Consider the following 72,089-nt stretch of genomic DNA (forward strand, 5'->3'; position numbering starts at 1 on the left):
CCCCCCGGGCAGACCCTTCTCTTTTGTTCTCCGCCCGGGGCAGCACAGTGCCCCCGCTGCCTCATCTACATGCCGGGCAGGTCTGCGCTTAATATTCATGAGAGGCCCCGCCCACTTAATTTATTATTCATTACCGTTTTTTCATTGGGCACCGCGCTGGGGGCGTGGCTTTGGGCGTGGCTTCGGAGCTCGCTCTCTTGTTGGAAGGGGAATGAGAAAAATCACATTACATTTCGGACTGTACCACTGCGCGGGGAGATCCCGGGAGCGCAGAGCGGCGCGGGAGCCTCGTTGTTCCAGTGGTTTCCCTCGGACCCCGCTGCGGGCGGAGTGGTAGCTGCCGCGGGGAGGCGGGCCCGGCTCGGGCGCTCAGTCTGCGTCGGGTCGCGGTTCGTGTCGGATGTGAGGAGGCCGTGAGCCGCGGCGGTGAGGCCCAGGAAAGTCCGAGGCCTGCGAGCATGGAGGGGGCCGCGGCCTCCACTCAGGCGGTGCCTCCGCCGCCCCCGGAGAACGAAGCGGAGAGCCGGCCGGGACCGGAGGAGCGGAGCGGGGAGAGGGCGGCCCTCAGCCTGCTGGAGACGTGCAGCGTGTGCCGGGCCAACATCCAGAGCCGGAGCCCGCGCCTGCTGCCCTGCCTGCACTCCGTGTGCCTGCGCTGCCTGCCGGGCCCCAGCCGCTACATCAGCCTGCCGGCCTCCACGGGGCCCGGCGCGGCCCAACCGGGGGCCCCGAGCTCCGCCACCGTGCAGGGTGAGTGCGGGGAGGAGGAGGAGGACGGGAGAGCGGCCCGACCGGAATATAGAGAGCCCCCCCCCGACCGGAATATAGAGAGCCCCCCCCCGACCGGAATATAGAGAGCGGCCCGACCGGAATATAGAGATCGGCCCGACCGGAATATAGAGATCGGCCCGACCGGAATATAGAGATCCCCCCCCCCCGACCGGAATATAGAGAGCCCCCCCCCGACCGGAATATAGAGATCCCCCCCCCCCGACCGGAATATAGAGAGCCCCCCCCCGACCGGAATATAGAGAGCGGCCCGACCGGAATATAGAGATCCCCCCCGACCGGAATATAGAGATCCCCCCCGACCGGAATATAGAGATCCCCCCCGACCGGAATATAGAGAGCCCCCCCCCGACCGGAATATAGAGAGCCCCCCCCCGACCGGAATATAGAGAGCCCCCCCCCCGACCGGAATATAGAGGTCCCCCCCCCCCCGACCGGAATATAGAGGTCCCCCCCCCCCCGACCGGAATATAGAGGTCCCCCCCCCCCCGACCGGAATATAGAGATCCCCCCCCCCCCGACCGGAATATAGAGATCCCCCCCCCCCCGACCGGAATATAGAGATCCCCCCCCCCCGACCGGAATATAGAGATCCCCCCCCCCCCGACCGGAATATAGAGAGCCCCCCCCTCAGTGTATACGGCCCCGTGTGTGGCGGCCCCCTCAGTGTATACGGCCCCGTGTGTGGCGGCCCCCTCAGTGTATACGGCCCCGTGTGTGGCGGCCCCCTCAGTGTATACGGCCCCGTGTCTGGAGCCCCCCCCCAAGTTCTTGGAAGAAGGCGAGGGGGGGGGGGAAAGAGATTTCTGGTCCTTATAGCTGTATTCTCTGCGGTAGATCGGACCCCGAAATGTCCCGGATACCTGAAGACGCCAATCCCCAAATTCTGCCCCCCGCGCCTGATTGATGTGAACTCTTCCCCTCTCCACCTACTCGGGCGTCCATAGTCTGAAGTGACCTCATACTGGTGCCCCAAAACTCCACCAGCCCCATTTCATGCCCCAAAATACTATGAACCTATAAGTCCCAGCTGCCCCATAATCAGTGACCCCCGGTGTCAGTGACATCACAGTGTAATAATGTTTTGTGGAAGGAAAGGATTTTATAACATTTCTGTAGTTGTTTGATACTTTGTTTCAGTTCTTCTCATGTCTCTTGCTGTCCATGAGGGTAACCTTGTTTTCACCTGGGGGGTGTTACAATGTATCGGTGCAGGCAGTCCTGGGCTCCAGGCTGATGACTCTCAGCTGCACTGATACATAGTCAGGAGCTCCCAGCTGTGCGAGGTCTTGGTCTGTTGTAGTGCTTGGATTAATGACACCCGTCTGAATTTGTGAAGTTTGATGAGAATTTTTTTTTTTTTTTAATCCTCCATCCATTTCAGAGACGTGTCTTTTTAATTAGCGCCATGTACTAAGGGGGTGTCTCACGGGGGTTTTTTAGGGGCGTGTCTACCCTGAGAGCCACACCCGCTTGTACAGACCATAAACATGGTGCTAAGCAAAGAGGCCCATCTCTATTTAATTGAATGGAGGATTTAGAAAAAAACCCCAAAAACTTTATCCCTGATCTTCCCCTAAGAGCCCTTGTTCCTGTGTGACCCCCTGTGAGGACTTGAGGGGCCCTTGCTCCTGTGTGACCCCCTGTGAGGACTTGAGGGGCCCTTGCTCCTGTGTGACCCCCTGTGAGGACTTGAGGGGCCCTTGACTCCTGTGTGTCCCCCTGTGAGGACTTGAGGGGCCCTTGACTCCTGTGTGACCCCCTGGGGGGACTTGAGGGGCCCTTGACTCCTGTGTGACCCCCTGGGGGGACTTGAGGGGCCCTTGCTCCTGTGTGACCCCCTGCTGGGACATGAGGGGCCCTTGACTCCTGTGTGACCCCCTGGGGGGACTTGAAGGGCCCTTGAGTCCTGTGTGACCCCCTGGGGGGACTAGAGGGGCCCTTGCTCCTGTGTGACCCCCTGCTGGGACTTGAGGGGCCCTTGACTCCTGTGTGACCCCCCTGGGGGGACTTGAGGGGCCCTTGACTCCTGTGTGACCCCCTGGGGGGACTTGAGGGGCCCTTGACTCCTGTGTGACCCCCCCCGGGGGGGACTTGAGGGGCCCTTGACTCCTGTGTGACCCCCCCGGGGGGAACTTGAGGGGCCCTTGCTCGTGTGACCCCCTGTGAGGACTTGAGGGGCCCTTGACTCCTGTGTGACCCCCTGGGGGGACTAGAGGGGCCCTTGACTCCTGTGTGACCCCCTGGGGGGACTAGAGGGGCCCTTGCTCCTGTGTGACCCCCTGGGGGGACTTGAGGGGCCCTTGCTCATGTGTGACCCCCTGGGGGGACTTGAGGGGCCCTTGACTCATGTGTGACCCCCTGGGGGGACTTGAGGGGCCCTTGACTCATGTGTGACCCCCTGGGGGGACTTGAGGGGCCCTTGACTCCTGTGTGACCCCCCCGGGGGGGACTTGAGGGGCCCTTGACTCCTGTGTGACCCCCCCGGGGGGGACTTGAGGGGCCCTTGCTCCTGTGTGACCCCCTGCTGGGACTTGAGGAGCCCTTGACTCCTGTGTGACCCCCCCCCCGGGGGGGACTTGAGGGGCCCTTGCTCCTGTGTGACCCCCTGGGGGGACTTGAGGAGCCCTTGACTCCTGTGTGACCCCCCCCCCCTGGGGGGACTTGAGGGGCCCTTGCTCCTGTGTGACCCCCTGGGGGGACTTGAGGGGCCCTTGACTCCTGTGTGACCCCCTGGGGGGACTTGAGGGGCCCTTGACTCCTGTGTGACCCCCTGGGGGGACTTGAGGGGCCCTTGACTCCTGTGTGACCCCTTGGGGGGACTTGAGGGGCCCTTGACTTCTGTGTGACCCCTTGGGGGGACTTGAGGGGCCCTTGACTCCTGTGTGACCCCTTGGGGGGGACTTGGGGCCTTCCTGTTATCTCTGCTTCTCCTCTTCGGCATTGTGTATCTCATGCTGGGCAGCAAATGTCCAGTGAGCAGCAGAGCTGGAAGAAGCTGTACAAGACTATTACCCCCAAGGCCGTGTCGGGATCCCTCAGATTACTCTTTCATCTGAAGGACCGATGTTCTTGGGTGTGAAGCACCATATGTCTCTAATCAATTGCTCCGTCGAGAAGGATAACACAGACACCAGCTGTATAATACCACTCGGGATGCCTGCCAAGACGCCTCTGGCTTATCAGTTAGGCTTCCGTCTTTTATAGTAAAGAATTTAAACATTTTACAGACATGCGCAGTACAAATGATTTTACAACTTGTTTTAGACAAAGAAAGTCATTTAGGCGAAAAAGCAGAGGTATTTGACCTTGGTTCACAAGGGAGATGTCTGAGACATCTCCTCGAAGAACAGATAAGGTTTTAAACAAGAGAATGCAACATAGACAGAACTCAATTTAACTCCTTCAGTTCCTATCATTCCCCCCTTTGACATCTTCATTTTCCACAATCTGGAACACTGGATCCTGCAACAACAGCGGATAGTGGCTCGTTCACCAGGTACTATCCCAGGCCGACGGGTTGCCCAAGGGAGACAGGTCTTCTACCTTCTCCATCCCCCAGATACTGAAGCCACGTCCATCATTGCAAGAGTACGCTCCTTCATGCCAGAAATGAGATGTCAATCTAGGACTCAAAGGAATAATAGTTAAATTCTTGTTGTTTACAGTCAAACTTCCTTATCTATTTCTACATCTTTTCTTGCATACAGAGATACACCAAAAAACAAGTTTCAATAGCACATATATTACGAAGATACAAACAACAATGATTTTGGACAGCAACGGTGGTGTTCAATATATCCAATATATCCCATATTTGGTCATCTAAGTAATCTGTAGCCCTGACTAATTTATCCCACATTTGAGTAATCATAGGATAAATAAAAATAGAGCTGACAATTTTATTAGCCACACTCATCTGCACTATATGTGGTCTCCCAGAGAGGCGAGGTGTATTGTCAGCAGCTCTTTTGTACAACGTGTGTTTAGGTATGCTCTGAGTACTCAACTGGTCATTCGGAATAACAAAGGTAGCTGGAGTCAAACGACCCAGAGTACAAGCACCTTTTACCCCTACTGGCAACCATTTATATGCATTGTAAAGGGCTACAATACCCTACATCGGGATTTCCACAGGTGGGAGTTCCTTTCTCATATCCAGATGACTCGTTGCAAGGTATATTACCTGAAATATTAATACAAGTTTCATTATTGCCCTGGGGAAATAAATTGGAATACTCCCAGGACGTGTTATGCAACCTTCTTTCTAGCAGTATTGGTTTGAAGGCATCAGTAGAGTGGGAAGTTACATTAAAACTAACTTGTAGGCCATACATTGGAATTTGCCCCAGGTAGGTTAATCGAGTTCTATTCCTGGGTACCCAAGCCCCCCCTTTATATGCCAGATATTGAAGGTATGTATTACTTCCTGAAAGATTACCCTGCCACCAAGGGTATCCTACCCATCCCACAATAGGTATTCCAACAGTTGTGTTCCATAACTTCACATTATTTGTGGCATTATTAGCGAGTGTATCAGAACAACTGGTCCAGGCAAATAATTCCTCGGGTGGCACAGGAATAACAAGGAACGGAATACTAGTGGCTGATACTGGTGAATGTGTGCAGATCCAGCAATCTGCTGGAGACTGAGTGTCTTTTGACCAATCATTTAGTATTTTTTCCTGATGTTGTATAAACTTATTATTCAAGGACATTGGAGAATTTAGATTGTCCCACGCAGCTACCATTATTACAGATAATGCAACAAAACCAAACCAAAACATTATGCACTCTTATGCTTTGTTAATTCCTGTGGCTAGTTTGCAATGTGATGCGTGGATCCAGGTTGGTCGTCCTTCCAACTTAACAGAAGTAGGCGTTGTCAGGAGTACTTGGTAAGGTCCTTGATATTGGGGTTCAAGGGTCTTTCTGGAGTGTTTCTTGACATATACGTAATCACCAGGTTGTAGACAGTGAGTTCCTTCCACACTATCTGGATCTCTGTCTGATTCAATTGTTTCAGGGACACCGAATCGTGGTACTAGTTCCATCACCAGTTTCTTTGCAGTGGCTCGAGCTGTAGCCGTTTTCACCGGGTAGGCCTCTGGCCATCCAGAGAAGAGATCTACACATACTAGGATATTTGCATACACTCCTACCTTGGTAGCTGTATGTCGTCAATCTGCCGTCTCTGAAACGGGTAGAGAGGCCTAGGTGTCGCTTTCTTAGGGACTTTTACTGTTTTACCTGGGTTGTGCTGTGCACAGATGAGGCATGATTGTACAAGTTTCGCGGCTGCGCAACTGAAGCCAGGAGCGATCCAGAAGGCATCTACCATGGCACACATGTGACTTTTTGAGGTGTGATTGGGGCCATGTGCTGCTTGCGCCATGATTGGGAACAGGGACTTTGGTGGGCACATTTTATCCTTATTCTCCCATACTCCATTTGAGTTCAGCTCAGCTCCCAGTCTCCCTCGGTGTACCTTCTCTGTTTGGGCAGCCTTTTGCTGGAGGGATTTCAGGACATCTAGACCCAATGTGGCTGGAATACGCTGACTCCCCGCCACCGTCCACTGCTCTCTCTAGGCCGCCTTGTGCTATTTTAGCAGCCTCGTTCGCCCTTCTATTGCCCTCTACCTCCACGGAGTCACCTTTGTGTGTGCTTTTACCTTGACAATGCCAACCTGGACTGGTAACATCAATGCCTCCATCAATTGTTTCACCAGCTCTGCATTTTTAATGGGCTTCGAATCTGTGAAAATATTAGCGACTTTACCTGCAGCGGCTCTACACGCCTCAGTGAGTGCCTTCAACTCTGCCTCCTGCGCCGACATGTGAGGAGAGAGTGGTTCCGCTCGGATTACCTCATGTGAGGATACTACTGCATACCCAGTGTAGAATCGTCCATCCTGGTGGTATCTGGGGCCATCTACAAAAAAGAAACTCAAAGTCTGCATTAGGAACAGGTTTTTCATGAATGTGTGCAAACCCAACTGTCTCCTGACTCATCAGTTCTATGCAGACATGTTCATGCGTCATGTCAAAGTATCCTTCCTCACTTGCCAATACGGTCACCAATTCCCCCTTTTCTGAATCCACAGGCAGGAGGGTGGCTGGATTCAGAACGTTACATCTTTTGAGGAGTGACATACTCAGGAATTAGTAGAGCACACTCAAGTCGGAGCTGTCTGGCCATAGACAGATGTTTTGGTTGAACTTGTAGGAGTATGGCATGGATGTCATGTGGGGAATAGATTGTCATAAGAAACGTCAGTGTCATCTCACATGCCTTTCCTATTACTTCTCCACTTTTTTCCTTGTGCTCCAGCATACATGACAGGTCGTTTTATTGTCCTTGTTTGCTCAATTTCTTTAGCTACCTTAAGGAGGTCTTTCGGATCTACATGTCTCCATTCAGGTCTGGCTGTCTGTACTGCGTCTCGTAAGTCTTTGTTCATACCGTCAATGAATGCATTCACCAGTATTCTAACATCAAGTGGGTTTATGCAAATGTACCCCATGTCTGCCCATTTCAGCTGTAACCGTCCAAGGTATATCTCTACTCTCTCTCCTCTTTGCTGTGTCACATTAGTCAGGAGTACAGACTGCTCTGATTGTTCCACTGCAGCCCATTGTCTTAGTGACTCACAGTACGTCTCCCCAGATCGTGCAGATTTATCATCCATGCCCCAAGCCTGATTCTTTGTCACATCTGTGTGTCTGTAAAACGGGAATGGTTGGTCCTCAGGGGCAGGCAGCTGCTTCAGCAAAGCTAGCTGGTCAGAGGGGCTCCAGGGATAATACACCTGCATCTTTCTTATTCTAGTCACACTTCTAGGTCCTGCTGGGGTTGGCCGTCTGATGTCTACTGTCAGCTTACTCCTCAAGGGCCAATGTCCCTACTATCCACTATCCACACTATTATGTCAGCTTCTTATGATCTTGTCTGGATAGGATTTAGTGCAATTCTCTTAGGTCAGTAGCACAGGTCACACAAGTAGCTATTCAGTCTGGGTTTGTCTGAGTCTGACCACAGTGTTTACAAGTCCATCTATTTTGTCTGGGTCTCTGGTTACACTTTGTCAATCAAACATTCATAATACACCTTTCATACTGCTGCACATTCTCAAGCATCATTTATTCACTTGCTATTTTCTTCCCTTGTCTGTGCCTTTTTGTACATCCAAACATTCACACTCTGGTATTTTTGCCTTTTTCAATATTTGTCCCACTTGTTTTACTGCTTCCTTCCTTCTCTGTCTCTTGTAATTTGACACAATTTGCTATACAAATCAATCACACAACTAGAAGCAGGTTCAAACACATTAATGACCAAGCAATCACTTACAATTCCCTTCTAAATTAGGCACCAAATCTTACTTTTAACTTCCAATCTTCAATTAAGTACTGTTGCTTTAAAATGCACAAATCTTTCAGCTTGTACCTTACGGATAGAATTACAGAGAATTTTGAGCACAGCTCACACTCAGCAGAGATAAGAGCGAAGGGAGAAGAAAAACTACGCAGCGGTATCATTCCCCCCTCCCATCAGAATGCAGCGTCGTCCTTCACAGAATTCTGTAGTTCTTTAGACTTATCAAAATCAATTTCTACAAAGAAACTCAAAATCACGGGATTTCACTGTAAGGGCAGATAACTGTATAATGAGATTAACCATGCCTTGCCCTTTTTCTGGCCAAATGCATTCAGGAAACTTTACAATGTAATGCCACATATAACACGAACTATATCATTACTCAATTCATTCAGTCTCAGATGTAGATTTGAAATATCTATAACGCATCTGTCCGGGATTCCACCACAACTAGAAAGGTCACAAATCTCTTGACACAAAAATGATGTGTGATGATTCATTCATACGTGCTCATTCACTGATTTTTTTTTTTTTTTTTTACTCAATTACACATCTCTCATCTTATTCAGAGGTTCTCATAGACATATATACAAGGATTCACACAGCCTGCCTATCTTGCACTTTGGATTTGATTAATACTTTTTCCAGGTTCTTTGCTGCACTACTTCCATATCTATCCTCAATTATATCACATAACCGATTTCCTTCTTCAGGTATCTTTCCCTGACTGTTCCCCATCTTATCTTTTATTCTTATCCTGTCTCTCTTGTTGTCTTCCTGTTAGTCCCCTGCCTTAGGTGGTGTATTGGGTAAGCTCAAGACTAGGCTCTACTATACCTCGTTACCTTCTTCCTAAGGTGCTAACAGGCTAAATGGAGTGTCTGTTCCTCGGTGTACTACGTGTTTCGTGTACTTATATGCTATGTAGCATCCGAACAGAAATACTCCCACAACACACAGGATTGTAAATAAAGTGTCCATCTACTGGGGTTCTTCAGTCATATCCTGTCACAGGCTCATTTCACGGTCCTGTGCTCATTCGGTCACACTCTTATCTGTCACAAGGTTTATTCGTAAAGGGTGTTGATTTAAGCTTAGGCGGTGACCTCCCCGAAAGGACGCTGTCACATGACCCAGTTAGGCAATATCACCACTCTTTGAACGAATACCTACTGTGCAGCTTATTTTTCTACTTTCCACAACCTTTCAAATCAAAGTAGCCATTCAACAACCTCCTCTATTCCTAGTGCGGAACCGTCTATTGTGAAAAACTTGTCCGTCCGGGTTGCGCAGTATGAACTGTTCACCCAGCCTTATATTCCGTAATGTCAGACCTCTCCCATTTTGATTTGCATCAGCTCTTTTTCTAAAAATAGCTGTGCACACACAGAACCTACAGTAACCTCTCATTCGAGCAGAAATTACATATGCGTGTCACACCCGATTTCCTCAGAGTTCTTATATGGACCTGATTTTACGGCCCCCTCCTCTACTAGATTCCCCTTTATACGGACCTTAGTTATAATGATAGATTATGAAGAGCAGAGAAGAGAAAAATTGATCTCTTACCTGGCCAGGTGTTTAGGTCTGCTGTTCACAATTTCATCAGTAACTGGAGTGGTCTGTAGATCGGGTAGTCTTGGAGAGGTGCCTATATCAGGTCCCTGTTTCGGGCGCCAGGAAACTGTCGGGATCCCTCAGATTACTCTTTCATCTGAAGGACCGATGTTCTTGGGTGTGAAGCACCATATGTCTCTAATCAATTGCTCCGTCGAGAAGGATAACACAGACACCAGCTGTATAATACCACTCGGGATGCCTGCCAAGACGCCTCTGGCTTATCAGTTAGGCTTCCGTCTTTTATAGTAAAGAATTTAAACATTTTACAGACATGCGCAGTACAAATGATTTTACAACTTGTTTTAGACAAAGAAAGTCATTTAGGCGAAAAAGCAGAGGTATTTGACCTTGGTTCACAAGGGAGATGTCTGAGACATCTCCTCGAAGAACAGATAAGGTTTTAAACAAGAGAATGCAACATAGACAGAACTCAATTTAACTCCTTCAGTTCCTATCAGCCGACTTAAAAAAAGTGTCAAACTTTTTACATCCCAAAGCGCAAACAAAGCCGAACTTAGTTTTTGGTGTCTTTTTTTTCCTAAGTGGATTAATAGACGTGTCAGTCGTATTTGCAAATCAGCCTTGAAAAGTGTCTGCTTCATTGTTTCAGTAGAATTTGCCTGTACAATGTACTTGTGTTTTGTGTGCAGTCCAGCAATTGTTTTCCCTAAATATTCTCTTCGAACTTAGGGTCCCGTTACACGTAGCGACGCACCAACGATCCCGACAACGGTGCGATCTGGCTAAGATCGTTGGTGCGTCGCTAGTAAGCAGTCCGATACAGGCCGATGTTACTACCGACCCCGGCGATCGCTGGGACCTTGTCACACACTGTCTATTGTAACGATTCCGACTTTGAATAGGCGTCCTTCAGCGCTACCTTTTCCACACCCTCCGCACCGATTGGTGGCCACAGCTGCGCTCTCATTATCTTATTGGGCGATGTATTTTACAACGCCCCTCTGCTCCGATTGGTGGCCACTACTGCGACCACTTCATGAAAAATCGCAGCAGGTATACCAGCTCTCCACAGCGCTCAGGAACAGTGGAATGGGAGCGATGCTACGGCGTCTTTTATGACGAAGTCGCTGTTGCGGCCACCAATCGGAGCAGAGGGGGCGTTGCAAAGAAAAAGTTTTATCACGCCTACGTTGCAGAGTTCGGAGTCGCCAACAAGGTCGCTCGACGCTGATAAGGGGCGTCAACCACAGCGATGCACGCCGGCCAGCGGGACGCCAGCGATCAAACAATGATCCTGAACGTTCGAGCACGATCAGCGACATCGCAGCAGGGAGCCGGTCGTTGCCGCGTGTCACACTAGGCGAGATCGCTGCTGCTGTTGCGTCACAAAATCGTTGTCGCTTTAGCGATATCGCTAGCGATCCCGCTGTGTGTGATGAGGGCTTTAGGGTGATTGCACACAGTGCGGATTCAGCTGCGGATTTTTCCGCGCGGATTTGCAGGTAAACTCGCAGGTAAAATGACCTGCAGATTTGCCTGCGGTTTGCCCCTGCATTTTGACACCTGTACAATGGAGCAGGTGTCAAACCTCAGCAGAATCCGCAAAAAATTGACATGCTGCGGATTTAAAACCACACCATGTGCACTGCGGTTTTTAAAATCCATTGGTTAACATTGTACTGTACCTTGGTTGCGGATCCGCAGCAAAATCCGCACCATGTGCACACACCCTTACCTAGTACTCTAATAGCGGACGGACAGCTGTAAATTGAGTCAGTGTTGACCAATCTTGAGTTACCTCCTGTATTATACCCCAGAGCTGCACTCACTATTCTGCTGGTGCAGTCACTGTGTACATACATTACTGATCCTGAGTTATATCCTATGTTATACCCCAGAGCTGCACTCACTATTCTGCTGGTGCAGTCACTGTGTACATACATTACTGATCCTGAGTTACATCCTGTATTATACCCCAGAGCTGCACTCACTATTCTGCTGGTGCAGTCACTGTGTACATACATTACATTACTGATCCTGAGTTACATCCTGTATTATACTCCAGAGCTGCACTCACTATTCTGCTGGTGCAGTCACTGTGTACATACATTACATTACTAATCCTGAGTTACCTCCTGTATTATACCCCAGAGCTGCACTCACTATTCTGCTGGTGCAGTCACTGTGTACATACATTACTGATCCTGAGTTATATCCTATGTTATACCCCAGAGCTGCACTCACTATTCTGCTGGTGCAGTCACTGTGTACATACATTACTGATCCTGAGTTACATCCTGTATTATACCTCAGAGCTGCACTCACTATTCTGCTGGTGCAGTCACTGTGTACATACATTACATTACTGATCCTGAGTTACATCCTGTATTATACTCCAGAGCTGCACTCACTATTCTGCTGGTGCAGTCACTGTGTACATACATTACTTATCCTGAGTTACATCCTGTATTATACCCCAGAGCTGCACTCACTATTCTGCTGGTGCAGTCACTGTGCACATACATTACTGATCCTGAGTTACATCCTGTATTATACTCCAGAGCTGCGCTCACTATTCTGCTGGTGCGGTCACTGTGTACATACATTACATTACTGATCCTGAGTTACATCCTGTATTATACTCCAGAGCTGCACTCACTATTCTGTTGGTGCAGTCACTGTGTACATACATTACATTACTGATCCTGAGTTACATCCTGTATTATACCTCAGGGCTGCACTCACTATTCTGCTGGTGCAGTCACTGTGTACATACATTACATTACTGATCCTGAGTTACATCCTGTATTATACTCCAGAGCTGCACTCACTATTCTGCTGGTGCAGTCACTGTGTACATACATTACTTATCCTGAGTTACATCCTGTATTATACCCCAGAGCTGCACTCACTATTCTGCTGGTGCAGTCACTGTGCACATACATTACTGATCCTGAGTTACATCCTGTATTATACTCCAGAGCTGCGCTCACTATTCTGCTGGTGCGGTCACTGTGTACATACATTACATTACTGATCCTGAGTTACATCCTGTATTATACTCCAGAGCTGCACTCACTATTCTGTTGGTGCAGTCACTGTGTACATACATTACATTACTGATCCTGAGTTACATCCTGTATTATACTCCAGAGCTGCACTCACTATTCTGCTGGTGCAGTCACTGTGTACATACATTACTGATCCTGAGTTACATCCTGTATTATACTCCAGAGCTGCACTCACTATTCTGCTGGTGCAGTCACTGTGTACATACATTACAATTACTAATCCTGAGTTACATCCTGTATTATACCCCAGAGCTGCACTCACTATTCTGCTGGTGCAGTCACTGTGTACATACATTACTGATCCTGAGTTACATCCTGTGTTATACTCCAGAGCTGCACTCACTATTCTGCTGGTGCAGTCACTTTGTACATACATTACATTACTGATCCTGAGTTATATCCTATGTTATACCCCAGAGCTGCACTCACTATTCTGCTGGTGCAGTCACTGTGTATATACATTACATTACTGATCCTGAGTTACCGTATATCCTGTATTATACTCCAGAGCTGCACTCACTATTCTGCTGGTGCAGTCACTGTGTACATACATTACATTACTGATCCTGAGTTATATCCTATGTTATACCCCAGAGCTGCACTCACTATTCTGCTGGTGCAGTCACTGTGTATATACATTACATTACTGATCCTGAGTTATATCCTGTATTATACTCCAGAGCTGCACTCACTATTCTGCTGGTGCAGTCACTGTGTACATACATTACATTACTGATCCTGAGTTATATCCTATGTTATACCCCATAGCTGCACTCACTATTCTGCTGGTGCAGTCACTGTGTACATTACATTACTGATCCTGAGTTATATCCTATGTTATACCCCAGAGCTGCACTCACTATTCTGCTGGTGCAGTCACTGTGTATATACATTACATTACTGATCCTGAGTTATATCCTGTATTATACTCCAGAGCTGCACTCACTATTCTGCTGGTGCAGTCACTGTGTATATACATTACATTACTGATCCTGAGTTATATCCTGTATTATACTCCAGAGCTGCACTCACTATTCTGCTGGTGCAGTCACTGTATATACATTACTGATCCTGAGTTACATCCTGTATTATACTCCAGAGCTGCACTCACTATTCTGCTGGTGCAGTCACTGTGTACATACATTACATTACTGATCCCGAGTTACCTCCTGTATTATACCCCAGAGCTGCACTCACTATTCTGCTGGTGCAGTCACTGTGTATATACATTACATTACTGATCCTGAGTTATATCCTGTGTTATACTCTAGAGTTGCCCCCCCCCCCTCCAGAGAAAGGGCATATCTAATAATTCTGCTGATTTGCCTGGCTCTTACCACTTACCCCGTGGTGGTGTTCATATTTGTGAGGCGGATGTCACCTTTGTTTTGTCTGGTGACATCAAGCCCACAGCTTAGTAATGTTGAGGCCTCTATTAGACACCTATCCATTACTAATCGTATAGTTACATTGTAAATAAAATAAAGTTCTTTGATTGACATAGTGACACTCCTTTAATGAATCTAAATTAAATTAAGCCATACTCATGTCATCGCCCATTCCTGTGATGCCAATGTCTCCTTAAAAAGAATTAAAATAATGAACAGCAGTATTCCTCACCTGTTTGTTGACAATATAATCATTTGTCCCATGATGGGTCTAGCTCTGCTGCATCTAGATGCCAGGCTGCATTGTCGCAAGATGCAACTATATGGCCAGCCATCCAGCAGAGACACTGAGCAGCGTGTACTACCGCTGCTCACTGTCTTGCCATGAACTCCTATAACCTGACTGACGTGAGAAAGTTCTCATGCTCGCGTTGCCGTCAGAAAGGTCCTGGGAGTTCACAGCTAATGATCTCTGTTCAACTCACTGACGTCAGCGCGAGCGTCGTTAAAACTTTTCCAACTGCGCTTGCGTTGAAATCTGTCAGGTCATAGGAGTACACCACGAGACACTGAGCACTTGTAGAACATGCTGCTCAGTGTCTCTGCTGGTTGGCAGGCCGTATAGTCGCATCATGCAATCATACAGCCTGCCATCTAGATGTAGCAGAGGTAGGTCCATCGTGGCACAAAAGGATTATTATATTCTCTCTCGACAGGTGAGGAATATTGTTTATTTTATTCTGTTACAGGAGACTGGCTTCAGTGGACTGGGCGATGATGTGAGCATGGGTTAATTTAGGTTCATTAAGGGAGTCTGTCATTATTTTAATTAGGATTTTTTTCTGGGTGTGTGTTTATTTACAATATAACTATAGGATTAATAATGGATAGGTGTCTTATAGTCGTGGGCTTGATGTCACCGGACAATACAAAGGTGACAGCCGCCTCACAAATATGAACCCCTCTTGCCACCACCACATGCTAAGTGGTAAGGGCCAGGCAAAGCTGCAGAATTATTAGATGCGCCTTTTCTCTGGGGGGGGGGGGGGGGGGGGGATTCTATATCCATGGCCTTTTACCAGCCTGAGAATACCAGCCACAGCTATCTGCTTTAGCAAGACTGGTTGTCAAAAATAATTATTTAAATAACTGGATAAGCAGCGTAGGGTCCCTGCTATTCTTGTTATCCAGCCAACATAAAGCTGATAGCTGCGGGGGTTGCAGCCTGCAGCTGTCAGTTTTGCCTGACCGTTGCTTCCCAGGTGCCGGTACGTGTCACACGTTGCTTCCCAGGTGCCGGTACGTGTCACACGGATCGTTTTGCGACTCGTGCTGCTACTGTAAACACTGATGTCTGAAAGAGCCCTTAACCCCTTCATGACGCAGCCTATTTTGACCTTAATGACCCGGCCATTTTTGGCAATTCTGACCAGTGTCCCTTTATGAGGTAATAACTCAGGAACGCTTCAACGCATCCTAGCGATTCTGAGATTGTTTTTTTCGTGACATATTGGGCTTCATGTTAGTGGTAAATTTAGGTCGATTAATTTTTGCGTTTATTTGTGAAAAAAATCAGAAATTTGGCGAAAATTTAGAAAATGTCACAATTCTCAAATTTTGAATTTTTATTCTGTTAAACTAGAGAGTTATGTGACACAAAGTGGTTACTGAATAACATTTCCCACATGTTTACTTTACATCAGCACAATTTTGGAAACAAAATATTTTTTTGTTAGGGAGTTATAAGGGTTAAAAGTTGACCAGCGATTTCTCATTTTTACAGCAAAATTTACAAAACCATTTTTTTTAGGGACCACCTCACATTTAAAGCCACTTTGAGGGGTCTAGATGGCAGAAAATACCCAAAAGTGACACCATTTTAAAAACTGCACCCCTCAAGCTACTCAAAACTACATTCAAGAAGATTATTAACCCTTCAGGTTCTTCACAGGAACTAAAGCAACGTGGAAGGAAAAAATGGACATTTTAATTTTTCCAACAAAAATTTTCTTTTAGCATCAATTTTTTTCATTTTTCCTATGGACAACAGGATAAAGTGGATCCTAAAATTTGTTGGGCAATTTCTCATGAGTACACCGATGCCTCATATGTGGTCATAAACCACTGTTTGGGCGCACGGCAGGGCTCAGAAGGGAAGGAGCGCCATTTGACTTTTTTGAATGGAAAATATGCTGGAATATTTAGCGGTTGCCATGTTGTGTTTGCAGAGCCCCTGATGTGCCTAAACATTGGAGCTCCCCCACAAATGACACCATTTTGGAAACTAGACCCCCTAAGGAGCTTATCTAGATGTGTGGTGAGCACTTTGAACCCCCAAGTGCTTCACAGAAGTTTATAACGCAGAGCCGTGAAAATAAAAAAAATTTTTTTTTCCTCAAATTATTTTTTAGTGCGCAATTTTTTATTTTCACAAGGGTACCAGGAGAAATTGGACCCAAAAAGTTGTTGTCCAGTTTGTCATGAGTACGCTGGTACCCCATATGTGGGGGGGAACCACTGTGTGAGCACACATCAGGGCTCGGAAGGGAAGTAGTGACGTTCTGAAATGCAGACTTTGGAATGTTCTGCGGTCGTCGTTACATTTCCAGAGCCCCTGATGTGCCTAAATAGTAGAAACCCCCCACAAGTGACCCCATTTTTTTAAACTAGACCCCCCACGGAACTTATCTAGATGTCTGGTGAGCACTTTGAACCCCCAAGTGCTTCACAGAAGTTTATAACGCAGAGACGTGAAAATAAAAAAAAAATTTTTTCCACAAAAATAATTTTTTAGCCCCAATTTTTTATTTTCCCAAGGGTAACAGGAGAAATTAGACCCCCAAAGTTGTCGTGCAATTTTTCCTGAGTACGCTGATACCCCATATGTTGGGGTAAACCACTGTTTGGGCACACGTCGGGGCTTGGAAGGGAGGGAGCACCGTTTGACTTTTTGAACGCAAAATTGGCTGGAATCAATGGTTGCACCATGTCGCGTTTGGAGACCCCCTGATGTGCCTAAATAGTGGAAACCCCTCAATTCTATCTCCAACCCTAAATCCAACCCTAACCATAACCCTAACCCCAACACATCCCTAATTCCAACCCTGGCGGAAAAATAAAAATAATTTCTTTATTTTATTATTTGTTCCTTCCTATGGGGGTGATAGAGGGGGGGTTTATTTACTTTCCATTCTATGTTGATCACTGTGTGAGTTTATCACAGTGATCAAAATGAATGGAATCTGAGGCCGGCGGGCGCACTGCGCATGCGCCCGCCGTTTTCCAATATGTCGGCGCCCATGGTCCGAGACCGCGGGACACCGGGAGCGATAGCGTCACTCGGTAGGTACCGGGAGGTGGGAGGGGGGGCGATCGGAAGGCGGGGGGAGCAGATGACAGCAGCCCTGTCATTCAGTGACGGGGGGCAGATCACCCCGTTAACGGGTGGGGGGTCGGATCGCTGTCACCAGCCATGTCCGATGCTACAGCAGCGTCGGACATGGCTGGATTGTAATATTTCATCAATTTTCATTGATGAAATATTACTATCTCTCTGATTGGCTGTTTCACTTTTAACAGCCAATCAGAGCGATCGTAGTCACGTGGGGGTGAAGCCACGCCCCCTATGGTGAAGAACAAAGCCTCCTGTATCTGCGGGTCGAGTGTCCTTTCAGTGACCCCGGTAACCCGACCCGCAGGGGGGCTTTAAAGTCATGACGCCACATAGGCGTCACTGGTCATAATGGCACAGGTTTTCATGACGCCTATGTGGCGTCATTGGTCGTGAAGGGGTTAACCTTGGGGTGAACTTGGACATTTACCAAACTTTTGCCGATTTTTAGGGGAAAGGCTCGGCAATCCGAACATGAATTCAAATGTGCAACGTTCGTGCCAAATTTGAGATTGACAAACGTTTTACGAACAAGTTCGCTCATCTCTAATCCTGAGCTACGTCCTGCATTTTACCCCAGAGCTGCAATCATTATTCTGCTGGTGCAGTCACTGTGTACATACATTACATTACTGATCCTGAGTTACATCCTGTATTATACCCCAGAGCTGCACTCACTATTCTGCTGGTGCAGTCACTGTGTACATACATTACATTACTGATCCTGAGTTACATCCTGTATTATACTCCAGAGCTGCACTCACTATTCTGCTGGTGCAGTCACTGTGTACATACATTACTGATCCTGAGTTACATCCTGTATTATACTCCAGAGCTGCACTCACTATTCTGCTGCTGCAGTCACTGTGTACATACATTACATTACTGATCCTGAGTTACCTCCTGCATTATACCCCAGAACTGCACTCACTATTCTGCTAGTACAATCACGGTGAACATAACTGATCCCCCGCATTGTTGTGGCCGCTTCCCGCTGCTTTTTTGGAGCCGGCTCTTGAGCTTTCAGTCTGGTGATTTATGGGTGGAGACAGGATCAGAGTCCGCAGTAATTAATCACATGTAGGTGACTGAGTGAGTAAGATGTAGACGATAGTTATATAATTATCTCTTGTCCCATCACCTGTGAGTTCAGCTCTGCAGACATCATCATGTTGACCAGTTGGTGCCTCTAGAAAGTTTACTGCTGAGGCCAAACTTCTGTCTGGGTGTGAGGTTCTCGAGTGCTTGGACTGACTGCTCTGCGTCTTTACCGCTCTTGCTGTAAAGAAGCCTTCCCTATGTACATTTCAGCGTCCCTTTTCTCTTGCATGGACTTGTTGATTATCTTTTTGTTCCCCTTTTTGTATCTCACACATTTAAATGCTTTATTCTAATTTGCTTTTGCCGAACTTCTATTAACCCCTTACCGGCGGTAAATATACGTTGGCACTTGCTGGGCTCTGTGCGGCACCAACACTTGGACAAAGTCCGCAGCGCTCGGGACCCCCAGAATCCTCCACAAGTCGGGGTTCCTGTTCAGAAAGCTAGCTCTGCATCGGCGGCATCACTCCAACCTGGTCGCCTCAGGTCCCGATGATGTTAACCCTGTGTTGTCCTCTAGAGGGGGGAAAAAGATTTACTTTTTTAAAAAATAAATCCCAAACTTGAAAAAGCAAAGAAAAAACAATAAATACGTACCGTAAGTTTATATAAAAACAAGAATGAACAAAAGTACACATACGTCCGGAAAGCTCCGATCTAAAACGGTCACCCCAGTGATAACCCATTCAGTTAATAATGTAAAAAAAGAATAAAACCATGACACATACTATGCTTTTTCATCATAGTTCCCCCAGAAAGTGGAATAAAACACGATTGAAAAGTCGAATGTAACTAAAAATGAGATCTCTGAAAGCGTCATCTTCTCCCAGAAATAACAAGCAGTCATACAGCTACAGCTCCATCAGCTGGGAAATAAGAAACTTACTGCTCTCAGAATAAGGTGATGCAAAAACGATTATTTTCTATAAAATTTTATTGCATAAAAGCCCAAAAACATAAATCTGTAATCGCACCGTCCCGAAGAATAAAGTCGCCTAATCACTTATACTGCACGAGGATCGGCGTAAAAAATAAATGAAACCAATTCTTCCCCTATGGTTGATTTTTTTTCCATTCTGCATCCCAGAGATCGCAGTAAGGCTCGGCGCACATTTATCCTACGCTCTGCGTTGAGCGCTTACACTGGGGTTTCCTTGTAAATCTCTGAAATACGTGATTCAGACAGAACCCCCGATGGAAGATCCACTATAATGAGGCAGATGGAGGCACTTTGGATGCCGTCTGACCTGTGATCCGGCAGAGTCCGTCGTCTTAGACTTAAGGCCCCGTTACACGCAACGATATTGTGAACGGTGACGTTGCAGCGATGTCGATACGACATCGTTGCGTGTGACACGTAGCAACGATCAGTTGGCTTATCGTTTATCGTTGCTTAATGGTCTGGGCCATAAATCTATCGTTGGTCTCCCACTGGGCAGCACACATCGCTGCGTGTGACAGCGAGAGACCAACGGTCAGCGAGCTCCCAGCGCCATACAGCAGACGCTGGGAGCGGGTATCCAGGGTAAACAGTGGGTATCTTAGCGCTTAGTTACCCGCTGTTTACCCTGGATACCAGCGTGCTCGCTGGTCCTGATCGCTGGTGAGTCTGCCTATGTGACAGCTCACCAGCGATCATCTATGTCCCAGCGATCTCATCCACGTCGGATCGTTGGTGGGATCGCTGGGACATTGAAGCGTGTAGCGGGGGCCCTTGCATAACTGTGCCGTCCCACAGTTTTGTGCATTTCTAAACAGAGGCCAGATGGAGTCCAGAGTAACTCTGCTGCCCTCATAGTGAAAGGATCTCTCGCGGGTCTCATCTGAATCGCGTCACTCGGGGATTTGATGTAAGTGCTCAGCATAGAGCACAGGATAATGTAAAATGTTCCCACTGAAGTAGAGGGCTTCCACGTTACAGATGGCACAAAGGGTCTGGAAAAGCGTTATGGTTCCTCTGACTCCCCCCCCCCCCCCCCCCCCCCAAATCAGGGAATTCTGTGCTTCCGAATGCCCCCTCCCTTCTCAGCCCCATTGTGCCTAAACCATGTGTAGCGTCCACATTTTTGGCAAATCTTTAGTGATGAGAGCTCACCTAATTTATGGGTGCAAGTCTCTAGAAGCACGGGCTGGACATAGTGTACTTGTCACTGCAGCGACAGATTTGCAATACTCACTGCTGCTTGTTCCTGGGATAACACCCATGGAGTAAAATCATCACTACCCCTGTAGATAAATTCCCATAGGGGTGTAATTTCCAAAATCGGGTCACTTGAGGGGGTGAGTCTGCTCTTCTAGCAATTAGGGGCTCTTTTTATGGAATCCGCAATCTATTCTAGGAAAATCTGCGCTCCATGAGGCAGATGGCGCTCCGTCCCTCCGAGTCTCTCCATATGGCGAAGTACTGTACAGCCACATATTGAGTATTGCCGCGTTCAGTAGAAATTGTGGGACAAATCTTGGTGATATTTTTACCCATTTACCAGTGTGAAAATGTAAAATCTGGGGCTAAAACCAATTTTTTTTTTGGTAAAATTAGAATTTTTTTTCTGCACTGCCCAATGGTATAAAATTGAGACAACTCTGTGCTGTCAATATGATCACTGCACCCCTAGATGAATTCATGGAGTAGTTTGTAAAATGTGTTCAGTTATGGGGGGTTCTGCTGTCTTGGCACCCCAGGGGCTCTACCAATGTGACATCATTCGCAATCTGTTCCAGTGAAAACTGCTCCTTCCTTTCCGAGCTCTGCCGTTCACCCAAGCAGTAGTTTTCCCCCCCACATATGGGGTTCTATGTACTCTGGTGCATTGAAACAACAAATATGGTCCATTTTCTCCACTTACCTTTGTGAAAAGGAAAAATTTAGGGTTAAAGTAACATTTTTTTGGGAGCGTTACATTTTCATTTTTTTACTTTTCAGAATATTTTGTGCCAATTTTCTGATCTTTATTTAGAGGAAACTTAGTAACAATTCCAATAAATAAAGCATCTAATCAGTGCTGTGAATTATAAACAGTTACAGAAATTACTCTACAACATTTGCTCCTCATTCAGTGATGACTTTTTTGCTCGTCTCTTGTACTCCTGCTGCCTCGGATCATCTCTTACAATCGTCGACAGTGATCTGCAGCATTGATGGATTCCATTTTCCTTGATGTCTTTTCTCCATAGCTACAATATCTTGGTTACCTCTCTCGTCGCTCGCTGCTCCGCAGTTTGGTGGAAAATCAGTCTAGATGCAAATGTGGGAAATGAATCTTTAAAGGCACATTACGGCCAAGATCCTTATGTTTGCTGGAGATTTTCCACCAACTCTTTCATCGTCATCTGCTCGAGTTTCAGAAAAAATTATCACTATTGCGAATGCTACTGTCACGAATAATAGCCACGGGGGTCAGACATCCCACCACTGTTACCAGTTTTCAAGGTAGCGCAACTCCACTGCCTCCAATCGTCAGAACAATTACTCCATTGACGAACAAGTTATGGATGAAGCCGCAGCTGCTTCATCTACTAGGCCGGTTATTGGGGGAACTCGTAGTGAGCGTATGGTATTTACACCTCTGATTTCAACTCGTGAAATATATATACTTAATATACTTACCCCCCTATACGGTCACCGTCAGCTCCACAATAACAAAAAAAAATAGATACCACCACCAATAATTAATACAAGCCAATTGGCTTCTGGGGCGCGGTTTACAGAGCAAGAGGAGCAAATCTATTGCATCTTACATATTTACGGTAATCCGGAAAGGTAGACAGTGTTTATAGAAATACACAAAGATGATACAAAATGGGAGCAGACAATATGATGTATACAATTACACAAAATAAAAAGGAATAACGAAAGGCAATGACATGGCTCAGAGCATAGCCGGTGAGTGGGGGAGCACTCCAATTAGGAAAATGGACAAAACACAGCGAACTATGACTCCCAGAATAATCAAAGACTTGAGACCCAAACGTTCATTTTTATTAACTTAATGCTATCCGTCCCCTTGATGAGCTCATCTTGGGGTTGATTGTGGGATGCACTGGATGTATCAGAAGTTTATGAAATCCCCAACTTACAGGATATATGGCTATATTTGCCCCTGGAGGTCTCGGGCATTAGATATTGTGATGTTTCCTATTGCAGTTTTTAGCTTTTTTTTTTTTTAATTAAATGTGGCCGGGATACCATCATCCATTGGACCCTTCTTAAGTTGGAGGGGTTAGAATGGCCTTACAGTTATGTGAATGAATGTGTTCTGTTCATCCCTTCGCTACTATGCTGAAAATATATCGGATCTACGCGAACCCCAATATTCATATCTGAGCACCAGAGACCGTGTCTAGCTGCAATTGTCCACTTTTTCTTTCGAGAGGAAGCGGCTTCCTGGGGAAGGGTATTTCCCTGCCTCTGCGGAAACAAATCTTTCTTGCGGTCTCTTCAAAGCAATTCTGTGGTGTCATTACCTGGTCACTGCAGGAGGTCCCTGTTTCTAAGGAGGTTGAGTTTCAGATCTCTTCCCCTGTTTTTAGTTTTGAGGGGGACATGCCTTTTCTTTGCCCCACAAGGAACAGAGAATTTACTCATCTTGAAGAAGTTTACGAATCTGAGGTCCAATAACTCCTTCCTTTATCTTTGCTTCACTCAACCTTGGAAGTGTATTAATGAGATACTTGATGCTTTTTTTTTTTTTTCCATTTTTATCCATTGTCTTTACAAAGTTCATTAGGCATAATTTAATATACAATAATGGTAACCAAATCTTATGTGGGTCACTGAGTGCAGGATGAAGGACATTTTTACTCCTTCCTGGCTGAAGTGAATGTCGGAGAGGCTGGTCACTTTAGTGACGTTCTCCCACTCAGAGGAAGCAGCAGGACTTTGTGTACCCATCCTAGAGACCAAGCAAGAGGGCCACCACCTTAACGTCAGCACTGAAGGGCCACAAATGTTCATAGCACCTTACTCTTGGGCAGATCCAAATCTCTAACAAGATCGTTCAGTTCACTTTGTTATAAGGTGTGGTTCAGTTGAGGTTGCTGACAAATCTGGGTCCTGGAAGATGCTTCATGACACCTGTGATGACACTGCATTTAATCTTAATTATGCCAGACATAATACAGAATAGTGTTCATATGAATCTGAACTTTGACTCTTGAATTGATGTTTTGAAATGTTGAATGGCTGCTGTGTACCTCTTTATATCAGCTCCTACAGGTTATCTATCTTTGGAGGGCAGGGACGCAGGGTCATTGATCAATCGATGTTTGATAATATGTTGCTTACCCATTGTATAAGTCTATGTAACTTGTTGACCTGCAAAACAGTGGAGGATGAACTTTGCAGATTGACTAAATACTCAATGAGAGTTAATCTAATCCTACCTTCCCAATGGACTAAACCACAGATGTGGGTGTAAATGGGATCTGTATCCTGCAAAAAGACTCTACAGAACAGCCAAGGCGCCATTGCTCCATCAAGAGGATTACAGATTTGATGTTCTACAGGACGCCAGCTTAAGGACCACGGCCCTAGCTGGAAGAATAGATCTGGTCAATTGACCACCACTGAACCCATGGAGATATTTGGGTAAATTAGGTTGGGACCCTCGTGTCACCTGGCCCCATGGAGATGTGCAGAGAGGCTAGGTTGTGACCCTCGTGTCACCTGGCCCCATGGAGATGTGCAGAGAGGCTAGGTTGGGACCCTTGTGTCACATGGCCCCATGGACATGTTCAGAGAAGCTAGGGGGACCCTCGGGTCACCTGGCCCCATGGAGATGTTCAGAGAGGCTAGGTTGGGACCCTTGTGTCACCTGGCCCAATGGAGATGTTCAGAGAGGCTAGGTTGGGACCCTTGTGTCACCTGGCCCAATGGAGATGTTCAGAAAGGCTAGGTTGAGACCCTCGGGTCACCTGGCCCCATGGACATGTTCAGAGAAGCTAGGGGGACCCTCGTGTCACCTGGCCCCATGGAGATGTTCAGAGAGGCTAGGTTGGGACCCTTGGGTCACCTGGCCCCATGGAGATGTTCAGAGAGGCTAGGTTGGGACCCTTGGGTCACCTGGCCCCATGGAGATGTTCAGAGAGGCTAGGTTGGGACCCTTGTGTCACCTGGCCCCATGGAGATGTTCAGAGAGGCTAGTTTGGGACCCTTGTGTCACCTGGCCCCATGGAGATGTTCAGAGAGGCTAGGTTGGGACTCTCGGGTCACCTGGCCCCATGGAGATGTTCAGAGAAGCTAAGGGGACCCTCTGGTCACCTGGCCACGTGCCTCTGGACTGTTAGCTATCCAAGCTTGTCGTAATCTCTTCTCGCTGGGTGCCCGTCGAAAGCGTGGTGCCATTGGTAGAGGTAGTGGGCTCTGGAAGCCCCGATGTTCCAGCTTCTCTAATCCTGGCGAGTCAGCAGAAGGGTGAGACTCTGTAATTTGCACCAACTTGGATATTTTGCCGGGACTGTTCTGTGTTGTCTGTTTTGTGGTTCAATACAGTGTAGCCACACTGTTACCCTCCTGCTGTGCGGGCGATCGGTGTGATGATCCCTGGTCCATGCATTTTTTCTTAAGACAGTCGGGCCAGCGGTGCTACTGACCCCCACAACACCTAGTGCCCTCTTCTTCCTCACTTGACTAGACTGACCGTGTTTCTAGTGGTTTTGGTACCAGTAGTTCTTCTGTATGTGGTACTGGGTGTACTGCAGATGGAAGGTTTGGATACTGTGAAGTCTACTTCACTTGTACCTTGAAACTCATTTCCTAATGGGGGCACCATGCAGAAATGGCAACTGGTCGTGTTATCGGATGGCTCTCTTCAGATCATTGGGGCTGCAGACGTCGTAGATTGCCTCTTCTCATGCAACTACTGGGTAAGATGTGACGCACGGCCACTGCAGCATGTGTGTGTGTGTGGAGCCCAACACTTGTCCCGATGATCTGCTCTGCATCCACAGTTCAGGTTGTAGGCTTTCCTTATGGCAAGTTTTGCATTGGTGACGTGAAAGTGACTGGAGCGGTGGAGGATGAGCCAGCACTGGACCTGGGGAGGGTGATTTCCTGCCTCTTATGTTGGGTATTTTTGGGGTCTACTTCAGTCCTAACTATATCTGCTCATCTTCAGTCGCTGAAGGTCGTCCCTTCTATTGTCTGAGATTGGTCACAGACTGTATACAGCTTGTAGTCTGTTACCGTGGAGACACATTGCTCTGCACTGCAGCTGTGTACACGGTGGTAATGAGACCGTGCAGTTGCTAGATCACCTGGGCAGTTGGCGGCAGCCTGTCCTGTCCCTTGCATTGTACTGTTGGCTTGTAGCATCTTGTTTGTGACCAGGGGCTTTAACTGGTGTCTTGTAGGACCCTGTAATCTGCCATGTACGGCTGACGGAAGGGTCCACCGCCATCTTCCCTCCATCTGCACTTTCCACAATTGGTTGAAAGGTTCCTGGACGGCTCAAGCGTCAGGATGTGACAAAAACAGTATCCGTATCCACTTCCTGTAAAAGGGGAAGAACCTAGGGGGAAACAGTCAGCAAGACCTGTCCGTGAATGTTACTGCAACTTTGTCGAGTTCCTTATTGTCTGGGTGCAGAACTTCACATCTGACAGTTTCGTCTCTTAGGTGTCATGGCTGATAGGAGCCACCTCTCAAATGATCGGTTATGTGGGTTCCCCATTCCAAGACCCTAATTTCACTCTGTGCCTCTCCACCCCTCTTTGTGCTATGTTGCTGCCCACGCGTCTTGCGACAGCAGCCTTCACCCCAACCTGATTTGCAGCAGCGTTTTTCTTGGCCAACCATTGTTTGGCAGCGGCTCCTCCTATCTTCGCCCCCTCCCCCGGGTTTGGCGGTGGCTCCTCCTCCTCTCTTCGCACCCTCATCTAGGTTTGGCGGCGGTTCCTCTTCTCTTCACCCTCTCCCCCCAGGTTTAGTGTCGACTCCTCTTCACCCTCTCCCCCCAGGTTTGGCGGCGGCTCATCTTCCTCTCTTCGCCACCTTCCCCCCGGGTTTGGCGGCTGCTCCTCTTCCTCTCTTCACCCCCCTCCCCCTGGGTTTGGTGGCAGCTCCTCTTCCTCTCTTCGCCCCCTCATCTGGGTTTGGCGGCGGTTCCTGTTCTCTTCACCCCCTCCCCCCAGGTTTAGTGGCGACTCCTCTTCACCCTCTCCCCCCAGGCTTGGCGGCTGCTCCTCTTCCTCTCTTCGCCCCCCTCACCTGGGTTTGGCGGCGGCTCCTCTTCCTCTCTTCGCCCCCCTCACCTGGGTTTGGCGGCGGCTCCTCTTCCTCTCTTCGCCCCCCTCACCCCGGGTTTGGCGGCGGCTCCTCTTCGTCTCTTCGCCCCCCTCACCCCGGGTTTGGCGGCGGCTCCTCTTCGTCTCTTCGCCCCCTCCCCCCGGGTTTGGCGGCGGCTCCTCTTCGTCTCTTCGCCCCCTCCCCCCGGGTTTGGCGGCGGCTCCTCTTCGTCTCTTCGCCCCCTCCCCCCGGGTTTGGCGGCGGCTCCTCTTCGTCTCTTCGCCCCCTCCCCCCGGGTTTGGCGGCGGCTCCTCTTCGTCTCTTCGCCCCCTCCCCCCGGGTTTGGCGGCGGCTCCTCTTCGTCTCTTCGCCCCCTCCCCCCGGGTTTGGCGGCGGCTCCTCTTCGTCTCTTCGCCCCCTCCCCCCGGGTTTGGCGGCGGCTCCTCTTCGTCTCTTCGCCCCCTCCCCCCGGGTTTGGCGGCGGCTCCTCTTCGTCTCTTCGCCCCCTCCCCCCGGGTTTGGCGGCGGCTCCTCTTCGTCTCTTCGCCCCCTCCCCCCGGGTTTGGCGGCGGCTCCTCTTCGTCTCTTCGCCCCCTCCCCCCGGGTTTGGCGGCGGCTCCTCTTCGTCTCTTCGCCCCCTCCCCCCGGGTTTGGCGGCGGCTCCTCTTCGTCTCTTCGCCCCCTCCCCCCGGGTTTGGCGGCGGCTCCTCTTCGTCTCTTCGCCCCCTCCCCCCGGGTTTGGCGGCGGCTCCTCTTCGTCTCTTCGCCCCCTCCCCCCGGGTTTGGCGGCGGCTCCTCTTCGTCTCTTCGCCCCCTCCCCCCGGGTTTGGCGGCGGCTCCTCTTCGTCTCTTCGCCCCCTCCCCCCGGGTTTGGCGGCGGCTCCTCTTCGTCTCTTCGCCCCCTCCCCCCGGGTTTGGCGGCGGCTCCTCTTCGTCTCTTCGCCCCCTCCCCCCGGGTTTGGCGGCGGCTCCTCTTCGTCTCTTCGCCCCCTCCCCCCGGGTTTGGCGGCGGCTCCTCTTCGTCTCTTCGCCCCCTCCCCCCGGGTTTGGCGGCGGCTCCTCTTCGTCTCTTCGCCCCCTCCCCCCGGGTTTGGCGGCGGCTCCTCTTCGTCTCTTCGCCCCCTCACCCGGGTTTGGCGGCGGCTCTGATTAAGACCATTTTTTAGTGTCCATGATTCACCCGCGGACCAGTTAGTGCAGTGCAGTTCTTGGACGGTATGGCTCGTCCGTGTGAGGACCTGTTGGTGCAGGAAGTTTTACGACCAGTGCTTCATGGGAAATATGCTACTAACTCCCCGTTTGTAGGGAGATTGCCTCTCTAGTGCCACCTATGGGTGACGCTCGTCCACGTGTGTAGGAGGGCTGTAATGATGAATTATGGCAGAGGTCTTGCAGTACTAGAGACGGGGATGTCAGTTCCAGTTTTCTCTGGACACGTTTATTTTCTCTCGTCCTCCCCCATTTCTTGCTGTGAATGGTTTGACCTCTGTGAAGCTGGAGGAGAGACAAGGAGACTGGGTTTTTTTTTTTTCAGTCACTTCCAGCTGAAACCAGTTTGAGTCGGTTTCCAGAGCGACGACTGGAGTATTAATGGGGACAGGCAGTGATTGCAATGTGCGAATCTCGGATCCACCCCACCCCCCTACCAAGCATCCCAAAAATGCAGATGCCCAGGAACATGTGCACCCCCGGATCGAGGGAGGAGATGGACTGGACCACCATATTTGGGCAAGGGACTATGGGATGGAGGATGTGTATGATGGGTATATGGGCACGGGACTATGGGATGGAGGATATGTATGACGGATATATGGGCACGGGACTATGGCATGGAGGATATGTATGATGGGTATATGGGCACGGGACTATGGGATGGAGGTTATGTATGATGGGTATATGGGCACGGGACTATGGGATGGAGGATATGTATGATGGGTATATGGGCACGGGACTATGGGATGGAGGATATGTATGATGGGTATATGGGCATGGGACTATGGGATGGAGGATATGTATGATGGGTATATGGGCACGGGACTATGGGATGGAGGATATGTATGATGGGTATATGGGCACTAGACTATGGGATGGTGGATATGTATGATGGGTATATGGGCACGGGACTATGGGACGGAGGATGTGTGATGGGTATATGGGCACGGGACTATGGGATGGAGGATATGTATGATGGGTATATGGGCACGGGACTATGGGATGGAGGATGTGTGATGGGTATATGGGCACGGGACTATGGGATGGAGGTTGTGTGATGGGTATATGGGCACTAGACTATGGGATGGTGGATATGTATGATGGGTATATGGGCACGGGACTATGGGACGGAGGATGTGTGATGGGTATATGGGCACGGGACTATGGGATGGAGGATGTGTGATGGGTATATGGGCACTAGACTATGGGATGGAGGATATGTATGATGGGTATATGGGCACGGGACTATGGGATGGAGGATGTGTGATGGGTATATGGGCACGGGACTATGGGATGGAGGTTGTGTGATGGGTATATGGGCACTAGACTATGGGATGGTGGATATGTATGATGGGTATATGGGCACGGGACTATGGGACGGAGGATGTGTGATGGGTATATGGGCACGGGACTATGGGATGGAGGATATGTATGATGGGTATATGGGCACGGGACTATGGGATGGAGGATGTGTGATGGGTATATGGGCACGGGACTATGGGATGGAGGATGTGTGATGGGTATATGGGCACGGGACTATGGGATGGAGGATGTGTGATGGGTATATGGGCACAGGACTATGGGATGGAGGATGTATGATGGGTATATGGGCACGGGACTATGGAATGGAGGATATGTATGATGGGTATATGGGCACAGGACTATGGGATGGAGGATATGTATGATGGGTATATGGGCACGGGACTATGGGATGGTGGATATGTATGATGGGTATATGGGCACGGGACTATGGGACGGAGGATGTGTGATGGGTATATGGGCACGGGCTTATGGGATTGTGGAAATGTATGATGGGTATATGGGCACGGGACTATGGGATGGAGGATGTGTGATGGGTATATGGGCACGGGACTATGGGATGGAGGATGTGTGATGGGTATATGGGCACGGGACTATGGGATGGTGGATATGTATGATGGGTATATGGGCACGGGACTATGGGACGGAGGATGTGTGATGGGTATATGGGCACGGGCTTATGGGATCGTGGAAATGTATGATGGGTATATAGGCATGGGGCTATGGGATGGAGGATATGTATGATGGGTATATGGGCACGGGACTATGGGATGGAGGATGTGTGGGTATATAGGCATGGGACTATGGGATGAAGGATATGTATGATGGGTATATGGGCACGGAGGATGTGTGATGGGTATATGGGCACGGGACTATGGGACGGAGGATGTGTGATGAGTATATGGGCATGGGACTATGGGATGGCGAATATGTATGATGGGTATATGGGCACGGGACTATGGGATGGCGGATAATTATAATTTGCTATAACTTACCACAGTTAGTTGCCATGCCCGGGCAGCGCCGGGCTCTTCAGCTAGTTTGAGATAATATGGAGGGGGGTTAAATGGGAAAACTTAAGTAGTGCGATGACTGCGAGATCGGGACCGGTTCCCGACCCACACACTGTTTTTAATGAAGTCTGGATCCACTTTTGCTTAAAATTGCACAAAATTGGATCCAGTCACGCTCACTGCGTCCACCATTCTTGTGGCACGGTGCCTGCCCAAAGACCATATGTGCCACATCAGATTGGTAAACGCAGCTCTGGATGTGAGTGGAGTAATCTTCGCCGCTGCTTCTCCCATGGCTGAGTGTTCCGATGACTCACGGCCTCACATTGTTTACGATGGTGACCACTCGTGGGCGGCGCTTCTAGATCATGCAGGCAGAGCAGCTTGATGTAAGGTCAGAGATCCTGTAGGTTCTGCGTGTTCAGAACATACAGGTGGTCGGGGCATCTGTTGCAGTTATTGTTCTTGTTTGTTTTTTTTACCCTCAAGTGAATTCTGTGAATTATTTGGTGCCCACTGAAAATGGACCCAGGTCTCTTCTGACGGTCCACACGTTATTTGCTGGCCGCCTCCTCTGACTCCAATCCACCCTTTCCCGCTGGCTTCCACCACCTCTTCCTCTGGCTGCTGTCAACCATTTCCCTCTAGCTGATGTCCACTCTTTCAACCTGGCTTCCTCCTGTCTGCTGTCCACTCTTCCCCCTGGCTTCCACCTCCTCTGGCTGCTGTCCACTCTTTCCTCCTGGCTTCCTCCTCCTATTCCTCCTGGCTTCCTCCTCCTATTCCTCCTCTGGCTGCCGTCCACCATTTCGCCCTGGCTGCCGTCCACCATTTCGCCCTGGCTGCCGTCCACCATTTCGCCCTGGCTGCCGTCCACCATTTCGCCCTGGCTGCCGTCCACCATTTCGCCCTGGCTGCCGTCCACCATTTCGCCCTGGCTGCCGTCCACCATTTCGCCCTGGCTGCCGTCCACCATTTCGCCCTGGCTGCCGTCCACCATTTCGCCCTGGCTGCCGTCCACCATTTCGCCCTGGCTGCCGTCCACCATTTCGCCCTGGCTGCCGTCCACCATTTCCCCCTGGCTGCCGTCCACCATTTCCCCCTGGCTGCCGTCCACTCCACCTCTGGCTGCTTTCCACCATTTCCCCTCTGGCTTCCACCTCCTCTTCCTTCTCTGGCTGCTGTCCACCATTTCCCCCTGGCTGCCGTCCACCATTTCCCCCTGGCTGCCGTCCGCTCCACCTCTGGCTGCTTTCCACCATTTCCCCTCTGGCTTCCACCACCTCCTCTGGCTGCTGTCCACCATTTCCCCTCTGGCTTCCACCTCCTCTTCCTTCTCTGGCTGCTGTCCACCATTTCCCTCTGGCTGCTGCCCGCCCTTTTCCCCATCGCTGCTTTCCTGTACAGACCATAAACCAGCAGGGGGTGCTGGGAAATGTCAGCTCTGCAGCTTCAGATTCGGTGTCTGCTTGTTCTTCCCTGTGGATTAGACTGGTCGCCGCCCCTTTTGCTGATCTGCTCGCTTCCTCATGTCTGTTGCCTTTACCGTCAGTGATGTTGGTGGCCATATGTGTGTGGTACGCGGCTCTGCTCACGTCCTCTGTCTGCGTTGTCTCTTGCAGTGGGAATTATCCGGTGTCCCCTGTGCAGTCAGGAATGTGCGGAGAGGGACATCATCGAAAACTTTTTTGTGCGAGACACCACAGAAGTCCCGAGCAGCACTGTGGAGAAGCCCAGCCAGGTGAGTAGTCCCACTGGAGCAGCACCGCAGCTGTGGCCGCTCTCCTGGCTGCAGATAGAGGCTCCTTTATCCTTCAGAGCTGCAGTCACTATTCTGCAGCCTTCTCCAGAGCTGCAGTCTGCTATTAGCTCTCAGGACCTATCATGGTTGCTGATCGCTGGTGGAGCGACTCATTATTTCTTCCCCTTACAGCAAGTGTGTACGAGCTGTGAGGACAACGCGGAGGCGCGCGGCTTCTGTGTGGAGTGCGTGGAGTGGCTGTGTAAGAACTGCGTGCAGGCGCATCAGCGGGTGAAGTTCACCAAGGACCACACTGTCCGGCAGAAGGAGGAGGTTCCACATGGTAAGTTCTCGCCCTCGTACGGGGTCTCGGTGGGGGGTTTGACGTCCTCCGTGCAGTTTTATATTTTTGTTCCCCATCCCCCCCCAGCTGTCGGAGCGAACAGTCAGCGCCCCGTCTTCTGCCCGTTCCATAAGAAAGAGCAGCTGAAACTGTACTGCGAGACCTGCGATACACTGACCTGCAGGGACTGCCAGCTGCAGGAGCACAAAGAGCACAGGTACCACAACCCCCATGCTTTACACTGCAGGCTGCACCCAAAGCATTGGAGCAAAGTTTATGTTGTGGGGCAAGAGCTGATGGATAAGAAGCTGTGAGGTGTTTGCTGCCGTCTCTTAGGTACCAGTTTATAGAAGAAGCTTTCCAGAGCCAGAAGGTGATTATCGACTCCCTGATCGCGAAACTGATGGACAGAAACAAGAGCATCAAGTTCACCGGAGACCAGATCCAAAGCAGGTGCGTTACCTGGGGCCGGGGGTCCCTCCAGTGACCTGGGGGAGGCTACTCTACAGAGCGGGGTCAGGTCCTGGGCTCGTGGTCTCGTCTTCTGTCGCTGCACCGCAGTCTCCATAGTGAGAGCTCCCATCCGCCTGTGCCGCTCTCCATGTAACTGGATGATATTTCAGCCCTGACATCCTCCTGCAGCGACTCCGGCCCCAGACAAAAAAGACAAAAGTTTATTGTTTTCTTCTTCCTCAGAATCCTTGAAGTAAACCAGAACCAGAGGCAGGTTGAGCAAGATATCAAAGTGGCCATATTTACCCTGATGGTGGAGATTAATAAGCAAGGAAAGGCCCTGCTCCACCAGCTAGAGGTAAAAGCTTCATCCTGCCACCCACGTAATGGCCGAGTCACTGTGTATACGCTATATTATTCTGTATTATACTCCAGAGCTGCACTCACTATTCTGCTGGTGCGGTCACTGTGTACATACATTACATTACTGATCCTGAGTTACATCCTGTATTATACCCCAGAGCTGCACTCACTATTCTGCTAGTGCAGTCACTGTGTACATACATTACATTACTGATCCTGAGTTACCTCCTGTATTATACTCCAGAGCTGCACTCACTATTCTGCTGGGGCAGTCACTGTGTACATACATTACTGATCCTGAGTTACACCCTGTATTATACTCCAGAGCTGCACTCACTATTCTGCTGGTGCAGTCACTGTGTACATACATTACATTACTGATCCCGAGTTACATCCTGTATTATACCCCAGAGCTGCACTCACTATTCTGCTGGTGCAGACACTGTGTACATACATTACTGATCCCGAATTACATCCTGTATTATACCCCAGAGCTGCACTCACTATTCTGCTGGTGCAGTCACTGTGTACATACATTATTGATCCTGAGTTACCTCCTGTATTATACCCCAGAGCTGCACTCACTATTCTGCTGGTGCAGACACTGTGTACATACATTACATTACTGATCCTGAGTTACATCCTGTATTATACCCCAGAGCTGCACTCACTATTCTGCTAGTGCAGTCACTGTGTACATACATTACATTACTGATCCTGAGTTACCTCCTGTATTATACTCCAGAGCTGCACTCACTATTCTGCTGGGGCAGTCACTGTGTACATACATTACTGATCCTGAGTTACACCCTGTATTATACTCCAGAGCTGCACTCACTATTCTGCTGGTGCAGTCACTGTGTACATACATTACATTACTGATCCCGAGTTACATCCTGTATTATACCCCAGAGCTGCACTCACTATTCTGCTGGTGCAGACACTGTGTACATACATTACTGATCCCGAATTACATCCTGTATTATACCCCAGAGCTGCACTCACTATTCTGCTGGTGCAGTCACTGTGTACATACATTATTGATCCTGAGTTACCTCCTGTATTATACCCCAGAGCTGCACTCACTATTCTGCTGGTGCAGTCACTGTGTACATACATTACTGATCCCGAGTTACATCCTGTATTATACCCCAGAGCTGCACTCACTATTCTGCTGGTGCAGTCACTGGGTACATACATTACTGATCCTGAGTTACATCCTGTATTATACTCCAGAGCTGCACTCGCTATGCTGCTGGTGCAGTCACTGTGTACATACATTATTGATCCTGAGTTACATCCTGTATTATACTCCAGAGCTGCACTCACTATTCTGCTGGTGCAGTCACTGTGTACATACCGTACATTACTGATCCTGAGTTACATCCTGTATTATACTCTAGAGCTGCACTCGCTATGCTGCTGGTGCAGTCACTGTGTACATACATTACATTACTGATTCTGAGTTACATCCTGTATTATACTCCAGAGCTGCACTCACTATTCTGCTGGTGTAGTCACTGTGTACATTACATTACTGATCCTGAGTTACTTCCTGTATTATACTCCAGAGCTGCACTCACTATTCTGCTGATGCAGTCACTGTGTACATACATTACTGATCCTGAGTTACATCCTGTATTATACTCCAGAGCTGCACTCGCTATGCTGCTGGTGCAGTCACTGTGTACATACATTATTGATCCTGAGTTACATCCTGTATTATACTCCAAAGCTGCACTCACTATTCTGCTGGTGCAGTCACTGTGTACATACATTACATTACTGATCCTGAGTTACATCCTGTATTATACTCCAGAGCTGCACTCGCTATGCTGCTGGTGCAGTCACTGTGTACATACATTATTGATCCTGAGTTACATCCTGTATTATACTCCAGAGCTGCACTCACTATTCTGCTGGTGCGGTCACTGTGTACATACATTACATTACTGATCCTGAGTTACATCCTGTATTATACCCCAGAGCTGCACTCACTATTCTGCTGGTGCAGTCACTGTGTACATACATTATATTACTGATCCTGAGTTACATCCTGTATTATACTCCAGAGCTGCACTCGCTATGCTGCTGGTGCAGTCACTGTGTACATACATTATTGATCCTGAGTTACATCCTGTATTATACTCCAGAGCTGCACTCACTATTCTGCTGGTGCGGTCACTGTGTACATACATTACATTACTGATCCTGAGTTACATCCTGTATTATACTCCAGAGCTGCACTCGCTATGCTGCTGGTGCAGTCACTGTGTACATACATTACTGATCCTGAGTTACATCCTGTATTATACTCCAGAGCTGCACTCACTATTCTGCTGGTGCAGTCACTGTGTACATACATTACTGATCCTGAGTTACATCCTGTATTATACCCCAGAGCTGCACTCAATATTCTGCTGGTGCAGTCACTGTGTACATACATTACATTACTGATCCTGAGTTACTTCCTGTATTATACTCCGGAGCTGCACTCACTATTCTGCTGGTGCAGTCACTGTGTACATTACATTACTGATCCTGAGTTACTTCCTGTATTATACTCCGGAGCTGCACTCACTATTCTGCTGGTGCAGTCACTGTGTACATACATTACTGATCCTGAGTTACTTCCTGTATTATACTCCGGAGCTGCACTCACTATTCTGCTTGTGTAGTCACTGTGTACATACATTACATTACTGATCCTGAGTTACATCCTGTATTATACCCCAGAGCTGCACTCACTATTCTGCTGGTGTAGTCACTGTGTACATACATTACATTACTGATCCTGAGTTACATCCTGTATTATACCCCAGAGCTGCACTCGCTATTCTGCTGGTGTAGTCACTGTGTACATTACATTACTGATCCTGAGTTACATCCTGTATTATACTCCAGAGCTGCACTCACTATTCTGCTGGTGCAGTCACTGTGTACATACATTATATTACTGATCCTGAGTTACCTCCTGTATTATACTCCGGAGCTGCACTCCACCAGTACCTTTTCCTGCATGAATGAGACGTTTGACTGTTGGTTGTGTCTCAGTCTTTGGCCAAGGAACGGAGGATGAAGCTCCTGAAGCAGCAGAGTGAGGTTGACTGCTTCTCCAAGCAGCTGGAGCACGTTGTGTATTTCTCCAAGTGGGCAGTGTCCAGCGGCAGCAGCACTGCGCTCCTGTTCAGCAAGCGGCTGGTGAGTTTGGGTCGTAGTGGGCCTCTTACTGATCATCTTGGTACAATTGTATGAACCTGTGGACAGCGCTGCGCGGTTTCTGGACTGATCTTGGGTGTTTGGTTGTAATAATTCTGCTGTTCCCCACTCAGATCACGTATCGGCTCCGGCACTTGCTGCGCGCCCGCTGCGACTTCACCCCCGTAACAAACAATGTTCAATTTCTGTGTGATGCAAACTCCTGGGCACAGCGCATCTTCAACCTAGGTAACTTTAAACTGACTGGTCCTAACTGATGCTGCGGGGAGGGGACGGGGGCGTGCCTGACTGGTGCATGGATTTATGCAGGGGACGGAGCGTGCCTGACCGGTGCTGCGGGGAGGGGGGATTGGGGGTGTGCCTGGAAGGTGCTGCGGGGAGGGGACGGAGGGTGCCTGACTGGTGCTGCATGGATGTATGCAGGGGACGGAGCGTGCCTGACCGGTGCTGCGGGAAGGGGGGAGTGGGGGTGTGCCTGGAAGGTGCTGCGGGGAGGGGAAGGAGGGTGCTTGGCTGTTGCTGCATGGATGTGTGCAGGGGACGGAGCATGCCTGACCAGTGCTACGGGGGGTGCCTGGAAAGTGCTGCGGGGAGGCCACGGGGGGTGCCTGGAAGGTGCTGCGGGGAGGGTACGGGGGGTGCCTGGTAGCTGCTGCGGGAAGGGGACGGGGTGGGGGGGTGCCTGGAAGGTGCTGCGGGGAGGAGACGGGGTGTGCATGGGCTGGCAGTTTGGGGGGCTGGGCGGTATGACTGTGTTTTACCTACTCTCGCTCTTGCAGGCTCTCTGGTCGTTGAAGAGGGGGATTCGGCTCAGCAGACGCCTCCTGTGGAGGGCCACAATTCTCAGGGGAACCCACCCGGCCACCAGATATCCAAATTTCCATCCCAGATCAACCTGGCGCAGCTCCGCCTGCAGCACATGCACCAGCAGCTCCTTGCCCAGCGGCAGCAGGTGCAGCGGCGTATGAATGTCAATGCACCACCTCAACCCATGATGGTAAATAATCCAAGAGTCCAGGGCCCCGGCCCCCAGCAGCAGCAGCAGCCGCCGCCACCGCAGGCTCATATCCAGGTATGACTGTGAAGTTTTGTGACACAGCTCCTACGCATATCTCTCTGTGGTCTGACCCTGCGCTCTTCTCATTCTGCACTTCCTCCATCAGGGGCAACGATTTGTGACTGTCCAGAACATCAATCCGAGGGCCAATGGCGTGGCAATGAGCGGCCAGCCTCCCCGCTACCCCCAACCTGCACCTGAGCTTCACAACCTTCCCAGGAGAGGCGCGGGGTCCAACCTGGTGAGGCTGCCCTACATAGCGCCGAACGCCATGAAGCAGGTACGAGCGCGCACCGTCCTGTCAGCAGGGCGCGAGACTAATAGACCGAGGCGTTTCACTCCTTCACGGCCTCTGCTCCCGAACGTCATCAGGGCGGCGCGGGAACAGGACCTGGTCTGATATGTAGCTGAGCCCAGCAGGTTAACCCCTTGGATGCAGATCAGTAATGACCACAGCATCTAAGGTGGTAACGTGCTAGGGCGAATTAAAAAAAGAAAAAACTTAAATTTAACCCCATCGCCTTTTGCCAAAAACATGCACATATTTAGTATTGTGACGTGTGTGATGGCCTGAACGAATATATGTATCCCATACGGTGAATGGGAAAAAGGTGAAATGGCGGAATTAGTTTAATTTTTTTTTTTTTTTTAATAAATTGGCTCGCTGAGGTGGAACATGAGAAACCTTTAAAAATGTGAATTCACGGTTTTTTTTCACTTCCTGACAATTTTTCTGTTTTTCGGTACATATACCTACAATGGTGGGGGGGGGGGGGGGGGGGTGGACTGGCAGAAAAATGAGTCCAGGCACATAGCGGGAGGAAATATTCTGTTAACGGCCAATCAACTTAAGAGTTCCAGAGAGCGGGATCTCTGCAGGACGTGATCAGTATCCGCTTAGTGCAACAGACGAGCATCACTGTTCACTAACAGCAAGTGGAGCTGTTGGACACCGTGGTGCGGCATGCAAATCTGTAAATGCTTCGTCTGGCGGCCTTCATGGTGCAGGCTTCTCTGTCGGACGCCGTGATACGAGGCTTCGCTGTCGGACACCGTGGTGCGGCATCCTACTCTGTAGATGCTTCGTCTGGTGGTCTTCATGGTGCGGGCTTCACTGTCGTACGCCGTGTTGCCCAGCTTCGTTGTCATACGCCGTGGTGCCCGGCTTCGCTGTCGTGCGCTGTGGTGCTCAGCTTCGCTAGCAGCTGTCGCGGTGCGGCATCCAAATCTGTAAATGCTTCGTCTGGCGGCCGTCATGGTGCGAGCTTCGTTGTCGTGCGCCGTGGTGCCCGGTTTCGTTGTCGTGCGCCGTGGTGCCCGGTTTCGTTGTCGTGCGCCGTGGTGCCCGGCTTCGTTGTCGTGCGCCGTCGCAGTGCGGCATCCAAATCTGTAAATGCTTCGTCTGGCGGCCGTCATGGTGCGAGCTTCGTTGTAGTACGCCGTGGTGCGTCATCCATATCTGTAAATGTTTCATCCAGCGGCCGTCACTGCAGCGCTCGGTCCTAACCGTCCGCGTCTCTCCAGTGGCAGGTCACTGGAAACCAGACCCTCCCCAACCCGGCCGCCGCCGGCAGCTACACTCCGTCCAGTCCCACCATCACCAGCGTTGCCGGCTGCGATGGGAAAGGCCTGTCCTCGCCCATCATGGAGTTGTTGTCTTCTGCAGCGAATTCCTTCAACCTCCCTCCCCTGCCTGATGTGAGTGCGGCTCCAGAGCTCCCGTCATTGCCGACCCCGGGGGCGTTCATCGCTGTGCTAGGACTCAGGAGCTGCGCTCACTGTCTGCTTCTTTTCTCTTTCAGATCGACAGCACTGACCACATGACGCTGGACAAACTGATGCGTAAAGACATCGCCATGGAGAGCCACCAACACCGCATGGCGTCGCACCGCACGGTCCAGTCCCCCAACTCCTCGGTGCCGTCTCCATTGGGTACGTGAGCACACGGCTTATAATCCGGTTTAACCCTTTACTTTTGGTTATGAATAATATAATGATGGACTCTTCCTACCAGGCTCCTCCATGGCTGGCGTTCACCCGCCAATCCGCACCTCCAGCGCCTCCAGTGTGGGCAGTCGCGAAAGGTAAGTGCATGTTTCCTGGGTTTGTGTAATGCCCTGCAGCACAGAGTATTTCAGGAGAGGACTGTGCTGGCTTGGGATATAAGACTGGGATTTATTTAGCATCGTTGGATCTCCCCAGCCGCGCAGAGTATTTCAGGAGTAGACTAGTACTAGACTTTTCAGAGACGTTTACCCCTTTCCCCTTGGTCCTCTCCGTCCTGCAGCACAGGGTCATTCAGCAAACCGATTGGTGGAGCCGACTCCACACACAAAGTCCCGATTGTCCGACTGGAGCCGATCAAAATCAAATCTGAGAACAGCGTGGACAGCGAAACGCTCGATTACCCAGTGGTGGTGGTGAAACAGGGCAACCGGCGCCAGCAGCAACAGCAGCGTCCCCGCAACGTAAGTGACAGCTGCGTCCGCCGAGGCCGGTGTCCCTCCGCCGCAGGGTGGCATTATTCACCCGACTGTTACTCCCAGCATCCTCATGCATCTGTTCTTTCTTCCAGCCAGACTACTCGGCGAGCATCCTAACCTCCATGCTGCTCGATAGAAATGGTAACCGCACCATGAAGCTCGATGCGGGGCCGCGGCGCGACACTCCGGACAGCACCGGCGACCGGCACGTGGTACAGGAGAGCTCGCTGTCAGGATCCACTGACTGGATGTCTCAGAACCATGTGACGGAGAGCGGTGGCAAAGAGGACGACCCCAATGAGGACTGGTGCGCGGTCTGCCAGAACGGGGGCGAACTGCTCTGCTGTGAGAAGTGCCCCAAAGTTTTCCATCTCTCCTGCCACGTGCCCACGCTGATGAACTTCCCCAGGTCAGGAACCTTCTGCCGTCCACCAGCATTATTGTGGGAGACATTGCGCCACCGCTTGCCATTAGCGAATGTGGAAACTTGTGCTAATATTCACAGCTGAGGGTTTGCTACAAAGCATCAGTGTAAACCTGTATGAGCAAACACATTGGAGACCCATCTCTTCTTGATTCCAGGCTGATTGCTTGTAGCTGCACTGACACATTGTAACAAACAGTCAGTTATTGCAAACTCTGAATCTTCACTGAAAGCAAACGGAGGTCTAAAACCCTCCAGAGCTGACTGCTAACAGGTGTGAGAGCTGTCACTGCTGATGGTTTGCTGCAGTGTGCCAGTAACTTCATGCCTGATGCCTCGTCTCTTTCAGCGGTGAGTGGTTCTGCACCTTCTGCCGCGATCTTTCCAAGCCAGAAGTGGAGTACGACTGTGACGACCCTGCCCTGGCGGAGAAGAGGAAGCTCGGGGGCGTCACCGTCATGGCGCCGATGGATCAGAGAGTAAGAGTCAGTCCGGGGAAACTTTGTCCTGTGTTTGCAGACATCTATTAACTCCTCTGTCCCCATTGTGTCCGCAGAAGTGCGAGAGGATCTTGCTGTTCCTCTTCTGTCACGAGATGAGTCTGCCCTTCCAAGAACCCGTCCCACTCACGGTAAGGGGGTGTAAGTGGCGTCTGCACGTGGCTGATAACAGAGAGCAATAGACAGCAGCAATGACGCATTTCGCTCTTTCAGGTGCCTGATTATTACAGAATAATAAAGAATCCGATGGATTTGTCGCACATAAAGCGGAAGCTGCAGCCGAGCGGAGTGCTGCACTACTCGCGGGCGGAGGATTTCGTCAGCGACATCCGGCTGATCTTCAGGAACTGCGCCGAATTCAATGAGGTGAGAAGATTCGTGATCACATCCAGAGCTGCACTGCTGCCCCCTGCTGGTTCAGTACTGAGCTTTCCCTGTGAAGCTTTGGATGTGACTAGAGTGAAGCATAATAAAACAAACCTGACTGCTCCGGAGCGGCTCGGATGCCAGGTGTAACCCTTTGTATTCGCTTCCTTCCCCAGCCCGATTCTGAAGTGGCCACCGCCGGCACCAAGCTGGAGTCTTACTTCGAGGGGCTTCTCACTAACATTTACCAAGACAAGAGTTTCACCAAGTTCCCTTACGAGTTTGACGGCGGCGAAGACGAGGCGGAAGATTTTGTCACACCGCGGAAAAAGCGCTTCAAAGGGGACGAGCGCATCTTCTTCAAATGACTTAGTTTGTAGCGAGTGCGGTGTACATAAGACGTTAGCTGTTCAATAAAACTATTTTTTGGAAATGGCCGCGAGCCTGCGACTCGTCACCGACCTGGATACAGCCGAAAATGGCGCCAAAGGAGGACGCAGCGTGACGCCGCCCGCGTCACCACCGCAACCTGGCCCCCTTCATGGACGAACCCGGCTGCTTCCCAGGATGTTCTGCAGCAGCTCAGAAGAACCTCGGCTCAGAGAGTCCAATGTGAACTGTCACCTGGAGGCGAGGAAGACGTCCTGGGATCATTTTTGCTTTTCCTTTTATATAAAGTCAAAAATACGGAATCAGAACCGCGGTCACTAATGGATGAGCAATCACCGGTGCACAGGTCATCAGCGATTACCTCCATGTAGTATTGTACTCCAGAGCTGCGATCACTATTCTGCTGGTGGTGCTACTCACATTTCCAGGACGGTGAGCGCAGCTCTGGAGTACAATCCAGGCCTGGTGCTGTATTTATGTTGCTGATCCTGTACGCGGGGGCGATAGTTGTCCTCTATTAGCGGTTCTGTGTTTCTGCACCTGATTTTTGGCTCTTACGTTTTGTTCCCATTTTCCGGTCGGCCGTTAAGTTTCTGGATGAGACTTTTCTGTTTGTAACAAAGAATGTTAATTTATCTTCACTTCTCATTCATTTTTTTTTGTTAGTTTTTTTAATCCTTTACATCGAATTTAGTAGTTCAGGGATTTTAATTTCTGATCTTACTGAGGGGAGAGATCTGTCACAACCGTGAGATGTGAAGCCGTAGACAGAAGCTTCCATGAATCTAGACCACTCTAGTCACATCCAGAGCTTCTACCAGTCCAGAAGAATTATGAATGCAGCTCTGGATTTGACTGCAGTATGAACCATAAAGTTATCTAAGCTGTGTTGTTAGGTCATGGATAGATCACCCTGCCCTGGCTGTAGACTGCAGCATGGGGGCTGATCAGTCAGTATTAGTGTCGCCCGACGGGGAAAATATGTCTCACCGCCCCCGCAGGAGCAGCAGCCCGTGGTGTTTCGCACCACCCCCCGCAGGAGCAGCAGCCTGTGGTGTCCACCCCCCCCGAACGCACCATCCGTTATCTCCATTGTATCAGGAAAAGTTTTCCAACTTTGTGCTCTTTTTCTCACATTATTATTTTTTTTTATTTTACCAGGAAGTTGCAAAACTTTCCTTGATACCATGAAAACTCCATCTACAGTAAACCGGACCATAAATGTGACGGCAGCCGTCTACGCCCTTATTCCCATGTGAGGAGATAAGCGGCGTCCGATGTGACGTCCGTCTCCGGTGAAGATGGGAAAAATCTCATCAGATGCTGATCTAACTCTAAGGATATTATTGTGATTTCCCCACCCCCGAGGTGCAAAAAAAAAAAAAGGAACCCACAGTGCAGAGATGACGTCCGCTGCTCATAATGTGACCTGAGTAAGCGAGAGGGATGTGAAACCCAGAGAGCAGGGCATACTGGGAATTGTAGTCAGAGTCTCCTACAAAAAGCAGGAGGGGATTCTCCAAATGAAGGACGATTTTTGTTAAATATTTAATTTGTGGGTCTGACCCCCCCCCCCCCGTCGCCTCCACCAGAGATTTGTATGTCGAGAAAGAAAACATGGTTTTCGACTAGTTTAAACTTTTATTTTTCATTGTTTGCCTGTCACTAACAAGATGAGAACTAACATCTGCTTCCTCCGTTGTAATAAAATCTTCTCTTCTACGCTGGCGTCACTTCACTTGCTGCAGAGGAAAAACACAAAAGTAAGGAATGCTTGAATTACTCAAATCGGGCACACGAGGGGGTTACCCCAAAATCAGTATAAAACTAAGCAAAGACCATGGGGAAAAACTGCATTTATATAGTATAATTTTTTTATGGAAGATCTGCAGTCACCACTAGGGGGAGCTCCCTGTATACAGAGACACACAAAAAGATCCTGTCTGTGGCCACCACTAGGGGGAGCTCCCCGTATACAGACACACGATAAGATCCTGTCTGCAGTCTCCACTAGGCGGAGCTCCCTGTATACAGAGACACATAAGATCCTGTCTGCGGCCACCACTAGGGGGAGCTCCCTGTATACAGAGACACATGATAAGATCCTGTCTGCAGCCACCACTAGGGGGAGCTCCCTGTATACAGAGACACGATAAGATCCTGTCTGCGGCCACCACTAGGGGGAGCTCCCTGTATACAGACACACAATAAGATCCTGTCTGAAGCCACCACCTGCAGTAATTGAGTAGCAGCTTGAGCGTCTGATTAGAGGGGGTTGATTTCAGTCCTCTTACCTGCAGCGCTCGGCCTTTGGTCTCTATGGGCATCGTAAATGCTGAAATTGCACAAATAAAACACACACCAGCAAAGAGGCCGAGACCCCCGTTGATGGAGGCCTTGAGCAGGACCTGTGAAAGATAAAAGGAATATTCTGAACTTTTGGAGTTGACAAGTAACGGCATCTGATGTTTGTGATGAGCGTCTTTTACTTGCGCTATAAATGGGGCGGCCATTGCTCCCAGACGGCACAGTGACCCGGCCACCCCCATCCCGATCGCTCTCATCACAGTTGGATAAACCTGCGGATGGAAACAACACTGTGAAGACTGAGAACCTGTTTCAGATCTCTTCGTTTTTTTTACAGCTTATGACATATTTTCTCGTGTTAGTGATTAATCGTGACCATCAGCGTGTGGTGACGTCCCCCCTCATCTGCTCCTTTTAGTCACCTCTGCCGTGTAGATGTAGATGGTGTTGAAGTTGGCCGACACCAGAGCTCGGAGGCAGAAGAGAATGGCGATGAGTCCGGTCCTAGGGGGAGGGACAAGTCACATGAGGGCTGACATTCCAGAAGGCCGGCCCCCGAGGTTCTGGATCTTACCGTGACATGCAGATGATGAGCAGCAGGAAGAACAAGCCAGTGGTCGTCATTGTGATGCCAAGAGTCCAGCGCCGACCAATTAAGTTAATGCCCAACATGTTGAATGGGTTCACTGGAAAAGAAGAATCAATTAGTGATCGACCCTGAGCGATCAACTGATTTAAATGCAACAGCTTCAAAGACCCCATCCAATATGGAGATGTTTCCTGCTGTCATTTTGGTACAATGTCCTCTCCGACCTCCGCGCCGCAGACTCTGCTGAGTATTGAGGGTGTAGTGGATCCTTACGGGCGATCTCGCCGACCGTGCTGATCATCAGGGTGTTGTAATCAGAGGGACTTAACATGTTGCAGTAACAGGGGCCACTTCCCTCCTCTACAATGACCGGTGATCGGCCCGTCCCACAATGAAGATTGTTCTCCAGCAGCTCCGTGCTGGCCAGGATCACGCCGTAGTACGCAAAAGCGATTCCCAACCTGAGCAGAAACGACAAAAGGGAGTTCAAAAAAGCTATGGGTGGTAGTCCGACCCCTGGATCCCCTACCAACCGCGCCTCTACCATCCGTGTGGTCATGTAGAGTATTGCAGCTCCGCTGCAGTACCAAACATAGCCACACAAACTGGAATGGCGCTGTGTGGAGAAGGATCTTTGTTCTGATGATTGGAGAAAGATCAAGCTTTGACCGGTCTCGCACTGATGATCCATCTTAAAGTCAGACCCACGTTGAACACCCCTTTAAGACAGGGTGCATTATCACCTCCTTTCCAAAACCAGAACTTACCAGATGACCCAGATCTGCAGTGTGGTCCGCAAATATTTCCGGTGCACGAGATCAAAGAAATTCCCATTTCTCTCCTGGAGGAGAGATGATCATACAGAGTTGTATTTTCTGCTCCAGTCACATCCAGAGCTGCATTTACACTTCTGCTGGTTCAGTGTCTGCTGACATGCTTCCCACAATGCCTTGCATCAGTGTACATAGGAAATGAATTATGCAGCTGGGGTAATTGGCAGAATTGTGACTGCAGCTCTGGATGTGACAGTCCATCATCGACTGAGCTGAACTTACAGCCATCGGTTCGTCAATTATTCCCTCCGGCATCTTTGATCGATTCATCTTGGCGATTTTTCTCAACGTCGTCATCGCTGCTTCTTTTTTTCCCACAGAAAGATTGAATCTCGCCGACTCGGGAACAAACTGCGAAAGTAAAGAATGAAAAGCAAATCAGGTCGTCCCCGGGAGGCAGAACAGGAAATAGGGACCCAAAAAAAAACCTCTTACTTTGAATACAAGAACGAGGATGATTCCGGGGATGGAGGCGAACCGTATGAGCCAGCGCCAACCCATGGTCGGGATGACCAATGCCCCCAGACCAATGATCAGTAATGAGCCGCCGAGCCAGAAGAGCTGACAACAAGGAGAAGAGGAAGAAGGGCGGGAAATGAGGAGAGCTACAAAGTATCAATGTGGTGCCGACTCCGGGGAAGGGCGGGAAATGAGGAAAGCTACAAAGTATCAATGTGGTGCCGACTCTGGGGAAGGGCGGGAAATGAGGAAAGCTACAAAGTATCAATGTGGTGCCGACTCCGGGGAAGGGCGGGAAATGAGGAGGGCTACAAAGTATCAATGTGGTGCCAACTCCGGGGAAGGGCAGGAAATGAGGAAAGCTACAAAGTATCAATGTGGTGCCGACTCCGGGGAAGGGCGGGAAATGAGGAAAGCTACAAAGTATCAATGTGGTGCCGACTCTGGGGAAGGGCGGGAAATGAGGAAAGCTACAAAGTATCAATGTGGTGCCGACTCCGGGGAAGGGCGGGAAATGAGGAGGGCTACAAAGTATCAATGTGGTGCCGACTCTGGGGAAGGGCGAGAAATGAGGATACCTGCAAAGTATCAATGTGGTGCCGACTCCGGGGAAGGGCGGGAAATGAGGGCTACAAAGTATCAATGTGGCGCCGACTCCGGGGAAGGGCGGGAAATGAGGAGGGCTACAAAGTATCAATGTGGCGCCGACTCCGGGGAAGGGCGGGAAATGAGGAAAGCTACAAAGTTTCAATGTGGTGCCGACTCCGGGGAAGGGCGGGAAATGAGGAAAGCTACAAAGTAGCAATGTGGTGCCGACTCCAGGGAAGGGCAGGAAATGAGGAAAGCTACAAAGTATCAATGTGGTGCCAACTCCGGGGAAGGGCGGGAAATGAGGAAAGCTACAAAGTAGCAATGTGGTGCCGACTCCAGGGAAGGGCAGGAAATGAGGAGGGCTACAAAGTATCAATGTGGTGCCAACTCCGGGGAAGGGCGGGACATGAGGAAAGATACTAAGTATCAATGTGGTGCCGACTCCGGGGAAGGGCGGGAAATGAGGAAAGCTACAAAGTATCAATGTGGTGCCGACTCCGGGGAAGGGCGGGAAATGAGGAAAGCTACAAAGTATCAATGTGGTGCCGACTCCGGGGAAGGGCGGGAAATGAGGAAAGCTACAAAGTATCAATGTGGTGCCGACTCCGGGGAAGGGCGGGAAATGAGGAAAGCTACAAAGTATCAATGTGGTGCCGACTCCGGGGAAGGGCGGGAAATGAGGAAAGCTACAAAGTATCAATGTGGTGCCGACTCCGGGGAAGGGCGGGAAATGAGGAAAGCTACAAAGTATCAATGTGGTGCCGACTCCGGGGAAGGGCGGGAAATGAGGAGGGCTACAAAGTATCAATGTGGTGCCGACTCTGGGGAAGGGCGAAAAATGAGGATACCTGCAAAGTATCAATGTGGTGCCGACTCCGGGGAAGGGCGGGAAATGAGGGCTACAAAGTATCAATGTGGCGCCGACTCCGGGGAAGGGCGGGAAATGAGGAGGGCTACAAAGTATCAATGTGGTGCCGACTCCAGGGAAGGGCGGGAAATGAGGAAAGCTACAAAGTTTCAATGTGGTGCCGACTCCGGGGAAGGGCGGGAAATGAGGAAAGCTACAAAGTAGCAATGTGGTGCCGACTCCAGGGAAGGGCAGGAAATGAGGAAAGCTACAAAGTATCAATGTGGTGCCAACTCCGGGGAAGGGCGGGAAATGAGGAAAGCTACAAAGTAGCAATGTGGTGCCGACTCCAGGGAAGGGCAGGAAATGAGGAGGGCTACAAAGTATCAATGTGGTGCCAACTCCGGGGAAGGGCGGGACATGAGGAAAGATACTAAGTATCAATGTGGTGCCGACTCCGGGGAAGGGCGGGAAATGAGGAAAGCTACAAAGTATCAATGTGGTGCCAACTCCGGGGAAGGGCAAGAAATGAAGAAAGCTACAAAGTATCAATGTGGTGCCGACTCCAGGGAAGGGCGGGAAATGAGGAGGGCTACAAAGTATCAATGTGGTGCCTACTCCGGGGAAGGGTGGGACATGAGGAAAGATACTAAGTATCAATGTGGTGCCGACTCCGGGGAAGGGCGGGAAATGAGGAAAGCTACAAGGTATCAATGTGGTGCCGACTCCGGGGAAGGGCAGGAAATGAGGAAAGATACTAAGTATCAATGTGGTGCCGACTCCGGGGAAGGGCGGGAAATGAAGAAAGCTACAAGGTATCAATGTGGTGCCAGCTCCGGGGAAGGGCAGGAAATGAGGAAAGCTACAAGGTATCAATGTGGTGCCAGCTCCGGGGAAGGGCCGGGTTGCCCCAGCTCTCACCTGTGTGAGCGGCAGCAAGTAACCTCGAACATTCTTCGGCAAAAATTCAGTCTTGATGATGAGTCTGAAAATAAAGATAACCCATTATTAAAGTGGAAATCCTATTGTAACAAGTCGTGGAGGGCCGTACAGCGATTTCTGCTCAGACCAAGAGTGACGTTCTGTTCATCTCCGTTTGGCCTCCACCCAGGGTGGTCAGACCCCAACAATTTAGATGTTGCCCCTTTAAATATTGATTTTGTGTTTCCAATGATGCGTAACTTCCGTCGGGGTGGAGCCAAGTTATCACATGACTGGATAACGTAAGAGGGTGGAGCCTGACAACAAGTTCCTGATGTGGGAGAAGAGTTGTTAGGCAGATCGGGAGGACTTCCCCTTTAAGTGTAGATCTCGACTATTACTGACCCTTGTGCGTGTCCCGAGACGCCACATCCGACCAAAAGCCGAAAGAACACAAACCAGCTGTATGAGGGAGAGAAGGAGGTGAGCAAGGAGAAGTACGCCCCCCACAGGAAGGAGATGACCATCATCTGCAGGACCAAAGGTTCAGTGAGTAAAATCTATTATGGTGGCTGCAGATGTAGAAGAATGGCGCCACTGTCACCAACCTTCAGACGCCCGTATCTGTCCGCCAGAAGTCCCAGAACTATACTGAAGATCATGTATCCCAAGAAAACCATCTGCAAAACATGAGAAACCAGGAGCGAGCCTGAAAATAGCGAGAATGACCTCCATATACAGCGACAATGTGCTGCACTCATTTTCTGCTGGTGCAGTCACTGTGTACATACATTACATTACTGATCCTGAGTTACATCCTGTATTATACTCCAGAGCTACACTCACTATTCTGCTGGTGCAGTCACTGTGTACATACATTACTGATCCTGAGTTACATCCTGTATTATACTCCAGAGCTGCACTCACTATTCTGCTGGTGCAGTCACTGTGTACATACATTACATTACTGATCCTGAGTTACATCCTGTATTATACTCCAGAGCTGCACTCACTATTCTGCTGGTGCAGTCACTGTGTACATACATTACATTACTGATCCTGAGTTACATCCTGTATTATACTCCAGAGCTGCACTCACTATTCTGCTGGTGCAGTCACTGTGTACATACATTACTGATCCTGAGTTACATCCTGTATTATACTCCAGAGCTGCACTCACTATTCTGCTGGTGCAGGCACAGTGTACATACATTACATTACTGATCCTGAGTTACATCCTGTATTATACTCCAGAGCTGCACTCACTATTCTGCTGGTGCAGTCACTGTGTACATACATTACATTACTGATCCTGAGTTACCTCCTGTATTATACTCCAGAGCTGCACTCACTATTCTGTTGGTGCAGTCACTGTGTACATACATTACTGATCCTGAGTTACATCCTGTATTATACTCCAGAGCTGCACTCACTATTCTGCTGGTGCAGTCACTGTGTACATACATTACATTACTGATCCTGAGTTACATCCTGTATTATACCCCAGAGCTGCACTCGCTATTCTGCTGGTGCAGTCACTGTGTACATACATTACATTACTGATCCTGAGTTACATCCTGTATTATACCCCAGAGCTGCACTCACTATTTTGCTGGTGCAGGCACAGTGTACATACATTACATTACTGATCCTGAGTTACATCCTGTATTATACTCCAGAGCTGCACTCACTATTTTGCTGGTGCAGTCACTGTGTACATACATTACATTACTGATCCTGAGTTACATCCTGTATTATACTCCAGAGCTGCACTCACTATTTTGCTGGTGCAGGCACAGTGTACATACATTACATTACTGATCCTGAGTTACATCCTGTATTATACTCCAGAGCTGCACTCACTATTTTGCTGGTGCAGTCACTGTGTACATACATTACATTACTGATCCTGAGTTACATCCTGTATTATACTCCAGAGCTGCACTCACTAATCTGCTGGTGCAGTCACTGTGTACATACATTACATTACTGATCCTGAGTTACATCCTGTATTATACCCCAGGGCTGCACTCACTATTTTGCTGGTGCAGTCACTGTGTACATACATTACATTACTGATCCTGAGTTACATCCTGTATTATACTCCAGAGCTGCACTCACTATTCTGCTGGTGCAGTCACTGTGTACATACATTACTGATCCTGAGTTACATCCTGTATTATACTCCAGAGCTGCACTCACTATTCTGCTGGTGCAGTCACTGTGTACATACATTACTGATCCTGAGTTACATCCTGTATTATACTCCAGAGCTGCACTCACTATTCTGCTGGTGCAGTCACTGTGTACATACATTACTGATCCTGAGTTACATCCTGTATTATACCCCAGAGCTGCACTCACTATTCTGCTGGTGTAGTCACTGTGTACATACATTACATTACTGATCCTGAGTTATGTCCTGTATTATACTCCAGAGCTGCACTCACTATTCTGCTGGTGCCGTCACTGTGTACATACATTACATTACTGATCCTGAGTTACATCCTGTATTATACCCCAGAGCTGCACTCACTATTCTGCTGGTGCAGTCACTGTGTACATACATTGCTGATCCTGAATTACATCCTGTATTATACCCCAGAGCTGCACTCATTATTTTGCTGGTGCAGTCACTGTGTGGATACATTACATTACTGATCCTGTGTTACCTCCTGTGTTATACCCCAGAGCTGCACTCACTTTTCTGCTGGTGCAGTCACTATGTACATACATTACATTACTGATCCTGAGTTACCTCCTCTATTATACTCCAGAGCTGCACTCACTTTTCTGCTGGTGCAGTCACTGTGTACATACATTACATTACTGATCCTGAGTTACCTCCAGTGTTATACCCCAGAGCTGCACTAATTATTCTGCTGGTGCAGTCACTGTGTACATACATTACTGATCCTGAGTTACATCCTGTATTATACTCCAGAGCTGCACTCACTATTCTGCTGGTGCTGTCACTGTGTACATACATTACATTACTGATCCTGAGTTACGTCCTGTATTATACTCCAGAGCTGCACTCACTATTCTGCTGGTGCAGTCACTGTGTACATACATTACATTACTGATCCTGAGTTACCTCCAGTGTTATACCCCAGAGCTGCACTCATTCTGCTGGTGCAGTCACTGTGTACATACATTACTGATCCTGAGTTACATCCTGTATTATACTCCAGAGCCGCACTCACTATTCTGCTGGTGCTGTCACTGTGTACATACATTACTGATCCTGAGTTACATCCTGTATTATACTCCAGAGCTGCACTCACTATTCTGCTGGAGGTGTCACTGTGTACATACATTATATTACTGATCCTGAGTTACAGCCTGTATTATACCCCAGAGCGGCACTCATTATTCTGCTGGTGCAGTCACTGTGTACATACATTACTGATCCTGAGTTACATCCTGTATTATACCCCAGAGCTGCACTCATTATTCTGCTGGTGCAGTCACTGTGTGGATACATTACATTACTGATCCTGAGTTACCTCCTGTATTATACCCCAGAGCTGCACTCATTATTCTGCTGGTGCAGTCACTGTGTACATGCATTACTGATCCTGAGTTACATCCTGTATTTTACCTCAGAGCTGCACTCACTACTCTGCTGGTGCAGTCACTGTGTACATACATTACATTACTGATCCTGAGTTACATCCTGTATTATACTCCAGAGCTGCACTCACTACTCTGCTGGTGCAGTCACTGTGTACATGCATTACATTACTGATCCTGAGTTACATCCTGTATTATACTCCAGAGCTGCACTCACTACTCTGCTGGTGCAGTCACTGTGTACATGCATTACATTACTGATCCTGAGTTACATCCTGTATTATACTCCAGAGCTGCACTCACTACTCTGCTGGTGCAGTCACTGTGTACATACATTACATTACTGATCCTTAGTTACATCCTGTATTATACTCCAGAGCTGCACTCACTACTCTGCTGGTGCAGTCACTGTGTACATACATTACATTACTGATCCTGAGTTACATCCTGTATTATACTCCAGAGCTGCACTCATTATTTTGCTGGTGCAGTCACTGTGTGGATACATTACATTACTGATCCTGAGTTACCTCCTGTGTTATACCCCAGAGCTGCACTCACTTTTCTGCTGGTGCAGTCACTATGTACATACATTACATTACTGATCCTGAGTTACCTCCTCTATTATACTCCAGAGCTGCACTCACTTTTCTGCTGGTGCAGTCACTATGTACATACATTACATTACTGATCCTGAGTTACCTCCTCTATTATACTCCAGAGCTGCACTCACTTTTCTGCTGGTGCAGTCACTGTGTACATACATTACATTACTGATCCTGAGTTACCTCCAGTGTTATACCCCAGAGCTGCACTCATTATTCTGCTGGTGCAGTCACTGTGTACATACATTACTGATCCTGAGTTACATCCTGTATTATACTCCAGAGCTGCACTCACTATTCTGCTGGTGCTGTCACTGTGTACATACATTACATTACTGATCCTGAGTTACGTCCTGTATTATACTCCAGAGCTGCACTCACTATTCTGCTGGTGCAGTCACTGTGTACATACATTACATTACTGATCCTGAGTTACCTCCTCTATTATACTCCAGAGCTGCACTCACTTTTCTGCTGGTGCAGTCACTGTGTACATACATTACATTACTGATCCTGAGTTACCTCCAGTGTTATACCCCAGAGCTGCACTCATTCTGCTGGTGCAGTCACTGTGTACATACATTACTGATCCTGAGTTACATCCTGTATTATACTCCAGAGCTGCACTCACTATTCTGCTGGTGCTGTCACTGTGTACATACATTACATTACTGATCCTGAGTTATGTCCTGTATTATACTCCAGAGCTGCACTCACTATTCTGCTGGTGCAGTCACTGTGTACATACATTACTGATCCTGAGTTACATCCTGTATTATACTCCAGAGCTGCACTCACTATTCTGCTGGAGGTGTCACTGTGTACATACATTATATTACTGATCCTGAGTTACAGCCTGTATTATACCCCAGAGCGGCACTCATTATTCTGCTGGTGCAGTCACTGTGTACATACATTACTGATCCTGAGTTACATCCTGTATTATACCCCAGAGCTGCACTCATTATTCTGCTGGTGCAGTCACTGTGTGGATACATTACATTACTGATCCTGAGTTACCTCCTGTATTATACCCCAGAGCTGCACTCATTATTCTGCTGGTGCAGTCACTGTGTACATGCATTACTGATCCTGAGTTACATCCTGTATTTTACCTCAGAGCTGCACTCACTACTCTGCTGGTGCAGTCACTGTGTACATACATTACATTACTGATCCTGAGTTACATCCTGTATTATACTCCAGAGCTGCACTCACTACTCTGCTGGTGCAGTCACTGTGTACATGCATTACATTACTGATCCTGAGTTACATCCTGTATTATACTCCAGAGCTGCACTCACTACTCTGCTGGTGCAGTCACTGTGTACATGCATTACATTACTGATCCTGAGTTACATCCTGTATTATACTCCAGAGCTGCACTCACTACTCTGCTGGTGCAGTCACTGTGTACATACATTACATTACTGATCCTTAGTTACATCCTGTATTATACTCCAGAGCTGCACTCACTACTCTGCTGGTGCAGTCACTGTGTACATACATTACATTACTGATCCTGAGTTACATCCTGTATTATACTCCAGAGCTGCACTCACTACTCTGCTGGTGCAGTCACTGTGTACATGCATTACATTACTGATCCTGAGTTACATCCTGTATTATACTCCAGAGCTGCACTCACTATTCTGCTGGTGCAGTCACTGTGTACATACATTACATTACTGATCCTGAGTTACCTCCTGTATTATACCCCAGAGCTGCACTCCCTATTCTGCTGGTGCAGTCACTGTGTACATACATTACATTACTGATCCTGAGTTACCTCCTGTATTATACCCCAGAGCTGCACTCACTATTCTGCTGGTGCAGTCACTGTGTACATGCATTACATTACTGATCCTGAGTTACATCCTGTATTATACTCCAGAGCTGCACTCACTACTCTGCTGGTGCATTCACTGTGTACATGCATTACATTACTGATCCTGAGTTACATCCTGTATTATACTCCAGAGCTGCACTCACTATTCTGCTGGTGCAGTCACTGTGTACATACATTACATTACTGATCCTGAGTTACCTCCTGTATTATACCCCAGAGCTGCACTCACTATTCTGCTGGTGCAGTCACTGTGTACATGCATTACATTACTGATCCTGAGTTACATCCTGTATTATACTCCAGAGCTGCACTCACTATTCTGCTGGTGCAGTCACTGTGTACATACATTACATTACTGATCCTGAGTTACCTACTGTGTTATACCCCAGAGCTGCACTCAGTATTCTGCTGGTGCAGTCACTGTGTACATACATTACATTACTGATCCTGAGTTACATCCTGTATTATACTCCAGAGCTGCACTCACTATTCTGCTGGTGCAGTCACTGTGTACATACATTACATTACTGATCCTGAGTTACCTCCTGTATTATACTCCAGAGCTGCACTCACTATTCTGCTGGTGCAGTCACTGTGTACATACAGTGGGGCAAAAAAGTATTTAGTCAGTCAGCAATAGTGCAAGTTCCACCACTTAAAAAGATGAGAGGCGTCTGTAATTTACATCATAGGTAGACCTCAACTATGGGAGACAAACTGAGAAAAAAAAATCCAGAAAATCACATTGTCTGTTTTTTTTTCATTTTATTTGCATATTATGGTGGAAAATAAGTATTTGGTCAGAAACAAGCAAACAAGATTTCTGGCTCTCACAGACCTGTAACTTCTTCTTTAAGAGTCTCCTCTTTCCTCCACTCATTACCTGTAGTAATGGCACCTGTATAAACTTATTATCAGTATAAAAAGACACCTGTGCACACCCTCAAACAGTCTGACTCCAAACTCCACTATGGTGAAGACCAAAGAGCTGTCAAAGGACACCAGAAACAAAATTGTAGCCCTGCACCAGGCTGGGAAGACTGAATCTGCAATAGCCAACCAGCTTGGAGTGAAGAAATCAACTGTGGGAGCAATAATTAGAAAATGGAAGACATACAAGACCACTGATAATCTCCCTCGATCTGGTGCTCCACGCAAAATCCCACCCCGTGGGGTCAGAATGATCACAAGAACGGTGAGCAAAAATCCCAGAACCACGCGGGGGGACCTAGTGAATGAACTGCAGAGAGCTGGGACCAATGTAACAAGGCCTACCATAAGTAACACACTACGCCACCATGGACTCAGATCCTGCAGTGCCAGACGTGTCCCACTGCTTAAGCCTGTACATGTCCGGGCCCGTCTGAAGTTTGCTAGAGAGCATTTGGATGATCCAGAGGAGTTTTGGGAGAATGTCCTATGGTCTGATGAAACCAAACTGGAACTGTTTGGTAGAAACACAACTTGTCGTGTTTGGAGGAAAAAGAATACTGAGTTGCATCCATCAAACACCATACCTACTGTAAAGCATGGTGGTGGAAACATCATGCTTTAGGGCTGTTTCTCTGCAAAGGGGCCAGGACGACTGATCCGGGTACATGAAAGAATGAATGGGGCCATGTATCGTGAGATTTTGAGTGCAAACCTCCTTCCATCAGCAAGGGCATTGAAGATAAAACGTGGCTGGGTCTTTCAACATGACAATGATCCAAAGCACACCGCCAGGGCAACGAAGGAGTGGCTTCGTAAGAAGCATTTCAAGGTCCTGGAGTGGCCTAGCCAGTCTCCAGATCTCAACCCTATAGAAAACCTTTGGAGGGAGTTGAAAGTCCGTGTTGCCAAGCGAAAAGCCAAAAACATCACTGCTCTAGAGGAGATCTGCATGGAGGAATGGGCCAACATACCAACAACAGTGTGTGGCAACCTTGTGAAGACTTACAGAAAACGTTTGACCTCTGTCATTGCCAACAAAGGATATATCACAAAGTATTGAGATGAAATTTTGTTTCTGACCAAATACTTATTTTCCACCATAATATGCAAATAAAATGAAAAAAAAACAGACAATGTGATTTTCTGGATTTTTTTTTCTCAGTTTGTCTCCCATAGTTGAGGTCTACCTATGATGTAAATTACAGACGCCTCATCTTTTTAAGTGGTGGAACTTGCACTATTGCTGACTGACTAAATACTTTTTTGCCCCACTGTACATTACTGATCCTGAGTTACCTCCTGTATTATACCCCAGAGCTGCACTCACTATTCTGCTGGTGCAGTCACTGTGTGGATACATTACATTACTGATCCTGAGTTACATCCTGTATTATACTCCAGAGCTGCACTCACTATTCTGCTGGTGCAGTCACTGTGTACATACATTACATTACTGATCCCGAGTTACATCCTGTATTATCCTCCAGAGCTGCATTCACTATTCTGCTGGTTCAGTCACTGTGTACATACATTACTGATCCCGAGTTACATCCTGTATTATACCCCAGAGCTGCACTCACTATTCTGCTGGTGCAGTCACTGTGTACATACATTACATTACTGATCCTGAGTTACATCTTGTATTATACCCCAGAGCTGCACTCACTATTCTGCTGGTGCAGTCACTGTGTACATACATTACTTTACTGATCCTGAGTTACATCCTGTGTTACCCTCCAGAGCTGCACTCACTATTCAGCTGGTGCAGTCACTGTGTACATACATTACATTACTGATCCAGAGTTATATCCTGTATTACACTCCAGAGCTGCACTCACTATTCTGCTGGTGCAGTCACTGTGTACATACATTACTTTACTGATCCCGAGTTACATCCTGTATTAAACTCCAGAGCAGCACTCACTATTCTGCTGGTGCAGTCACTGTGTACATACAGTACATTACTGATCCTGAGTTACCTCCTGTATTATACCCCAGAGCTGCACTCACTATTCTGCGGGTGCAGTCACTGTGTACACACATTACATTACTGATCCCGAGTTACATCCTGTATTATCCTCCAGAGCTGCACTCATGATTCTTTCTCTTTGTGGATGCCACCTCCGCTCTTCCCTGTGCCCTCACCGTTATGACCAGCGCCACCTTCCAGTCTTCTAGATGCCACTCACAGCGAATGGATGGTGAGATGACAGCTATGAGCATGACCTCCATGGCTTCGGCGACCTGCCGGGAATAGAGATGATTGGAGGTTTCTGTTGGATGGGAGACAATAGAACATCACGATGGAGCCGTGTAGATCTGGAGTGACGTGTGATCGGAGGCTCCGTCCATCGTACTCACCCCAGCGCTCCCCATTATCAGGAACAGCATAACATGGAAGCGTCCAAACCCAATGGTCTCCACCGCATCCTCCACCGAATACGTCTTCTGGTCTGAAGAAATGTCGGAGAAATTATCACTGTATCAGTCTGATTGACCTCTAAGCATCAGACTTACTCTTCGCAGGTTCTGTCCCGGGCGGCGCCATCTCCTTCATCTGTACGTTTCTGACATATTTCGTCAGCTGAGGCTCCATCTTGTGTCACCAGACTGCGGTTTTCTTATCTAAAAATGTATAAAGCACAAAATAGATGCACAACTTGTGATAATGTGGAAGTGGAGACAAAAAGGTCAGCAGAATTATGATTACAGCTCTGGAAGTGATTGGAGTATTAGGAATGTGCTACCAGACATTCGGAAATCTACAAGCCATTAACCCTCAGACACTCTCAGATTCCCTACACTCATCACTGTCCCCAATCTCCCCTTTTCCTGTCCTGATCTGGCTGTTCATCACTATAATTACACTCTTAGAAGCACCATTGACCAAGTAGCTCCCCTCACCCTCAGAACCTCCAAACACAGAGTAAAACAGCCCTGGTTCACATCGCAAACTCAACTTCTCCAGCGATGCTCCAGGAGTGCTGAACGCCTATGGAGAAAAACCCGCACACCAGAAGACTTCATACACTTCAAATTTATGTTAAGAACCTATAACGCTGCCCTTCACCTCGCCAAACAGACCTACTTCACCACCCTGATCTCCTCACTAGCCAACAACCCCAAGAAACTTTTTGACACTTTTCACTCCCTCCTCAGGCCAAAAGCACAAGCCCCTATCACAGACATTTGTGCTGATGACCTGGCCTCCCACTTTACAGAAAAAATAGATAATATCCGTCAAGAAATCTGCTCCCAACCACCAAGTGCTGTGACTCCCATCCCTTCCTACATCTCCCCTGACTCACTCTCCACATCTGATCCCATCACAGAAGAAGAAGTCTCCAGGCTCCTCTCTTCTTCTCGTCCGACTACATGCACTACTGACCCCATTCCCTCACATCTCCTCCAGTCTCTCTCTCCAGTCATCACAACTCACCTAATTACAAACTTTAATCTCTCACTCTCCTCAGGCATTTTCCCATCCTCCTTCAAGCACTCCATCATTACTCCATTACTAAAGAAACCTGCTCTCGACCCATCCTGCACAAACAACTACAGACCAGTCTCCAATCTCCCCTTCATCTCTAAACTCTTGGAGCGCCTAGTTTACTCCCGCCTTACCCGTTACCTCTCCACTCCCTCCTAGACCCTTCACAGTCCGGCTTCCGCCCCCTACATTCGACAGAAACTGCACTCAGTAAAGTGACCAATGACCTTCTGACAGCAAAACGTAACGGTGACCACTCTCTGCTCATTCTTCTCGACCTATCTGCAGCTTTCGATACTGTTGACCACCGTCTCCTACTCTCTAGGCTCCAGTCACTAGGCATTAAGGACACTGCTCTCTCCTGGTTCTCTTCCTATCTCTCTGACCGCTCCTTCAGTGTTTTGTTCTCTGGCTCCACTTCATCTCCTCTTCCTCTTGCTGTCGGGGTACCTCAGGGCTCAGTCCTTGGCCCCCTCCTCTTCTCTCTCTACACAGCCCCAATTGGACAGACCATCAGCAGATTTGGCTTTCAGTACCATCTTTATGCTGATGACACACAACTATACACGTCTTCCCCCGACCTTACCCCCGCTGTACTACAGAACGCCAGTGACTGTCTGTCCGCAGTCTCCAACATCATGTCTGCTCTCTATCTGAACCTCAACCTCTCCAAAACTGAACTTCTTCTGCTCCCGCCGTCTACTAACCTCCCTAAATCTGACATTTCCCTCTCCGTGGGTGATACCACATTAACACCCCGGCAGCAGGTGCGCTGTCTGGGTGTTATGTTTGACACCAATCTCTCCTTCACATCCCATATACAATCTCTTGCCCGCTCTTGCCACTTACACCTAAAGAACATCTCTAGAATCCGCCCTTTTCTCACCATGGAAACAACAAAAACCCTCACTGTCGCATTGATCCACTCCCGCCTGGACTACTGCAACGCTCTATTAATTGGCCTCCCCGTCACTCGACTTTCCCCTCTCCAGTCTATCCTTAATGCAGCAGCCAGGGTCATCTACCTGGTTAATCGGTACTCGGACACGTCTGCTCTTTGCCAGTCCTTACATTGGCTGCCATTATAGGAACCAATTCAAAGTACTTGTTCTCACCCACAAAGCTCTCCACGGTGCGGCACCTCCCTACATCTCCTCCCTCATTTCTATCGGCCTAGCCGATCGCTGCGCTCTGCAAACGACTTTCGACTAACCTCTGCACTAATCCGTACCTCCCACTCCCGACTCCAAGACTTCTCCCGTGCTGCTCCTATCCTCTGGAATGCTCTACCCCAAGAAATTAGGACTATCCACAATTTGCACAATTGTAGGCGCTCCCTCAAAACACATTTGTTCAGAGCGGCCTATCACGTTCACTAATCACAGTCATTCTCTGTGTAAGTGTGCGTGTGTAGCCCATTCACTATCTCCATCCATTCTTCACTCCCTCAAGATGGCCGGACCATCATTGTAAATACATCATTGTAAATACACACCTGTGCTTTGTATCTCCCCCACCTCATTGTAGATTGTAACCTCTCACCAGCAGGGGCGGCTGATTTTGTCTTATTTTGCTTTAATCATTATATTGTTAACATTGTTACTTATGACTTGTGTTTTGAAACTGTTAAACTGTAAAGCGCTGCGGAATATGTTGGCGCCATATAAATATTATTATTATCTATAATTGATGCAAGATATCAATGGAAAACGACCCCAATATCCACATCTGATCAGCAGTGAACGCTGCGCACTACTCAGAATACAGAATAAACATCAAATATTTCCAGTGACAGAGGCGTAATACCTGCGAATTACATCACACGTGGAGATTACAGGAGGAGAGAAATGGCCTAATGTGCGAGAATAGTGAGTCCACAACAACCACAAAGCGCATATCAGAGGGGACAGTGAGGACTATTAATGAGAAACCACGATCACAATACAAGGGAAAACAATAACACTGCCCCCTATGTACAAGAATATAACTACTATAATATTTCCCCTATATACAAGAATATAACTACTATAATACTGCTCCCCTATGTACAAGAATATAACTACTATAATACTGCCCCCTATGTACAAGAATATAACTACTATAATACTGCCCCCTATGTACAAGAATATAACTACTATAATACTGCCCCTATGTACAAGAATATAATTACTATAATACTGCCCGCTATGTACAAGAATACAACTACTATAATATTTCCCCCTATATACAAGAATATAACTACTATAATACTGCCCCTATGTACAAGAATATAACTACTATAATACTGCCCGCTATGTACAAGAATACAACTACTATAATATTTCCCCCTATGTACAAGAATATAACTACTATAATACTGCCCCTATGTACAAGAATATAACTACTATAATACTGCTCCCTATGTACAAGAATATAACTACTATAATACTGTCCCTATGTACAAGAATATAACTACTATAATACTGCCCCTATGTACAAGAATATAACTACTATAATACTGCCCCTATTTACAAGAATATAACTACTATAATACTGCCCCTATGTACAAGAATATAACTACTATAATACTGCCCCTATGTACAAGAATATAACTACTATAATACTGCCCCTATGTACAAGAATATAGCTACTATAATACTGCTCCCCTATGTACAAGAATATAACTTCTATAATACTGCCCCTATGTACAGGAATATAACTACTACAATACTGCCCCCTATGTACAAGAATATAGCTACTATAATACTGCTCCCCTATGTACAAGAATATAACTTCTATAATACTGCCCCTATGTACAAGAATATAACTACTATAATACTGCCCCTATGTACAGGAATATAACTACTATAATACTGCCCCTATGTACAAGAATATATCTACTATAATACTGCTCCTATGTACAAGAATATAACTACTATAATACTGCTCCCTATGTACAAGAATATAACTACTATAATACTGCCCCTATGTACAAGAATATAACTACTATAATACTTCTCCTATGTACAAGAATATAACTACTATAATACTGCCCCTATGTACAAGAATATAACTACTATAATACTGCCCCTATGTACAAGAATATATCTACTATAATACTGCTCCTATGTACAAGAATATAACTACTATAATACTGCCCCTATGTACAAGAATATAACTACTATAATACTGTTCCTATGTACAAGAATATAACTACTATAATACTGCCCCTATGTACAAGAATATAACTACTATAATACTGCCCCCTATGTACAAGAATATAACTACTATAATACTGCTCCTATGTACAAGAATATAACTACTATAATACTGCTCCTATGTACAAGAATATAACTACTATAATACTGCTCCTATGTACAAGAATATAACTACTATAATACTGCCCCCTATGTACAAGAATATAACTACTATAATACTGCTCCTATGTACAAGAATATAACTACTATAATACTGCCCCTATGTACAAGAATATAACTACTATAATACTGCTCCTATGTACAAGAATATAACTACTATAATACTGCCCCTATATACAAGAATATAACTACTATAATACTGTTCCTATGTACAAGAATATAACTACTATAATACTGCCCCTATGTACAAGAATATAACTACTATAATACTGCCCCCTATGTACAAGAATATAACTACTATAATACTGCTCCTATGTACAAGAATATAACTACTATAATACTGCCCCCTATGTACAAGAATATAACTACTATAATACTGTTCCTATGTACAAGAATATAACTACTATAATACTGACCCTATGTACAAGAATATAGCTACTATAATACTGCTCCCCTATGTACAAGAATATAACTTCTATAATACTGCCCCTATGTACAAGAATATAACTACTATAATACTGCCCGCTATGTACAAGAATACAACTACTATAATATTTCCCCCTATATACAAGAATATAACTACTATAATACTGCCCCTATGTACAAGAATATAACTACTATAATACTGCCCCTATGTACAAGAATATAACTACTATAATACTGCTCCCTATGTACAAGAATATAACTACTATAATACTGCCCCTATTTACAAGAATATAACTACTATAATACTGCCCCTATGTACAAGAATATAACTACTATAATACTGCCCCTATGTACAAGAATATAACTACTACAATACTGCCCCCTATGTACAAGAATATAGCTACTATAATACTGCTCCCCTATGTACAAGAATATAACTTCTATAATACTGCCCCTATGTACAAGAATATAACTACTATAATACTGCCCCTATGTACAAGAATATAACTACTATAATACTGCCCCTATGTACAAGAATATAGCTACTATAATACTGCTCCCCTATGTACAAGAATATAACTTCTATAATACTGCCCCTATGTACAAGAATATAACTACTATAATACTGCCCCTATGTACAAGAATATAGCTACTATAATACTGCTCCCCTATGTACAAGAATATAACTTCTATAATACTGCCCCTATGTACAAGAATATAACTACTATAATACTGCCCGCTATGTACAAGAATACAACTACTATAATATTTCCCCCTATGTACAAGAATATAACTACTATAATACTGCCCCTATGTACAAGAATATAACTACTATAATACTGCTCCCTATGTACAAGAATATAACTACTATAATACTGTCCCTATGTACAAGAATATAACTACTATAATACTGCCCCTATGTACAAGAATATAACTACTATAATACTGCTCCCTATGTACAAGAATATAACTACTATAATACTGCCCCTATTTATAAGAATATAACTACTATAATACTGCCCCTATGTACAAGAATATAACTACTATAATACTGCCCCCTATGTACAAGAATATAACTACTATAATACTGCCCCTATGTACAAGAATATAACTACTATAATACTGCTCCCTATGTACAAGAATATAACTACTATAATACTGCTCCCTATGTACAAGAATATAACTACTATAATACTGTCCCTATGTACAAAAATATAACTACTATAATATTTCCCCCTATGTACAAGAATATAACTACTATAATACTGCCCCTATGTACAAGAATATAACTACTATAATACTGTCCCTATGTACAAGAATACAACTACTATAATATTTCCCCCTATGTACAAGAATATAACTACTATAATACTGCTCCCTATGTACAAGAATATAACTACTATAATACTGCTCCCTATGTACAAGAATATAACTACTATAATACTGCCCCTATGTACAAGAATATAACTACTATAATACTGCTCCCTATGTACAAGAATATAACTACTATAATACTGCTCCCTATGTACAAGAATATAACTACTATAATACTGTCCCTATGTACAAGAATATAACTACTATAATACTGCCCCCTATGTACAAGAATATAACTACTATAATACTGCCCCTATGTACAAGAATATAACTACTATAATACTGCTCCCTATGTACAAGAATATAACTACTATAATACTGCCCCCTATGTACAAGAATATAACTACTATAATACTGCCCCCTATGTACAAGAATATAACTACTATAATACTGCCCCTATGTACAAGAATATAACTACTATAATACTGCCCCTATGTACAAGAATATAACTACTATAATACTGCCCCTATGTACAAGAATATAACTACTACAATACTGCCCCCTATGTACAAGAATATAGCTACTATAATACTGCTCCCCTATGTACAAGAATATAACTTCTATAATACTGCCCCTATGTACAGGAATATAACTACTACAATACTGCCCCCTATGTACAAGAATATAGCTACTATAATACTGCTCCCCTATGTACAAGAATATAACTTCTATAATACTGCCCCTATGTACAAGAATATAACTACTATAATACTGCCCCTATGTACAGGAATATAACTACTATAATACTGCCCCTATGTACAAGAATATATCTACTATAATACTGCTCCTATGTACAAGAATATAACTACTATAATACTGCTCCCTATGTACAAGAATATAACTACTATAATACTGCCCCTATGTACAAGAATATAACTACTATAATACTTCTCCTATGTACAAGAATATAACTACTATAATACTGCCCCTATGTACAAGAATATAACTACTATAATACTGCCCCTATGTACAAGAATATATCTACTATAATACTGCTCCTATGTACAAGAATATAACTACTATAATACTGCCCCTATGTACAAGAATATAACTACTATAATACTGCTCCCTATGTACAAGAATATAACTACTATAATACTGCCCCTATATACAAGAATATAACTACTATAATACTGCTCCCTATGTACAAGAATATAACTACTATAATACTGCCCCTATATACAAGAATATAACTACTATAATACTGCTCCTATGTACAAGAATATAACTACTATAATACTGCTCCCTATGTACAAGAATATAACTACTATAATACTGCCCCCTATGTACAAGAATATAACTACTATAATACTGCTCCCTATGTACAAGAATATAACTACTATAATACTGCCCCTATGTACAAGAATATAACTACTATAATACTGCTGTTATTACCATAATGTTGCTATTACGTCCGGCCTTTCTATTAGATATGAGTGGCTGCTTTCTCACCTGTCGGATCCTGGCTGTGGTGTCCCTGTGGAGTAGGAGGTTTTCTCAGGTACCTGCACTGAGGCCACACCCCCAACTTAGGGACTTTCACCTTCTTAAAGGAAAATTATCTAAAAACTGAAGACTGAGAACATTAAGGGCGACTTTGGAGCAGCCTCATGTGGCAGATGACTTTCCATAGCCCATGAGCTGATAATTGTGTTGTTTGGGGCTGGTTTCCATTTTTTTGTTGTCGCCCAGATGTGTGACCCCCCCCCCCCCGACGTCCTCTTCATAATGATATAACCTGAAGATCCGCCAGACACACAGAACGTTTCCACTTGTCGTCACTTTAATTCAAATTGTCTGAAATCAGATGCTATAGTCACACGATGTCCTGGATATTGGTCACCGGACACCGTCTTATCCCCCTCCCCGTCCAACGGTGGAGTAAAATCCACAGACTGCGGGAAATCATCATCTGCAGCCAAAAATGTAAAGACCCAAGAAAAGAAAGAAACTGCCAGATAATAGGAGAAAGATCAACACCGTCTGTGTGTAACCAGTCACCTGAGATATAACCCCGAAACTGAGAATCTGGAATGTAAACTTCACTAATTCTTCATCTTCCTGTAATCTGGAGCTCAGCATCAATGAAATTAGCTACATGTAGACACCACTAGGGGGAGCTCCCTGTATACAGAGATACAGGATAAGATCCTGTCTGCAGTTACCACTAGGGGGAGCTCCCTGTATACAGAGATACATGATAAGATCCTGTCTGCAGTCAACACTAGGGGGAGCTCCCTGTATACAGAGATACATGATAAGATTCTGTCTGCAGCCTCCACTAGGGGGAGCTCCCTGTATACAGAGATACAAGATAAGATCCTGTCTGCAGCCACCACTAGGGGGAGCTCCCTGTATACAGAGATACATGATAAGATTCTGTCTGCAGTCACCACTAGGGGAAGCTCCCTGTATACAGAGATACATGATAAGATCCTGTCTGCGGCCACCACTAGGGGGAGCTCCCTGTATACAGAGATACATGTTAAGATACTCTCTGCAGCCATCACTAGGGGGAGCTCCCTGTATACAGAGATACAGGATAAGATCCTGTCTGCAGTCACCACTAGGGGGAGCTCCCTGTATACAGATATACAGTATAAGATCCTGTCTGCAGCCATCACTAGGGGGAGCTCCCTGCATACAGAGATACATGATAAGATTCTGTCTGCAGTCACCACTAGGGTGAGCTTCCTGTATACAGAGATACATGATAAGATCCTGTCTGCGGCCACCACTAGGGGGAGCTCCCTGTATACAGAGATACATTATAAGATCCTGTCTGCAGTCATCACTAGGGGGAGCTCCCTGTATACAGATATACATTATAAGATCCTGTCTGCAGCGACCACTAGGGGGAGCTCCCTGTATACAGAGATACATGATAAGATTCTGTCTGCAGTCACCACTAGGGGGAGCTCCCTGTATACAGAGATACATGATAAGATCCTGTCTGCGGCCACCACTAGGAGGAGCTCCTGTATACAGAGATACATGATAAGATCCTGTCTGCAGCCACCACTAGGGGGAACTCCCTGTATACAGAGATACATGATAAGATCCTGTCTGCAGCCACCACTAGGGGGAGCTCCCTGTATACAGAGATACATGATAAGATCCTGTCTGCAGTCACCACTAGGGGTGCTCCCTGTATACAGAGATACATGATAAGATCCTGTCTGCAGCCACCACTAGGGGGAACTCCCTGTATACAGAGATACATGATAAGATCCTGTCTGCAGCCACCACTAGGGGGAGCTCCCTGTATACAGAGATACATGATAAGATCCTGTCTGCAGCCACCACTAGGGGGAGCTCCCTGTATACAGAGATACATGATAAGATCCTGTCTGCAGCCACCACTAGAGGGAGCTCCCTGTATACAGAGATACATGATAAGATCCTATCTGCAGCCACCACTAGGGAGAGCTCCCTGTATAGAGATTCATGATAAGATCCTGTCTGCAGCCACCACTAGGGGGAGCTCCCTGTATACAGAGTTGCTTCTCTAGTATTGTTATGACCGTTTTCTCTGGGTTTTGCAGGTTGTACTCGCGGTCACATCCATGATCCGTTGAGCTTTGTTCACACTGTGCAGCAGGGTTTGGTGGAGAATGTTGGTGTCGTGTCTTCTCTGTCTCTCTTGATCGTCGCTGTGTTGTGTCGATCTCCGGGACGCCGCGCTCAGATACTTGGAGTCTCACGTGTTCAGAGCAGATGGACGCCGTCACCGTCACCTGTGGAGAACAATGGGCGACTTATCCACCGAGGATTTACTCTTAATCTGCAGACAATGGCAGTTATTACATTACAGGACGATTATATAACGGAGGCGCGAGATCCCACCGACCTCAGTGCATAGAATCAGGACACGAGTCATCATCTCTGCAGACGTCGTATAGCGGATGTATCTCTGTATAAGGGCAACGTATAGCGGATGTATCTCTGTATAAGGGCGACGTATAGCGGATGTATCTCTGTATAAGGGCAACGTATAGCGGATGTATCTCTGTATAAGGGCGACGTATAGCGGATGTATCTCTGTATAAGGGCAACGTATAGCGGATGTATCTCTGTATAAGGGCGACGTATAGCGGATGTATCTCTGTATAAGGGCAACGTATAGCGGATGTATCTCTGTATAAGGGCGACGTATAGCGGATGTATCTCTGTATAAGGGCGACGTATAGCGGATGTATCTCTGTATAAGGGCGACGTATAGCGGATGTATCTCTGTATAAGAGCGATGTATAGCGGATGTATCTCTGTATAAGAGCGATGTATAGCGGATGTATCTCTGTATAAGGGCGACGTATAGCGGATGTATCTCTGTATAAGGGCGACGTATAGCGGATGTATCTCTGTATAAGGGCGACGTATAGCGGATGTATCTCTGTATAAGAGCGATGTATAGCGGATGTATCTCTGTATAAGAGCGATGTATAGCGGATGTATCTCTGTATAAGAGCGATGTATAGCGGATGTATCTCTGTATAAGGGCGACGTATAGCGGATGTATCTCTGTATAAGGGCGACGTATAGCGGATGTATCTCTGTATAAGGGCGACGTATAGCGGATGCATCTCTGTATAAGAGCGACGTATAGCGGATGTATCTCTGTATAAGAGCGATGTATAGCGGATGTATCTCTGTATAAGAGCGATGTATAGCGGATGTATCTCTGTATAAGGGCGACGTATAGCGTATGTATCTCTGTATAAGAGCGATGTATAGCGGATGTATCTCTGTATAAGAGCGATGTATAGCGGATGTATCTCTGTATAAGAGCGAGGTATAGCGGATGTATCTCTGTATAAGAGCGATGTATAGCGGATGTATCTCTGTATAAGGGCGACGTATAGCGGATGTATCTCTGTATAAGGGCGACGTATAGCGGATGTATCTCTGTATAAGAGCGATGTATAGCGGATGTATCTCTGTATAAGAGCGAGGTATAGCGGATGTATCTCTGTATAAGGGCGACGTATAGCGGATGTATCTCTGTATAAGAGCGACGTATAGCGGATGTATCTCTATAAGGACGACGTATAGCGGATGTATCTCTATAAGGACGACTTATAGCGGATGTATCTCTGTATAAGAGCGATATATAGCGGATGTATCTCTGTATAAGGGCGACGTATAGCGGATGTATCTCTGTATAAGAGCGACGTATAGCGGATGTATCTCTGTATAAGAGCGACGTATAGCGGATGTATCTCTGTATAAGGGCGACGTATAGCGGATGTATCTCTGTATAAGGGCGACGTATAGCGGATGTATCTCTGTATAAGAGCGACGTATAGCGGATGTATCTCTGTATAAGGGCGACGTATAGCGGATGTATCTCTGTATAAGAGCGACGTATAGCGGATGTATCTCTGTATAAGAGCGACGTATAGCGGATGTATCTCTGTATAAGAGCGACGTATAGCGGATGTATCTCTGTATAAGAGCGATGTATAGCGGATGTATCTCTGTATAAGGACGATGTATAGCGGATGTATCTCTGTATAAGGGCGACGTATAGCGGATTTATCTCTATAAGGACGACGTATAGCGGATGTATCTCTGTATAAGGGCGACGTATAGCGGATGTATCTCTGTATAAGGGCGACGTATAGCGGATGTATCTCTGTATAAGGACGACGTATAGTGGATGTATCTCTGTATAAGAGCGACGTATAGCGGATGTATCTCTATAAGGACGACGTATAGCGGATGTATCTCTATAAGGACGACTTATAGCGGATGTATCTCTGTATAAGGGCGACGTATAGCGGATGTATCTCTATAAGGACGACGTATAGTGGATGTATCTCTGTATAAGAGCGACGTATAGCGGATGTATCTCTATAAGGACGTCGTATAGCGGATGTATCTCTATAAGGACGACTTATAGCGGATGTATCTCTATAAGGACGACTTATAGCGGATGCGTCTCTGTATAAGGGCGACGTATAGCGGATGTATCTCTATAAGGACGACGTATAGTGGATGTATCTCTGTATAAGAGCGACGTATAGCGGATGTATCTCTATAAGGACGTCGTATAGCGGATGTATCTCTATAAGGACGACTTATAGCGGATGTATCTCTGTATAAGGGCGACGTATAGCGGATGTATCTCTGTATAAGAGCGACGTATAGCGGATGTATCTCTGTATAAGGACGACGTATAGCGGATGTATCTCTGTATAAGGGCGACGTATAGCGGATGTATCTCTGTATAAGGGCGACGTATAGCGGATGTATCTCTGTATAAGAGCGACGTATAGCGGATGTATCTCTGTATAAGGGCGACGTATAGCGGATGTATCTCTATAAGGACGACGTATAGCGGATGTATCTCTATAAGGACGACGTATAGCGGATGTATCTCTGTATAAGGGCAACGTATAGCGGATGTATCTCTGTATAAGGGCAACGTATAGCGGATGTATCTCTGTATAAGGGCGACGTATAGCGGATGTATCTCTATAAGGACGACGTATAGCGGATGTATCTCTGTATAAGGGCGACGTATAGCGGATGTATCTGTATAAGGGCGACGTATAGCGGATGTATCTCTGTATAAGAGCGACGTATAGTGGATGTCTCTGTATAAGAGCGACGTATAGCGGATGTATCTCTGTATAAGAGCGACGTATAGCGGATGTATCTCTGTATAAGGGCAACGTATAGCGGATGTATCTCTGTATAAGAGCGACGTATAGCGGATGTATCTCTGTATAAGGGCGACGTATAGCGGATGTATCTGTATAAGGGCGACGTATAGCGGATGTATCTCTGTATAAGAGCGACGTATAGCGGATGTATCTCTGTATAAGGGCGACGTATAGCGGATGTATCTCTGTATAAGGGCGACGTATAGCGGATGTATCTCTGTATAAGGGCGACGTATAGCGGATGTATCTCTGTATAAGGGCGACGTATAGCGGATGTATCTCTGTATAAGGGCGACGTATAGCGGATGTATCTCTGTATAAGGGCGACGTATAGCGGATGCATCTCTGTATAAGGGCGACGTATAGCGGATGTATCTCTGTATAAGAGCGACGTATAGCGGATGTATCTCTGTATAAGAGCGACGTATAGCGGATGTATCTCTGTATAAGGGCGACGTATAGCGGATGCATCTCTGTATAAGGACGACGTATAGCGGATGTATCTCTGTATAAGAGCGACGTATAGCGGATGTATCTCTGTATAAGGGCGACGTATAGCGGATGCATCTCTGTATAAGGGCGACGTATAGCGGATGTATCTCTGTATAAGGGCGACGTATAGCGGATGTATCTCTGTATAAGAACGACGTATAGCGGATGTATCTCTGTATAAGGGCGACGTATAGCGGATGTATCTCTGTATAAGGGCGACGTATAGCGGATGTATCTCTGTATAAGAACGACGTATAGCGGATGTATCTCTGTATAAGGACGACGTATAGCGGATGTATCTCTTTATAAGGACGACGTATAGCGGATGTATCTCTGTATAAGGGTGACGTATAGCGGATGTATCTCTGTATAAGGACGACATATAGCGGATGTATCTCTGTATAAGGGCGACATATAGCGGATGTATCTCTGTATAAGGGCGACGTATAGCGGATGTATCTCTGTATAAGGACGACGTATAGCGGATGTATCTCTTTATAAGGACGACGTATAGCGGATGTATCTCTGTATAAGGGCGACGTATAGCGGATGTATCTCTGTATAAGAGCGACGTATAGCGGATGTATCTCTGTATAAGGGCGACGTATAGCGGATGTATCTCTGTATAAGGGCGACGTATAGCGGATGTATCTCTGTATAAGAGCGACGTATAGCGGATGTATCTCTGTATAAGGGCGACGTATAGCGGATGTATCTCTATAAGGACGACGTATAGCGGATGTATCTCTATAAGGACGACGTATAGCGGATGTATCTCTGTATAAGGGCAACGTATAGCGGATGTATCTCTGTATAAGGGCAACGTATAGCGGATGTATCTCTGTATAAGGGCGACGTATAGCGGATGTATCTCTATAAGGACGACGTATAGCGGATGTATCTCTGTATAAGGGCGACGTATAGCGGATGTATCTGTATAAGGGCGACGTATAGCGGATGTATC

The 72,089-nt window shown here is 47.4% G+C and overlaps 2 protein-coding genes across 5 annotated transcripts; one reads left to right on the forward strand and one right to left on the reverse strand.

Moving 5' to 3' along the window:
• Positions 1-225: 225 nt before the first annotated feature.
• On the forward strand, positions 226-43,531 carry TRIM24 (tripartite motif containing 24). 3 transcript variants are annotated; one of them, XM_073544025.1, is made up of 19 exons: positions 226-750; positions 32,093-32,211; positions 32,404-32,554; positions 32,642-32,771; positions 32,891-33,007; positions 33,251-33,365; positions 36,425-36,571; positions 36,703-36,817; positions 37,369-37,661; positions 37,753-37,926; positions 39,171-39,344; positions 39,449-39,578; positions 39,661-39,730; positions 39,934-40,114; positions 40,222-40,538; positions 40,903-41,032; positions 41,110-41,184; positions 41,267-41,419; positions 41,596-43,531. In XM_073544025.1, exons 1-19 carry the CDS (start codon positions 459-461, stop codon positions 41,785-41,787), a joined length of 3,075 nt encoding a protein of 1,024 aa, XP_073400126.1. In that variant the 5' UTR covers positions 226-458; the 3' UTR covers positions 41,788-43,531. The 3 variants fall into 3 exon arrangements, with proteins under 3 accessions (XP_073400126.1, XP_073400127.1, XP_073400128.1); XM_073544026.1 differs by lacking the exon at positions 39,171-39,344; XM_073544027.1 differs by lacking the exon at positions 39,171-39,344 and having other exon boundaries at positions 37,753-37,887.
• SVOPL (SVOP like) lies at positions 43,375-57,582 on the reverse strand. 2 transcript variants are annotated; one of them, XM_073544029.1, is made up of 13 exons: positions 57,465-57,582; positions 48,965-49,036; positions 48,762-48,886; positions 48,357-48,420; positions 45,974-46,099; positions 45,761-45,889; positions 45,473-45,546; positions 44,979-45,166; positions 44,691-44,802; positions 44,539-44,620; positions 44,299-44,388; positions 44,104-44,217; positions 43,375-43,551 (listed from the first exon to the last, which is right to left on the reverse strand). In XM_073544029.1, the coding sequence occupies exons 1-13, from the start codon at positions 57,549-57,551 to the stop codon at positions 43,540-43,542; spliced, it is 1,275 nt and encodes a 424-aa protein (XP_073400130.1). In that variant the 5' UTR covers positions 57,552-57,582; the 3' UTR covers positions 43,375-43,539. The 2 variants fall into 2 exon arrangements, with proteins under 2 accessions (XP_073400130.1, XP_073400129.1); XM_073544028.1 differs by having other exon boundaries at positions 44,104-44,388.
• Between the last annotated feature and the right edge of the window lie 14,507 nt (positions 57,583-72,089).

The sequence above is a fragment of the Dendrobates tinctorius genome, unplaced genomic scaffold (assembly GCF_039654945.1).
Source record: "Dendrobates tinctorius isolate UK_male_01 unplaced genomic scaffold, ASM3965494v1 ptg000136l, whole genome shotgun sequence".
Lineage (NCBI taxonomy): Eukaryota > Metazoa > Chordata > Amphibia > Anura > Dendrobatidae > Dendrobates > Dendrobates tinctorius.

Excerpts from the sequence above, each read along its gene's own strand:
- TRIM24 (XM_073544025.1), top strand. The coding sequence starts at position 459 with ATGGAGGGGGCCGCGGCCTCCACTCAGGCGGTGCCTCCGCCGCCCCCG. Across the intron at positions 33,366-36,424 it reads CCCTGCTCCACCAGCTAGAG|TCTTTGGCCAAGGAACGGAG; the intron begins GTAAAAGCTTCA and ends GTTGTGTCTCAG. Across the intron at positions 40,539-40,902 it reads ACGCTGATGAACTTCCCCAG|CGGTGAGTGGTTCTGCACCT; the intron begins GTCAGGAACCTT and ends CGTCTCTTTCAG.
- SVOPL (XM_073544028.1), bottom strand. The coding sequence starts at position 57,551 with ATGGAGGTCATGCTCATAGCTGTCATCTCACCATCCATTCGCTGTGAG. Across the intron at positions 45,167-45,472 it reads CTGCAGATCTGGGTCATCTG|GTTGGGAATCGCTTTTGCGT; the intron begins GTAAGTTCTGGT and ends GTTTCTGCTCAG. Across the intron at positions 44,389-44,538 it reads TCTACATCTACACGGCAGAG|GTTTATCCAACTGTGATGAG; the intron begins GTGACTAAAAGG and ends TTCCATCCGCAG.